The sequence below is a fragment of the Podarcis erhardii genome (assembly GCF_964252035.2).
Source record: "Podarcis erhardii genome assembly, chromosome: 11".
Taxonomy (NCBI): Eukaryota; Metazoa; Chordata; class Lepidosauria; order Squamata; family Lacertidae; genus Podarcis; species Podarcis erhardii.
In genome coordinates, this window is record NC_138501.1 from 18,938,834 (window position 1) to 18,989,435 (window position 50,602).

Sequence of the window (50,602 nt, forward strand, 5' to 3'; positions counted from 1 at the left end):
CATTGTTTTATAATAAATTTAATTACATTATAAATTCTTTTTTGCTGGGTTATTGAGTTGATAAGTCAAATTTGTCCCATACTATTTTACTTATTATCTTACATTTATGTATTGACTTCCTGTCAACATGGAACCCCAGATGTTGTACATGGTTGTCAGGCAAACACCTATCCAGGTTTGCTGCTAATAATCAGATTGTTCAAGGAAATTAAAAGAAAGGGCAACTCTAAAAGGATATCTCCAAATTGAGTGAATGGGCTGTAAAATTGCAAATGCAGTTCATCGGAAGTAAGTATAAATTGATGCACATTCGAGCAAAGAATAATAATTACATTCACATATACACTCATGCGGTCTGAACCGGCAATGACTGACCTGGAATGAGACGGTTGGGTCAAAGTGGAAAGCTCGATTAAAACGTCAACCCAGTATGCGACAGCTATGAAGAAGGCAGATTCCATGCTTGAAATTATTAGGAAAGGAATTTAAAATAAAACTGGCAATATCATCATGCAGTTATATAAATCTATGGTGCAACAACTCAGTTCTGGTCACCACACCTTTTAAAAGACATCTGAAGGCAGCCCTGTTCAGGGAAGTTTTTAGTATGTGATGCTGTGTTGTGTTTTACTACTTTTTGTTGGGAGCCACCCAGAGTGGCTGGGGGAACCCAGTCAGATGGCAAGCCAGCAAACTAACTTTATTTATTTATTTATTTATTTATTTATTTATTTATTTATTTATTTATTTATTTATTTATTTAATAGAAAGAATATTTTAGAACTGGAAAAGGTTCTGAAAAGGACAGCCAAAATGATAAAAGGGCCTAGAGCAACTCTGCAATAAGGAAACAACATCTGGGGTTTTTTAAGTTAGTGAAATTTGGGTACGTGTATGGTGGAGGGATAAACAATTATGCCTGATGTTGAGAAAATAAATAGAAAGTTTTTCTCCCTTTCTCATAAAACTTGGGAGTTATTTAATGAAGTTAAATGTTGGAAGGCTCAGGATGGGGACCCAACATACAGTTAAGACTATGGCATTTACTCCCACAAGAAATAGTGATGGCCACCTACTTGGATGGCTTTAAAATAAGTTTATAGAGAAATTAATGGAGGGTGGGCCCTTGGGCTCCTTAGGGAACAAGGGCAGGATATAAGCTAAGAGTACCTCTGAATACCAGTTGCTGGGAATCATGAGTGGGAAAAGCACTGTTGCATTCAGGTCCTGCCTGTGGCGTCAGAGGCATCTGGCTGGCCACTGTGAAAAGATGCAGGACTAGATGGGCCTTTGACCTGATTCAACAGCACCCTTATGTCCTTAAGGCACCAGACTCCTCCCTCCATCAACTGTCACATGGCAGCTGCTACTCTTATCTGGCTGCAGCAAAGGAGAGAACAGAAGGAATGCATGGCCACTGTATCAGTGCAGCTGAGATACCAGCAACTTTTGGTGCCTCCTGTCAGCACTTTTCCATTTAAGGTGGTTATTAAAACAACTTGTAACTAAGAACTTGAAGCCGGGCTTGCTTGTTTCCTCCTCCCACCACATCCACTTTTCTTTTGTGTTGTCTTTTTATATTGTAAGCCTGACTGGAAGGACGGCCTTTCTCATCAACTTACAAACTGTAAAATGCTGCTGTTGTGACTACTTTGCAGTCTTTTTAGCCGTGGACACCCTCACATTGTGCAGTAAATCTTGCAGTTAAATAAAAAAAATTAAAAAAATTGAGGGAATCCTTCAAAGAAGATCATTTCTGCTCAGAAAGCTAATCTGGATGTTGGGTTTGAGCCATGATTGTCACTGCAGCGATGGAATAAAATGAGTATTAAAAAGCATGGCATTACAGCTGTTGCCATAGCTGTCAACCGTCCATTATTTGGCGGGAAACTCCCTTATCCCAGTGCTGTTTCCTGCTGCTGTCCCGGATTGATGATGTCCCTTAAGTTTCCCGGGTTTCATGCTCGCCCAGCTTGGGAGGGAAGCAGCAGCTCGGGGTCCTCCGCTGCGAGAGAGAGCACGTGCACGAGCTGCCGCATCTCTGTCTCTCCCTTTCCCCCCCTTGGGCACATCGTGAAGAGATGGGTGGCAGCGGGCGGGCGGGCAGCCCCTCTCTTGCAAGACTTCCGCCGCGCTGCCAGGGGAAGCCAGAGGCAGCAGTGGCAGCAGCAGCAGCTGAGGAGACGGCCTGAGGGAGGAGGAAGAGTGGGGGTGGGGAGGGATGCAGAAGGGTGGCGCTTCAGTGGCCGCGATGGTGCTGCAACCACCTCATGCCAGGCTCACGGGCGGCGTGGGCGAGTCTCCCTCCACCCTCTCAGGCGGGGAAGGGCCGATGGAACTCCTCGCACCAGGACGACGGCAGCCCTGACGTGCTGCTTAGCATGTCCTCCAACCAGTGCGACATCTTAATGTAGTTATTTCCCCCTCTGCATTCCTTTCCTAACTCTATTTTTATAAATCATTTGTCCATCCATAGTTCAAATTTTTACTACAAGTTTTCTGTCAATCCTACCAATGTGTATCTGAAGAAGTGTGCATGCACACGAAAGCTCATACCAAGAACTGACTTAGTTGGTCTTTAAGGTGCTACTGGAAGGAATTTGTTTTGTTTTGACTATGGCAGACCAACACGGCTACCTATCTGTAACTACCAATGTATGTAACTCTTTACAATAGCTTTTCAACTAAATTATAAACTTTCCCCATTCTTTGTTAAAGAGGTCTCTTCCTGGTTTCTAATTCTACCTGTAAGCTTTGCCATCTCGACGTCGTTCATGAGTTTTGTTTGCCACTCTTCTTTGGTGGGAGTTGTAGACCCTTAGGAGCATCTAGTCCAACCCCCTGCAAAACACAGTCAGTGGCAGCCAAAGCAGCATGGCTCCATAAGTGGCGGATTTCTGTATAAGCTAAGCCAAAATCCCTTATTTGGGCTGCTGATCCCTTATTTTCGAGGCTGCTGGTCCCTTATTTTCAAATCTGTCAGTTGACAGCTATGGCTGTTGCCATTGTGTGGAGCAGCTCTGTATGCAGGTAAGGGTTTTTGTTTTGTTTTGTTTTGTTTTTTACCACTCCAGCACCAACATTTTCTTCTTTTTAAAAGGCGTTTATTTTGGAAGACTAGTAACGTTCAAGCGCCTATACAAGAAAACGTGGAATTCTCACGTCAATGCTCCCCAACCCATCGACGCGCTTCCTATTTAAACGACGGCAAGTTTTCTGAGCTCGCCTCTGATTGGCTCCCATGCCGGCTGGCCCCGCCCCTTGGAGCCGCACGCGGGGCGCGCTCGCGCTCCCTCCTCCCTCCGGAGCTGCTTCCACCGCCCCCAATTAGCGCCGCGCCTCCGCCGCCCCACGTGACCCTCCTGCAGCTGCCGGCGGTGACCGACGCTGCGCGGGCGCGCGCGCGCGGGGTTAGGGAGCGGTTGGCCAACATGGCGGCGGCGTCGGAGGAGGACGGGGGCTTCGGGGACGGAGAGCGGCTGGATTTCCTGAAGGAGCGGCACGTGCGGTTCTTCCAGCGCTGCCTGCAGATCCTGCCCGAGCGCTATTCGTCCCTGGAGACCAGCAGGTAGCCCTCGCGGGGGTGGGAGAAGGAGAAGCGCCTGCCTCCGGCGGCTGGGCATCCCGTGTCGGGTCTCTTCCTCACGTTCATTCTCGCCTAGAATAGCCCTCGGAGGTTTTCCCCACAGTGTCAGGGAGCGCAACGGTGGCGGCAGCCCCCGGACCTCTGGACTTGCCCAAGGTTTCATTTCGAAATTTGATTTTCTGCTTCCCTAACCCCGTCCAACTCTAGACCCCCCCCAATCCGTGTTGGTTGTGGTATAGCTCAAAACGGAGGGGAACTCTGTGTATGCTCTTTGGGTACTCTTGCTCATGTTAAGCTTCAACCCAATTGGTAAAAGGTAGAGTTTGTTATGTACCGGTATGTATGCATGTATTCATTCATTGATTTTCTATACTGCCCTTCATCCAAAGATCTCAGGGTGGTTCACAGCATAAAAATATAAACTGACTCTATCCTAGCTTTTCAGATAAGAGCAATGGTGAAGAGGTGAGGAACGCCGTGTCCTTTCTCTTTAAAGTCCACTAAATTCATGTGCTTAAACCTAGTGGCTGAAAACCGTCTTTGGTGCTGAGGCTTAACAAGTGTTGGCTGAACATGACATGGTGAGGTCTGTTTCTGTTCTGCTTTCTTGTAAGATGAAAAACAGGAAGGAGGTACAGAAGGAATGTGAAAAGGAGAAACTTGTTCCCAGATGTGCCAGCTAAGATGATTATCGCAGCTCAACTTGTTTTGGAGTACAAGTTGAGCTTGTTTTGGAATACAAGTGGAGCGCTCCTTTATACAATACAACTTGTTTTGGAATACAAGTTGAACGCTCTTTCAGAGCCTTGGTCTCAGTTGGGAGCAACACCTCCTTTATGCAAAGAGAAATAATTTTAGTACAGCACAAAAGCAAATACTTTACTTTATTGGCTTCACCAGAATCTTTTCAGTTTCTTCCTCTTCTATCTTCTCTATTACTGCTTCCTGACCCAACTTTCAGTTTAATTGTTTCCAAACTTTTTTTGGTCACTGCTCTCTTGGTTCCATAAACTTGGTTCCCCAATGCCCCCTACTCTATAAAAAGCATTATTCAGAATCGTGGTTTGCACAACCTACTAGGGAAAGTAATAACACGGTAAAATTCAAAATAGTAACAATTACAGTATTCAAAATCGAATTAAGCTAAATAGTTTTAACTGAACAAAACTGATGAACTTGATCCAGTTCATCAAAGCTTTTAAAATTCTGATAGTCTTCTTGTTCCCCGCTCAGGGGGTGGTACCACCCGCTTTGGGAACCAGTGGTCTAGTTGGTGCTGGAGGAGATGCTGGCAGCTACAACTACTCCTGCTTAACCAATAAGTAAAAAAATTGTCCAGTAGCACCTTAGAGACCAACTAAGTTTGTTCTGGGTATAAGCTTTCATGTGCATGCACACGAAAGCTTATACCCAGAACAAACTTAGTTGGTCTCTAAGGTGCCACTGGACTTTTTTTTATTATTATTTTGACTGCGTCAGACCAACACGGCTCCCTGCCAGAATCTATTCACCAATAAGGTTACGGCAAGTAAAAAGAGCACTTTAGCTACTTTCCTTGGTTGCTTTTATATATGAGCAATGGTTCTTTTCTTCAGTTATTCTCTTGAACTCAACTCATTTTCTTACAGCAACGATGACCAACCAGATTTTTACTTTATGCCCTACCTTGAGTGTTGCTTTGGTAAAGCAGTCTGGTAGGCAGGCCTATAAATTCCAACAGGGCCTACAGATACTGCATGCCACAGTCCCACTCCTTGTACCCTCAGAATGTGACTTAGATTATATGCTGAACATATTTAACATCATGTTTACGTCTAAGAAACTCAGTCACCCTGGGACAGTTTTTTTGAAGTGTTAGAAACAAAAAAAACCTCAACCCTATTTAAATAGAAGGGCTATTATCCTACTGTAAGACTGTTGAACTTATATAAGTGTAGTCTTATGCACACTTGGGATCAAGCCCTATTGAAAGCAGTGATATTTGCTTTTGAGTAAACATCCATAGGATTGGAAACTGCTTCAGAATTGCTCTTGGAACACGAAGGTCTGGAAATTTGGAAGGAGGGGAAACAATTTGCTGGAAAAATTTCTAGAAGTGACAAGAGCTGTGGTGAGAAAAATATTTTATAATTTATTTAGAAGAATCTTTTATGAGTGGTTCTCATTCTGGTCTGCAATCTGTAGAAATCCCCAGTTGGGTAGTTTGCTGGAGAGCAAAGCAAACCTTGCAGAGAGCTGCTAAGAGTTTAGAACTTGAATATTAAAGTCATCTTTATGATGTATGAAAAAGCTCAAAGAGCTGGAGGAGAAATAAAACCCCTTAGAAAAAAAGAGGACATTGAATTTGGTCAGCAAGAAGCAAATTCAGTTTGAAACGTAATTTCTGTTTAGGAATGAAATCACCATTTAGGAAATAGTTCATTTTCTCCCAACTGGTCAGTTTAAAAGAAATCAATTACTTAAGTAGAAATTATTTTCTAACAGGAGGAATTTGTTTAGTTAGCTAATGGGAATAAGACCCCTCACTTAATATTTTTGTAAACGGTACAGTCGTACCTCAGAAGTCGAACGCCTTGCAAGACAAATGTTTTGGCTCCCGAACGTCGCAAACCCGGAGGTTGTTATTCCGGTTTACGAATGTTCTTTGGAACCTGAATGTCTGTCGTGGCTTCCGATTGGCTGCAGGCGCTTCCTGCAGCCAATCGGAAGCCACACCTTGGTTCCTGAATGTTTTGAAGTCGAATGGACTTCCGGAACGGATTCTGTTTGACTTCCGAGGTATGACTGTACTATGAAAGAGCAAGGAGAAAAAATGTTTACTTTCTATGTTGCAGCTTTTCTACCAATGATTGGGGAATGCTGACCCACTGAATATTAGATTTAGGAGCATCTTCCTCAGGGCAGCGGCATTTTTTCCTTGAATATGTTCTCCAGTATATGGAGCCACCTATTAAAGAACCTGTTCTAATAGCTATGCAGGTAATCTGTGCACTTAATTATACCATGGCTCTCAATAATGCTGCAAGCAGTGTGATTAGTTAGTAGTCTGTGATCTGTGAAAAGCAAAACAGGTTACAAGTAACAATGGGTGTAGCAGACCTGGAGGTTGTTGCAGAACCCAGATAGAGGTGAATAAAAGCATTTTAACCAAGACTGCAAAGCAAAGTGTACATTATGCTTAATTATAAGGACTCTTGTCTGACCAAATCATTAATAACTTGAATTGCTACTGGTCTGTGTCTGGTAACTTATTATGTGCCACCAAAATGTAATTAGATGACATCTCTGTTTGTGGAGAAAACTGATGTCACGTGAATCCAAGAGTGTGCTGCAGAGCTTTCCAAACTTTTCAAGTTGGTGACACTTTTTAGACGTGCATCATTTTGCGATACAGTAATTCAGTTTTACTAGCAAACCTTTGCTTGGTTGAACTATCCCCTTTTCAGCCCTGGGAGGAGCATGGGGAGTATTTGTGCGACACACCTACACACTGCAGCTGATGCACTAGTGTGTTGCAACACACATTTTGGAAAGCTCTGATGTACTGCAGCACCTCTGTAGGGGTATTGTCAAACTCAGTAGCAGGTGGTGCGGGTGAAGCTGCATTGCTTTTCCAACACCACACATTGGACACAGCATGGTGTGCAGTAGTGGGAGCATCACATTGGCTCAGCTGCTGCACATGTGCCAAACTCCCACTGCCTTTCCCCTTCCCCTTCCCCTTCCCCTTCCCCTTCCCCTTCCCCTTCCCCTTCCCCTTCCCCTTCCCCTTCCCTTCCTTCCCATTCACTGCTATGCACAATGTTGGGAAGACAGATTGGCAATGGAGACCCATCCGCACTGTCCACTACTCATTGTACTAGGAAATTACTAGGTGAACTTCCTGGGTGTTTTATTAGATTTAATTTTGGCTTACTTGGCAAAAATCTGACAATATGTTCTGGGCAGCAATTTTGTTTTTTTTTTTTTTAAATAATTTTTATTGGTTTTACAACATAAACAAAAAACAAACAAACATAACACGACTTCCCCAAACCTCCCCTTCACTGCATCCTTATTTTAAAATTTTTTAGCAATTCTTCATCCCTTTTTATATTTAATTATCTTTAAAAATTTTTTTTATAAATTTCAATTTTTATAGCTGTAATTCTTTGTATCCAATCCCTTGACATCTTAACATTCCGTAATTTTACAACAATTTTTAAGGTAAATTTTAAATTTTTTCCAGTCCTCTTCCACTGTCTCTCTCCTCTGGTCACGGATTCTGCCGGTCATCTCTGCCAGTCCCATAAATTCAGTCACCTTGGTCTGCCATTCTTCCAGAGTAGGTAGTTCTTTAGTCTTCCAATACTTCGCCAAAAGAATTCTTGCTGCTGTTGTTGCGTACACTGGGCAGCAATTTTGAAAGAAATATACTGTACTCTTAAAGTAGTTTGTGTGGAACTGTGTCAGACAGGTATACTAATAAAACAAAAGACGTTTGAGAATTAAAGATAAAGTCAATTATGGAATGTCCTCCTTTTGGAGGTGCACCAAGCATCAACTTTCCCCTTGTTCTATTGCAAAGTTGAAACCTAGTTGTTTTCTCGGGTATTTATGATTTTTTTACTGTACCAGTAGTGAGCAGCTCTGTGTTTTAAAATTACTATTTATTGTTTTATCTCAGGATGGATAAAAACCAATGATTTCTTTAAAACAATAAAAAAAAATTTCTACATCATGTCAAGAACCTGAGACCTAGGTTCCAATGCAGCCATTCAGGCCTCTTCGGCTGGCTCTTGGCATGCCATACTCTTACCCACCAATGTTTCATGAGTGTGTGCATAAACGCCTCTGACATTTGTGATGCTGGAATGTAACCTACTGTACAAACATAAGCTACGTCCTTTCTTTGTCCACTTTTGCCTCTGGACCTGCCTATCACTTTTATGTGTCCCCTGGATAGTGGCCCTTGGGTTCAAAAGGTTCCCACCCTTGTTCTAAGTGGTTTAAATGTTGAATTTACAAATCATTAAGAAATACAGTTGACTCACAACTTGTGCTGTGGTTTTAGGGATTGTGTGTAAAGCCAAAATCACATATAGTAAGAACAACCCCAGAACTGTACCTATGTCCACCTCTACCTTTCCAAAGGCTCTGGAGGTGCTTTCTGCGAGCTTTAAAGCTCTTTCCATGCCAAGTTTTCTTGCTGCGGAAATCGCTTTTAAGCTCTCCTCCTTGCTTACCAGGCTCTCTTGCTGGAGCTTCCCAGAACCTGGTAACCAAGTATGAGAGCTTAATAGCTCTTTCTGCATCTAAGCTCTCCACCTTGTGTGTGTTTAATTTGTGCAATTGCAGTTGGCCAGCCAAACATAAAGCTGTGATCATTCAAGTTGCAAGTTGATTGTATGCAACAAAATCAGTCTCCTTACGATTCAGAATAAGGTCTAAGCATAAAATGCAAAAATATTATCCTAGTAACAACAATAATAACAGGGCTCCAAAATTAAATCTTCATCCCAACCCAAGTCCTTAAACAGCACTGCATCCTGATAGTTTTAGGCATCATGATCATCATGTTTTTCTGGACTCAAAACAAGATGGTCTGCATCACTTTCAATAGTAACAGTTTTTGTAGCTGGAATCAGTCATTGCATTACTGTCCCAGGCCAGGTGGGAATAGGCCCGCAATGCAGGTCTTGCAGGGCTCACAGTTAAGATGGTCTACGGTTTGCATTGTTCACACGCAACTGTATGGAGCCACCTTGTAGGGACACCTGCACTACCTTTTTATCTGTGTAATTTCTAGCACCAAAATGTGTCTGATTTGTGTTTGTTACCTGTCAGATTGCATTTTTCTTCCATGGCTCTCGGTGCTGAAGACATTTTTCTTTCCTGATTTTGATGCTAATGAGCCAGTCATTTTACAGCTTCTTGAACATGTTGTTATTCTACATTTATGTGTGGTCTGCTTCATCAGTCGGAGAGACTGGTTGGTATCGGTTTTTCACTCCTTCACTCCAGGTGGAGTTGGTTAGTGAAGCTTGACAGCAGCGTGGCTTTCTGCCTGCAGAGTTACATGTAAGCCAGCTCCCTGCAGCATGTTGTCAGGTTGCAGCACTCATGTCTGTTTTCAGTTCGTGCTGGAGCTGACACATAACACAGGTACTTCTTTGTGGCTTAGAAGTACGACTTCTCATGCTTACAAACCATTTTATATCGATGGCAGGTAGTAATATCCTGCTTTTCTTTCCTCGCAGGTTGACAATTGCTTTTTTTGCACTCTCCGGTCTGGATATGTTGGATTCCTTAGATGTGGTGAACAAAGAAGATATAATAGAATGGATTTATTCCCTGCAGGTCCTTCCCACAGAAGACAGTGAGTGAATTTTTAGCTTTTCTCTTACTGACATTTCATTACACTCTTTTGTGCTGCTTTTAGCTTTTGATAATAGAGAGCAAACCCTTGTTCATAGAGATGCTGAGCAGTGACCATCTTACTTGTAACAATTGAAAGTGCTTAGCAGTACTAAAATGTAGATGCTCTTAGCCAGGTCACAGAACTGTGCAGTGAAGCCTGTCAAAGAGCTATAGTGAGTTATAGATGCAGTTGTATTAAGCAAAGTAGGTTAAACTTTCAAGCAGGGAACCCTCTGCTTTAAAAAAATAATAATGTTGCTTTGATGGGTTCTAGAAGGATACGTTGAAATTCTTAATATATTGTTAAGTTAGAAACATTCAGAAGGTATTTTGTCTAATCATGACAATACATGTTCATGATAGTTTTTTATAAAGCTGCTTAAATGTGCTTAGATGGGTCAATGGCTTTGTTCCTTCTTAATTGTACTGAATTTCCTTGTAAGACTTATTAGCTTAGCAGTACAAGAAATATGCAACTAATATAACTTGCCAGAACTATTATTACATTAATGAATGTTAAGCCAAACCCACCACTACTATAAGAGAACAATGGGAGAATAACAGGGAAACTCAAGCTAATTGATAGAACTGAGTCAGATGTCAATACAGTAATGCACTGTTTTCCTACTTGTTGGAGGTCAGTGGACTTGTACTCTTGTGCTCTCTGCGCCATCTAGGAGGCAGGCTTTCAGAAAAAGAGAGCAGTACTGGTAGTATATACCCCTTCCTCCTTAGTTCCACATCTTGAAATCACTAAGGCTGCTGGTGTGTGGTAAGATATTAGAAACATTTAAAAAAGAAATATACGTATAAAATCAGTATCCTCGTGCCACTCTATCTCTGATCACCAAAAGCCAACACATGCAAGATAAGGCTATCTAGTTACTAATCATGATGGCAGTTTACTGTTTTCAGCATATCTCTGAATGCAAGTTTCTGGGGATCACGAGTTGCTCTTGTCCTCCTTGCGGGTTTCCCTTAGGCATCTGTTTGGCCACTGTGGGAACAGAATGTTGGACTGAACGGGTCTTTGGAACTTACTGCATGAACTTACTGCATAGTTGTGTGGTGGTGGGGATATATTCTCTACATAATAAGACTTCCTCCCATTACCTCTGATTTCAGCTGTCTTTAGAATAATTCCAGAGGGATTGTGCGTCTGTTAATAGCATGCACAAAAATGAGGCTTGCAACAGCTTAACAAACATATTTTTTCTCTTTAAGGTGCCACAAGGCTCCGGTTTTGTTTCCTTAGAGTAATGATTAGTATAACTCATTGGAGTGTGTTACATCTTTGTTGTTGTTGTTGTTGTTGTTAAAGCTTCCATTGTTTTCAGTAGTAGTAGTACCATTTATATGCAGAACAACCACTAGATGGTGCCATTCCATAACTGAAGTATTAAATCCTTCCTGTGACATCTTCCAGAGGGGTTGCTGTGCTAGTCTGTTGCAGTAAAAACAAGGGGCAAGCTACAGTTAAAGTTTTGTGACACCTTTAAGACTCTCAAATTTATTACAGCATAAGTTTATACTTTAATAGGTTTCCTAGATTTTAAGATGCTGCAAGAGACTCTTACTTGCTGACAACAGCTTCTTGATTTTTTTGTCATAGTACGGCCAGTTGTGATTTCTCTGACTTCTCTTAACATTTAATCTTTAACTGTAGCTGATTAAAAATATTAAATGATTATGAAACTGTCCTCCCCCCATCCTTAAAAATTCAGTAACATGGTTTTTGAAGATGTAGTTTTATGTGGCACATATCAATAGTATTGACATATTAATAGATATGCACTCACATGAAACATCCCCACTGAAACTAAAATACTTCTTATTTTCTTAACATCTCCCAAAACCTGTTTTTAAATTTTGGAGCTTCAATATTAGCCTTAGACAGTCTTCTTGACTAATTACCATAAGACCTCATCTATAATAATTGATTCAGAACAGCTGCTCTTGTTGTTTTGAAACCGTTGGATTAACTCCTACTCAATGAATAGTGATCATGGTTTGTCTGTTAATCTCCAATTCTGTGTGGCGTTCTCCATGGTTGTTAATTTCTGGAGTGCTTGACTTAAGAATTGAAGGCTTATGGGACCTTTAAGGTCATCTTGCAAAAGGAAACTTAAAAGTAACAAAGCTAATGAAGGTATTTAAAAAACCAAAACAAACTCTTGACTATGATCCACATTCTCTTGGGATGGGTAATGAGATGTTAGTGAAAGATTCAAGAAAAGCTCTTTGAGCTGAAAATAGATTTGGCTCTTCTTTCAGAGCAGCTTTCTGCAAAACACAATGAAGATAGGCACTGAAATGAAAACCTGCCAGTTAATAGCTAGAACCATGTTCTGAAGCTTCTTCTGTACACTAATTTAGTGTACAGTGGTGCCCCACAAGACGAAATTAATTCGTTCCGCAATTTTTGTCGTCTAGCGAATTTTTCGTCTTGCGAAGCACGAAATCCCATAGGAATGCATTGAAAATCAATTAATGCGTTCCTATGGTCAAAAAAAGTCCAAACAAAGCCAAATTTGGTACAACAACAGTTTATTAACTGCTCTTTAAAGTCACACATACTGTAAAGAGCAGTTCAAAAATTGAAGGGAAAATAAATTAACTTTATAAACATGACAGAAAAACATTTAAAAATCAACAAAGTGTACAGTACATTTTCTAAGACTCTGGGGGACCACTCGAAGAAGGCTCCTCTTCCACTCTTTGCTTCTTGGTCAAGAACCTGTCCATAGTCGGCTGCTTTATCCGCCTTTTCAGCAGCTCCCTGAAAGACGACATGACCCTCGTATCATAAAAGTTCCCAGCGTCATGTGCCACGTGCTTCTCATGGTGGTGTAGATCTGCAAAAGTCTGCACCTCCTTCCACTTCTGGCAAATGTCCCTCAGTCTTTCGGAGGACAGCCGTTCCTCAGTTGCTTCCTCCTCTTCCAGTGAGGCCTGCTCCTGCGCAGCCTCTGCCTGCAGAACGTAGCCCTCCGTCGTCACAACCTCCAGGAACTCCGCTGCAAAGTCTTCAGCCGCAGGAACATCAGAACTGGCAGCCTCTCCATGCCTGACCACACTGTGGATGCCAGATCTTGTCTTGAACCGGTCAAACCAACCTCTGCTAGCCTTGAAGACTTCTGGCTCGGCTGAGGTTCCTGGCTGTTCCCGGATGAGGTCAGCGTGCAAGGCCTTGGCCTTCTCACAAATGACGGCCTCAGACACTGTGTCCCCTGCACGCTGCTTCTCTTCTATCCAGATGAGCAGCAACTTCTCGACCTCCTCCAGGACAGCTGGGCGGTTCTTCACGATCCTGGTGACTCCCTTGGCTGCATCAGTCGCCAGGATCTTCTCCCTCATCTTCAGGATGGTCCCGATGGTCGATGGGTTCCTGCCGTACTCCCTGGCGATGTCCGTCACACACATTCCGCCGTCGTGCTTCCAGATGATCTCCTTCTTCATTTCCAGCGTCACCTTCTCCTTCTTCCTCTCGCCGGCCACCGCAGCAGCAGTCTTCTTGGGTCCCATGGCAGCACAGCTCCTACCTTCGTAAACTCAGAAACAGAAAAAAAAATCAGTGATGTGCTTCAAACCCAAAAAATACAAAAGCAGCCAGCCACCCACCACACAGAAATTAAAACCCAGAACCAAGGCCTTGAATCCCAAGCACCCCAACCCCAAATCCAAAATCCAAAAACCCCCAAAAAAGTTTTAAAAGTTTAGCTTACCAAATGGATGAAAGAGAAGTTCTGGAAAAGCTTCAACAATCAACCACCGACGTCCTCAGAAACCTCAAATGGCTGCAAAATAAGTTTAGGAAAAGCTTCAAAAATCACCAATGTCTTCAAAAACCTCAACTGCTCCCACAGACACGCACCAACCCACCCACAACACAGAAATTGCAAACCCCTCCCCAACTGCTCCCCCAGCCCCTCCCCAACTGCTGCAAACCCCTCCCCAACTGCTTCCCCACCCAGACAAAAAAAAATTTCAAAAAATAACAACATGGCCAGCACTCAGAAATTCAAACTCAGAAAATTTTTCAAAAAAAATCAACCTGGCCCAGTGGTCACAGAAAATCATAAAAATTCCCAAAAAAGGCCCACAAGCCCCCAGATTATCGCAAACCCCTTCCCAACACCAAGTCCTTGAATCCCAAACACCCCAACCCAAAATCCAAAACCCCCCAAAAAAGTTTTAAAAGTTTAACTTACCAAATGGATGAAAGAGAAGTTCTGGAAAAGTTCTGGAAAAGTTTTGGAAAATCTTCAAAAGTGAGCAAAGTCTGAGAAAAGGCTACCAAACCACGCGCTAACAGTTGCTCCTCGAAGTCAAGTCGCAACTGCAGCTGCTCAAGCTAAGCACCCTTGGTTTTAACGGTTTTTACACAAAGGAAACAAAGTCGCGAGACGTTTTCGTTTTGCGAAGCAAGCCCATAGGGGAATTTGTCTTGCGAGGCAAATCGCGGGCAAAAAAACCTTTCGTCTAGCGAGTTTTTTGTCTTGCGAGGCATTCGTCTTGCGGGGCACTACTGTATTTTCTGAATTGAAATACAAGAGCAAAACCAAGGGTGGCAATCGACCAAGTTTTACTCAGAGGAGACCCACTGTAATGACTAAGTTGGGCCCATTAATTTCAGTACTCAAAATAAAATTGAGTCACTTACAGTCGTCCCAGGTTATCAATTCACAGCTGCATTCTTTTCACATATAGGTTTAGCTTTGCTGGGAAATGTCACAGCCCACTGTATTTCATGGCATTTTGGTATGTCAGGTTATAAAGAAGAGAAAAATCATCTGTAAATTCTCTATAAATATTTGCCTTTGTGGAGGACATTTCATGGGTTTAACTTATGCCATTATACATTTACTGTGGCTTTTGGGGCCAATATGGGAGAGAGATGTTTTGTTGCAGTTGGAGCAGACGGAGGCATCCAGTTGTGCTGCTGCAGATGGTGTTTTCTTCTCTCTCTGCTCCTCCCAGAGCTCATTCCTCCTCTGGTCACTGCTATGGATACACAACCTGACTGTCTGCAGTCACTGCTTTGCCCCCTTCCCACTTTTGTTAGCCTCCCCTAAATCAAAGAGTCTTCCGTGAATGGAAGGGTGCATTGGATACAAACCACCATAAATACTGGAGTGACATTAAAAATTAATATGTAGGAGGACCTTCATGATTTAGTATATCTCAGATGGAAACCCCCCCCCCTCTTTAAACAGACTTCTTTGTGCAGGATGAATGCTTTGTATGCTTGTGATCCTTGGAGACCCCTCTTGGGGGATCTGACTGGTACTTTTGCATGAATTTTCTTTTTCTTTCAGTTTTTAGACAGAGAATATACATAAGACAAACAATTGGTACATGAACTCTTTAATATAATTGCTGTAATAAATTTGTTTTTGTATGGTTCTATATGCCTTACTTTGGCTCAAAGTTTATATAGTTGTATGACATTTGTGTTGGAGCTGTATCTTCCTGGCAGCAGACGACAGAACCATGAGACAGGTGTAAAATCCTCAAGCAAGAGTTTTATTTACAAACACAAAGCATGTGGGTGTTCTCTTTTGCAGACAAATTCAAACTGCAACTTCTCCTCCTTTTGTACTCATCACTAGCTGTATCTAATCAGCCCAGAACTCACACCCAGAACTCACAGAAACAGTTCTTAAATTTACAGTAATCTTTCCTGTTTCTTTGCAGAATGACTCCTAACAATTTGTAAAATAAAGCTTGTTTTTATTTAGCAATTGCTTATTACAGCTCTTATCTCTGCAAGCGTGTTAGGCTAGATCCCAGAACAGCAGCTATATTTTCCTGGAAGGTCAGTCTGAGGAGGGGATAGACTGAAAATGTCTGGCTGACCATTTCTACATCAACTACGTAGGATGGAGTGTTTGTAGAACTCAGAAAATGATGAGTATGTTGCAGGGTGGAAAAACTAACCACTCCCATTGGCCTTCTGTGAAAAATGGTTGTAAATGCAGAGCTGCATGTGGCCTTTGGGGACAGAACAGTTGCCAGCGCCTTTACTCAAAAGTAAGTGGGTTCACAGAGTTCAATAGGAGTTACTCCAAGTTACGTTTGCAGGATAGCAGTCTGAGCTAGGGAATATGATTTGGCATTAATCATGAGCCAGAGAAAGACTTTAAATTTCAGTAGAATTGTTTAAAACAAATAGCTAGTAATTTGAAAATGAATGCACAAAGTTAAACTAGGGTTGTTTTGTTTCCTACAAAGGGTCAAACATGCATCGCTGTGGATTCCGTGGTTCTTCGTATCTGGGAATGCCATTCAATCCGTCCAAGGTTAGTGAATACTACATGAAAAAAAATACAGTTCTTTCCTTTGCAGCTTTTTAACAAATATTTACATGATCATGAAATAAGGCTCTGAGGTGAGCATTTTTTAAAGTAAAAATAGCACTCTATTTTTGTAAATTCTGCTCGTAAATTGAAAACATTTCTGTGAGGCAGAACAGTGCTCTTATTATCGAAGCCATATTTTAATGAAAGCTAGAAATGGATGCACAACTTTTTAAAGTGCTTTATGCTTTTAAAACCAATAAAAATAGAAATAGGGAAATTGACTACTCAGAAGCAAGTCACATTGAATTGAATAAGGTTTGCTCCCAGATAAGTGAAGTTAGGATTGCACCGTAAGTTACTAAAGTAACTACATTGAATGTAAGTGGGCAGGTAGGATGTGTGGAAGCCTGCGACTTGATAATGTAATGGTTTGGTTGTTCTGTGAACCTTTGTGACCCAAGAATTTCAAGTTGATGTGAACATAGGGTACTCTGTTCACTTTTCACAGAATCGACTAAGCAGTGAAGCTGTGCAACCTCTGCTCATATCCTACTTGAGGTCTGTTAAAACCAACAGCATCTGCTCAGCAGCAGTGCTTTCTGGAGTACGTGCTCGGTTCAGTTCTTTATTTTGGAACCACAGGTCTTTCAAGATGTGCCCACAGAACACTACTTTTAAAAGTAGTTCTGATTTTATTCAGGTTTATCTTGCTTTTAACTTTGCACAAATCATGGCCATTTGCAACTCCTTCGGGTCTTTATCAGATGCGAATCTTGCTCACTCTCTTTCCGTCATTCCATAGCCTGGACATGTGCAGACAAAAGGTGTTAATTCATGACTTACCATAGTTTTCCGTGTATAAGACGAGGTTATTTTATTTTAAAATGATGCTAAAAATTGGGGGCTTCTTATACACAGATAATGGAGAGGTGGGATGGGTGATTGGTGTCTGCCGCAAGCAGGAGATTGTCAGTGCCATTTTTGCGGGTGATTGGTGGGTCTGCCAAGGTCTGCTGGCTATTGGCTGTTTTGGTGCTTGCTTTTGGCGAGCGTGGAGACGATTAGTGGCTTCGTCTATGTGCGTGCAATTGGCTGTTGTGGGTGAGCGATTTTTGGCAAAACTCCCCCTTCCAGTACTGTGCAATCTGCCCCCCCCCAGCTCAATAACTGTGGGCAATCTCCCCCCATTTTCTCAATTTTAAGTCCCAAAAAAGAGTCTTATACATGGGGGTGTGTTATACACGGAAAAATGCAGCAAATCCTCAGATTACTGCAGCATTGCCTGAACACACATTTGAATGTTGTATTCCAAATGAGGATATTCTTCATAGGAAACCTTCATTTTTATAACGTGGTTGTCTCATGTAGTTTGTGGCAGGCGTGAGAAGTGGGGTCCTTGAAGTATGAACAGCCTGAGGATTGAAAGTGGGTTAGAAAGGGAACACAAATCAAATACACGGAATGCAAGTTCAGAGGAGTCAAATAAGTCTGCAGTGTCAGTGTGCTGGCAGGCTGGCTGCATGGACAGAAATTCCATTCCTAACATTTCTGTCTTGCTGTTATCAGGACAGCATCAGTGTGGTTCTTGTGAGGAAGACACAAAAATAGATGCCCTTAAGATAGACTTAGCATGATGGGCAGGCAAACCAACACGTGTGGGCTTTTCTTTACAGTTGTGAGAGGTGTGAAGTCCTTCTTTAAAAATGACAAGACTTTCTAAATGCTGCATAACACATCAGACTTACATCATATCCATATTTCCATAAGTTTTCATGGAAATGAGGGAGAATGCACATCTAGAATGTAAGCCACCTGGGCTTGAGGGGCCTCTTTTTAAAATAGGGTTGCCATATTTGGAAGAGCAAAAAAGAGGATACTATGATGGCCTTACAAGCCAATAAATGCAATTTGTCTCAAAATTTACCTCCTGAAAAAGAGAACATGTCCTGGAAAAAGAGGACACATGGCAACCCTGAAATTCCCATAAATTGTGTGATTATTTTTTAGGTTGTCACTATTTATATGGTGTGATCATATTTCTAAATTTATTGAAAGTGATATTAGATGTGTGGTGATAACTCATTGTATCCTTTTACATGGTGCCAGAATTTTGTAACCTGGAATCTCTAATGTAAATCCCAGAAAATACTGAAAGGTATTGTGAAGTCCTTTCTGCAGGACCAGCTTGTTAAAATATTTTATTTATTTCTCAAGCTGTTTGTCTTTCTAGACTGAACGTTTCAGGAATATTTGCAAAGGAAAGTCTAGTTTGGTCATCTATCCTAGTACAGTAGTTGAGATCTGCCATACAGGACTAAACTGGCACACTGGAAGCCGCCATCAGTTCGTAGAAATCTGTGCAAAATTCTTCTGGTGCTGGAAATGTACCCTGGTCTTAAAATAACTGTCACACTTCCTGCTATTTGCATAGCTGCTGCTATGTGTGGGTCATGCAGAGGTGGGCATTTATATATAGCCATTCAGGCAATTCTCCTGATGTTTCTCCTACCCAGTGTTAGAAACTGAGATATGAAAGCGAGGAGTTAAATGGCACCTTAAACCTAGGTTATGGACGCAGCAACAGAATGTCCAGGTGCGCTTTTTTTAAATAACAGGAATACAAAGCTAAAAATGATTTTTCACATGGGCTAGTCCTTCCCCTGCCAACCTCCCCTCTAATATTCTTAAGAGGGTCTTCTTCAGAGAATAGCTAGAAGTGGGGAGGCAGAAAAAGGTCCTCCTTTCCTTCCACTCTGCAGTTTAAATCTGAATTTTAGGATCAGTACTGCACCCTGAGCTCAGAAACTGTTTGTGCTAATGGAGTTCTAGGCAAAATGTGCCTAGAACAATGCTCCTGCCCAAAGAAACTTCAGGAAAACAATCTCTGTTTTCTGCTAAAACAAATGCTTATTTTGTCATCCGTTGAGAACTATAAACTCTAATAATAACTGCATTTTCTTGTGTTTCAGGGTCCCGGTATTGCTCATCCCTATGATAGCGGGCACATAGCAATGACTTACACTGGCCTTTCCTGCTTAGTTATTCTTGGCGATGACTTGAGCCGAGTAAATAAAGAAGCCTGCTTGGCAGGACTAAGAGCTCTCCAGCTGGACGACGGGAGGTACAGTGAATTCTGTGTTGCCAGGTGTTAAATATTTTTAGAAAGGGAAAACTGGATCCAAATACATAATGCACAGTACAGTAAAGGAGGAACTGGCGAGACTGAATCCAGCGTGAGGAAAGTGAGGGCTTGAGCACAGTAAGCAAGAGGAAGCTTACATACTTTGAGGTCTCTTCTTGCCAGGGAAAGCAAACTGAGACTAGGGTATTCTAGCAAGCAGAGATGTCCCCTTCTTCATTTCACATAGCACAGATAGGAAGCCTGCATTCTTGCATTTAATGGTGTTCTTTCACTGGGGGTTTCAGAGCCTAGTCTTTAAACGCCAGTAACTTGTTGTCTGTTCCCTATATTGCCGGCAACTGGTCAAAGGGCTCTAGGCTACCAAAAACAGCATTTAGAGAAGTCAGGAAGTCAAGAGACTTTTGCAGATTTAGGTAGGGAAGAGTACTGTGCCATATAGTTTGCTGAATGTCCTCAGTTCTCCTATCACAGCAACTCATTAAAGGTGTACTGTATATACTCGAGTATAAGCCGACCCGAATATAAGCCGAGGCACCTAATTTTACCACAGAATAGCAAAGGCAGAGGAGGAGGAAGGAGCAGCCTGAAAGGACCCTCACTCGAGTATAAGCTGAGGGGGGCTTTTTCAGCATTAAAAAATGTGCTGAAAAAAATGGCTTATACTCGAGTATATATGGTAATTCCTGCTGATCTCCAGAACCTCTTAATAGACCCTCATGGACGCTCAAATGCTTTTACTGCTGTTCCAGTCTGGTCTAGAGCCCTTTTCCTTGTTCCAGTGTACCCACAGACATGACTTTGATCTCTTTGGCTTGCCTTTCAAACTGAGCATTCCTCCCTCCATTGCTGAGACTGGCTCCTTTCATAGACTGCAGACTTTATATAGATGGAAAAAGTGACTCCTGAATCTTGGGTATGGCTGCAACCAAAGCAGCAAAACAACCATAATTTGATCTTGCTTGTTTTAATACTTCTCCATTTAGTAGCTCAGCAATATGCTAGTTTCCATAACTTCTAGAAAGCAGATGCCACCTGGTTGTCTTAATATTTGTGGGGAGGGGGTGTAGAAATCACGAGCTTTCATGAAAAGCTGGAATTACAAATGCAGAATTCCTGCTGATTATGCCAAACCCTGCCTCTATCTGTCACCATTTTGTGACTGGCGGACCTCCATAATTTTCAACAACCTTGGGGGAAGAAAGTTTTATAACCCTTGCTCTAGGAAGCAGAAGGCCTTGCTAATGGGACATGGCACAGAATAATTCAGTTTAGTCCCTGCTACTCAGGTGAGTGGTGGGTATGCTGGCTGGTCAAAATGGTACTTTCACTAGCTAGTGTGTGTATGCTGGCTTTGTAGTAAATGACTGAAAGAGGTCTTGTAATCACTTGACAGGGTTCTGCTTTCAGCAGGTAATTAGATCATTTTCCCATAGAAACTGACAGTTTGAAGTAAATTATCTTTTGTTCTAAAACCCCCCAAACAAACCCAGATTGAGATTCAGTTGAACAGAGTAGTAACTGTTGCATAACTTCTATATGTTTTAGTTTTTGTGCAGTCCTGGAAGGAAGTGAAAATGACATGAGATTTGTGTACTGTGCTGCTTGTATATGCTACATGCTTAACAACTGGTCAGGGATGGATACAAAGAAAGCCATTGACTATATCAGGAGGAGCATGGTGAGTTTTGCAAATCAAATTTTTCAACTTCCTCTATTCAGAGAATCTTTTCTTAACATTTCATATGCATACATTTTGTATCCCTGTGTTGATTGAGGAACTAAAGCAATAAAGCAGCTTTTTTGCCACTTTTCCTGCATCCAAACATATTTAATGCAGAATATTATATCATTAATGCATAGATTTGCCTTTGTAATGAGCAGCGTGAGAGAGACAACATTAGGATATGCTTAATGATTTAGGACACAAAGGACTTCTAAAACATGAATTTTTATGATGCTACAGTGATATACGCTACTTAGTTTTTCTTCTTACTAGAAATAATGATGGATTTCATGATTGCTAAATAGCCTCCACTTTGATATAAATTGTTGCCTATTCTGATTGTGTACAAGAAATATTAAGTATTCTGTGCATTCATTCATTGATAGTATTAGACTGCAATCCTTTGTGAACTTAGCTGTGAGTAAGTCTGAACTTAGTGGGACTTATTCCTAAATATGCTTGCATACGATTGCACTGTAAGGCTCCAACATTACAATCTTGTGTATGTTTACTTAGAAATATGGTACATAGCCATAGGATTTGAACATTCAAAATTCTTATATTGCTGCTTTTTATGATGTTATTGGGACACGGGTGGTGCTGTGGGTTAAACCACAGAGCCTAGGACTTGCTGATCGGAAGGTCGGTGGTTCGCATCTCCGCGACAGGGTGAGCTCCCGTTGTTCAGTCCCTGCTCCTGCCAACCTAGCAGTTCGAAAGCACGTCAAAGTGCAAGTAGATAAATAGGTACCGCTCTGGCGGGAAGGTAAATGCCGTTTCCGTGCACTGCTCTGGTTCGCCAGAAGCAGCTTAGTCATGCTGGCCACATGACCCGGAAACTGTATGCCGGCTCCCTCGGCCAATAAAGCGAGATGAGCACCGCAACCCCAGAGTCGGCCACGACTGGACCTAATGGTTAGGGGTCTCTTTACCCTTTACCTTTATGATGTTATTGGCATATAGACCTTTCAAAAACTGAAGAGCTACCAGTTCATATTTTACGTTAACGTTTTCCATACTAGTGTGATTGCAACGCTGGAATCCTGCCCTGTAGCATGGTGAAAATATAATTGCTGTGGCTAGTTGGGCACAGCTTTACTTAAGGTATAAATCTAGTTTAAGTTCAAATAATTTAAATGTTGCCTTTTGTAAGTATAGAAATACAGGATTGTGTTGTGAACAGCATGAGCTATTGCCTATTATCTGTCAGAGTACATGGGTTACAGATTAACAACCCAGGCCCTGAGTTTCCTGTTCTCTTTTAGCTGATACTATAAATGAGTTAAACTTGCACTACAAGTTTGGAATCTGCACCAGCAGACCATCATTAGCATGGCAGACTGACACTTCCTAGGCACTGTCTCTATGGGCTTCTCCTAGAGATGCGCAGTAACCAATAGGCTGCAGTTTTGCCACCACTTATTTCATAAAAAGAGAATCCGCACTGCACCATCAATCCTGCACAATGCCAAGAATCTGGCATGCTGTATTTTTAGTCTTGATCTGATGTGCAGAAAGCCAGTAGCTCTTGCATAGTTAACACTTGTAGTGAGACACTAGACTTCAAGTACACTTGATTATACACTTGAATGCTCAAGTATGCTCCAGAATACTGCTCTTGAAAAGCACGTCAAACAGATAGTCCTTCTATGTTTTCCCTCTTTAGTTCAAATTCTGCCAAAGCCGTAAGCAGTCAGCTCTCAACTGCTGTACAGGAATGAATGTGTAGATTGCCATTAGGTAAGCTGTGTCCTGGGAGGCGATTGTGGTAAAGTTGACTTTTAAAAGCTGAAACTTGAAGAATGCATCCTGAGCTGCTTGAAAGGTCAAAAATACTATTGGTAGAATAAGCAAAACAGTGAATGCTATATTTCTGAGAGAGGCATATAAAGGGGAGGGTGATTACAAATGTGCTATGTGCAGTGGCGAAGCTGCATGCTCCAGCACCGGGGACGGAGAGCAGGCAGGGGCGTGGCATGTGTCTCAGGGGCGTGGCACGCCGCCCAGCGTGGTGGGGTGTGTGTGGTGCGTGTCTGGGGGGTGGCCGCGATGGTACCCCCCTTCCCGGGGGCAGTGCGCTCCCCCCTCCCCCTGTTCCTCCACCAGTGGCTATGTGAATTTTTTCATAGAGCATAGCAGAATTTTTTTGTGTACAAGCAGAACTAGGCATTTGGCAGCAAATGTAGGAATTTGGGGCCCTACCTTTGCTTGTGACATATAAAGCAAAGGCAGTGAGGCTTTTGCAGAGAGCCTGCTGCTTTTCCTCTGCAACCTGCTCTCTGCAGTCCCCAGTTGTTGTTGTTGTTGCTGCTGCTGCTGCTGCTGCTGCTGTATTCTACCAGTTGATGCCAAGAAACATCAAACTGGGAGACATTTACTGCACAGCAATATCAGACTTACTCCATCCCTATTTCTCACCTGGGACAAAAATTCACTCCTTCTGTTCACCACCAAGAAAAGGGCATGGGGCTCCCACATGTAGTTCCTAGGAAATGGGGGGGGGATCATTTGGAGAGTTTTATAAAAGTAATTAAGAAAGGTTAAGCACTCCAGAAAATGCCTCATCCCTACTTTGCATGCAAACACTTTGTCCTACCCTACCCTGTAGTGTTCCATTTCTTTTCCAGCTTAATAGGTTGGAGAATAGAGGTGAATGCTCTGATTATCAAAGTCTGCCCCTTTTTAGATTTCTGTTATACTAGCATTCTCTGAAGACGGTGATGACTTTTGCTTTGCGGTCAGTTAAGAGCAGTGTGAATATACCACATTTTCCTGTGTATAAGACAATGTTTTTTGCTATTATTTTTTTTTAGTAAAAAATTGGGGGCCGTCTTATACATGGATGGTAGTCTAAACCACTGGGCATCTTGGGCTTGCCAGTCGGAATATCTGCAGTTCGGATTCCCACGACAGGATGTCCCACACTCCTGTCCCAGCTCTGTCCCAGCTCCTGTCAACCTAGCAGTTTGAAAGCACACCAGTGCAAGTAGATAAGTAGGTACCGCTGTGGTGGGAAGGTAAATGGTGTTTCCATGCGCTCTGGTTTCTGTCACGGTGTTCTATTGCGCCAGTAGCAGTTTAGTCATGCTGGCTACGTGACGCAGAAATCTGTCTGTGGAGAAACGCCAGCTCTCACAGCCTGAAAGCAAGATGAGCGCCGCAACCCCATAGTCACCTTTGACTGGACTTAACCATCCAGGGGTCCTTTACCTTTACCTTTCCATCTGCTTGTAAGTTACAGTGTCATTCGTGGTTTTGGCAACCCTAATTTAAAATATTGATATCTTAAGTTTGCGTTTAAAAAAATAGGTGTCATATACATAGAAAAATATGGTATTTGTTATCTTTGTGCTTGAGATCTCTCAAAATTCCCAGCACCAGAATACATTAGTGGAGTTTCTTCATAGCAGACATGAGTCTCCTAGAAGCAAAAGTATTATATTTAGGAATTAACAAGCACAATTATTCTTAAGCTAGATTAATCTAGGACAGTGCTTTTTCTTCTTCTAGAAAAATAGGTGCTGGTACTCACCATGAAGTTGTAACAGTATGTGTGTTGCACTTTTTCACAACAACAAAAGAGTTGCTGGTACTGCGTACTCTTGAGTACCCAACTGGTCTAGAATATTTTTGCAGCACTAATATTCAAAATAGCAACTTACCTTGCAACCTGAATTTTTCTCAGAAAGGGTAATATGGAGAATGGAAAATGGAAATACAGGTGAAACTCGGAAAATTAGAATATCGTGGAAAAGTTCATTTATTTCAGTAATTCAGCTTAAAAGGTGAAACTCATATATAAAAGGTGAATATATGAGATAGGCTCCCCAAATCAACACAGACTGTGGAAACTTCACACTGGACTTCAAGCATCTGGCATTGTGTGCCTCCCCGTTCTTCCTCCAGACTCTGGGTCCTTGGTTTCCAAATAAGATGCAAAAGCTGCTCTCATCAGAAAAGAGATTTGGGGAGCCATGTCATCAGCTGGTGTTGGTCCACTGTGCTTCATTAAGTCCAGGGTCAACACAGCCGTCTACCAGGAGATTCTGGAGCACTTCATGCTTCCTTCCACAGACAAGCTTTATAGGGATGCTGACTTCATTTTCCAGCAGGACTTTGGCACCTGCCACACTGCCAAAAGTACCAAAACCTAGTTCAGTGCCCATGGGATTACTGTGCTTGATTGGCCAGCAAACTCGCCTAACCTGAACCCCATAGAGAATCTATGGGGCATTGCCAAGAGACAGATGAGAGACATGAAACCGAGCAATGCAGAAGAGCTAAAGGCTGCTATTGAAGCATCCTGGTCTTCCATAACACCTCAGCAGTGCCACAGGCTGATAGCATCCATGCCACACCGCACTGAGGCAGTAATTGATGCAAAAGGGGCCCAAACCAAGTACTGAGTACATATGCATGCTTCTACTTCTCAGAGGTCCAATATTGCTCTATTTGCAGTCCTTGTTTTGCTGATTTCATTTAATATTCTAATTTTCTGAGATTGTTAATTTGGGGTTTTCATCAGCTGTACGCCATGATCATCACAGTTATAACAAATAAAGGCTTGACATATCTTGCTTTGCATGTCATGAGTCTATCTCATATATTAGTTTCACCTTTTAAGTTGAATTACTGAAATAAATGAACTTTTCCATGATATTCTAATTTTCCGGGTTTCACCTGTATTTCTTTTCAACACCGTATCTACGTTTCTGAGGTGCCCATGTATTTCATTGTAGTGAACTGTTGGTTTATGTACAGTTCTGGCTTGTACTGATAATGTCCCCTTTATCACAGGCAAAACAGATGCCATTGTTAGAAGGGTGCTATTATTCAAAGATGTAGTTTTTCTTTCAACATCTCCTATGTTGTCGTTTGCAAGAAAATAAGGCTCGTTCAAGCTTATATGTTTTTATCATTGCAGTGCAAATTTGAATGCTGCTGAATATAATTTGGTTAGGTAGCAACACCTTTGGCAAGTCAAATATTATTTCAAGTCAGTATTTCCATAGACTTAGATTCTTTTTGTATTTCTGTACCACAGCCCATGCCATTCTAAGGGCCCCTTGACCCTCATGTATTCTGTTTTTTTCCTTGGATTTACTGGTTTGTTTAGTATTGGGATACATAAGCTTTAGCACTGTCAAAGTTGGCTCAGTGAACACTTCGGTACCAAAGGTAATGTGCAGTAAGAAATATTACAGAAAAATCCAATGACCAGGAACTGTTTTGAAAACAACTTTCTAGTCTGCTCTAGAATTGCCCAGCGTCCTAAAGGGCTGTGCTTTAGTTTTGCATAGCTATAGTTTGAGCATAGAGTAAACTTCTCTACACATTCAGTAATAAAATTAGGAATCTGTAATTAGGCTAAAAATATATATTCTGTGCAAACAGCAAAGGCTGCTGTTTGTTTGGCTTTTCACATTTCCTGTCTTGTGTCAGTCAAACATATGAGTGCAATAATTATTGGAAGGGCGGAGGATTGCAGTTCCTCCTTTAAAAGGGCAAAGTTCCCAGTTATCTTACAAGCAAGATGACAACAGTCAGTCTCAGCATCCAGATAAACCTTAGGTCAGTGTTCTGTGTTTTTTTAAGTATCACGAGTTTGGTGCTGGAGTAAACTAGGTCCTCTACCTACCTTCAAGCTAATTATTTTATACTTGGTGTGATGTTTCATTCTCATTGTTTATGACACACCTGATTATCTGGGCATCCGGTGTCTACAAGTAGCAGATTATTTTGAGTCAGCTGATTAGTTTTTAGGAAAGGGTGGACCTTGTTTGCTGCCTTCATTCTTCCCCCAACCCTGACCCACAGGTAGCAGTCACAACTGCTTGTCAGTGAATTTATTGTCTTTTCATAATGGCATTATCTGGGCTCCTGTATAGAGTGGAAGAACACCACCACCACCTATTATTATTATTATTATTATTATTATTATTATTATTATTATTATTATTGAATTTAAGCACTGTCTAGCTGTATACATTTGGTTATAACTTTGAAGTTAGTCCAGTGTCTTTGAAAAGTCATCTCCTAGGCTGTTGGAGACTAGAAACAACAAGGCCATGTAGTTTTACTAAAATGAAGTGTACATTCAAAGGTTTGCATGAATGCTTACATTTGCTTGCCTTTTGCCTTTTCAGTCTTATGACAATGGGCTTGCCCAAGGAGCCGGACTTGAATCTCATGGTAAGGGTATTTGTTTTCTTAAGGATCACTTTAATACAGTGGTAATGAGATAGAACACTTCTGCAAGGAAAAACTGCATGCACTGAAAAATTTATTTTTGAGCTTGGCTTCATTGCAGGTTATTGACAAAATTTGGATATCATGAATCTTGTGCTGAGAGTCCTTGTGAAAGTGATAAATAAGCAATAAGGTCATTACTTCAACAAGGAGGTCTCAACACAAGATTCACGATATCCAATTTTTGTCAGTATCTCTCAATGAAACCAAGCGCAAAAAGGAAGCTTCTTGGCATGTGCATTTCTCTTTGCAGAAGTTTTTCAGTGAGCCCAGACTTGGGGGGGAAATGTGCGTTTGTGGGAGCCTATGATAGCATAGTCTAATCCCTTAATTATTGTGTTACATCTGCGCCTGGCCTAAAACTACAGGTAAAGTAACACACATGCATACTGTCGTATAAGTGGGATGACAATTGGTTAACAAAACAGTAACATGGTTGAGTGGCTTACCAGTCGTTTTGCTTAAAAATTGTTTGTCCAGCTCTACATGTGCTTAACTCAGTGCCTCCTCTCTCTGCTAGGGTGAATGACAGTGCATCACTTAAAATTGTCTTTTAGATACAGTAGTTTATGTAAACTGAGCTTCCTCAGTAGCTCCATGGAAGACTGAAAACTATGTTTGGGAAACTCTTGTCTGGTTTTTCAGGTGGCTCTACTTTTTGTGGTATTGCATCCCTATGCCTAATGGGTAAACTTGAAGAGGTATTCTCTGAGAAACAGCTGGACAGGATAAGGAGATGGTGCATTATGCGGCAACAGAATGGTTATCATGGCCGACCTAACAAGCCTGTGGATACCTGCTACTCATTTTGGGTTGGAGCAACGCTTAAGGTAACTTGAAAGTTGAAGCAAGACACTGTCATTCATAATCTGCCTTCTGACTATTTAACTTCTGCATTAATAAGTTAATTTAGGTTGACCTTTAATATCAAAGGTGCTATTTTATGTCCTATAGTAAATTCTAGAAATTCATTTTTCTTCTTAAAAAGTAAGAGTATACAAACTTTACAGTTCTCTATTTGTACTTCTGGTGCATGCTAAAACCGATAATGTGTGTTAACACGACAAACCTTTCTTTCAGCTTCTGAAAATATTTCAGTATACAAACTATGAAAAGAACAGGAATTACATTTTATCAACCCAAGATCGCCTTGTTGGTGGATTTGCTAAATGGCCAGATAGTCATCCAGGTAAATGAACTTTTTTTGCCCACCTCCATGAGAGGGCGAGGGGGAAGGAGAGGGGGCAGGAAGAGAAACCATAGCCAAATACTTATAACATGAAAATGAAACATTAATACTTTTGGTATGGTATAAGAGAGTAGTGACATTGAACACTAACAGGCTCTTACTATAAGAACTTCTTAAGCCATGATTTTGGCTTTACAGATTGTGCTAGCTGGTGTTTTGGTTACATAACCAGCAGTAGATTGGTTGAAAACAATATTGTGCGCTACATCCGTAGCAAAAAAGTAGATGAGAACAAAAGGTGAAGGAAATTGGAAGTAGATATTAGTGTTTGCATAGTGGCGCTGAAGTAGCACATTAAGAAAAGGAGTATGGTGTCTGCATTTGCATAATTGTCCTAAGGAATGAATCTCTTTCCTATCCATTTTTGTTGTTGTGACAATGTTCCCATTTAGTTACACAACCCATTAGCATAACATCTGTTTTGGAACCATTATTGAAGATAGATATTGATGAGGGGAAATCTCTTTCCACAGAGGGAATATATACCGCTTATCTCGCCTTGAAAGTGTTAACAAATGTGTACCAAAGTTTGATCCTCTATATATTGTATACCTGCACTTCTCAAAAACCTTTGAGAAAATACCTTGCCAAAGTCTCCTAAGTAAACTTACCAGTCATAGGAACTAACCAGAGAAGTTGTGTTGTTGGGTGGCATGTAAGTATTGTAAATAAATACTAATACTCTTCCTGTTACAGGTTGGTAATGGGTTGTAAAACAGGAACAAGGTAGAGGTAAACGGACATTTGTTACAATAAAGGGATGTAAGTCATGCAGCCACACAAGGCTCTGTATGGAGAATGGAGCTGTACAACTTACTCCTGGATGACCAAGTTTGAAGATGGCTTCACATAATTCAGGATGATAAAAAATCTAAGCTGATACTGAAGAGCCCCATAAGGTGTCTCCAAACTGTGTGAAAAGCCAGTAAAATAGCAAGCGAGGTTCAGTTTTAGAAAATGTAAAATGACGCAAAATGCGGCAAAAAATCCTAATCAGATATGCATGGGGGTCTGAACTGCTGTGACTAATGAGGAAAACCTTGGGGTCACTCAAATGTCAAACTGGTGGCAGCAGAGAAAAAAATTAAATCATTCTCAGTGTTGTTAGGTCTGTGACCACAACATGGCTTTTATAGTATGGCTGAATTTGGAATGATGTGTACGGTTGTAAATTAAAAAATATTGCCAGGGGCCAGAAGACTCTGCAGATTGCTAGAGGCCATTCTCCTTGAATGACAGCTTCTCTGTCTGTGAGTTCTTCATTTACACCAGAGCTGGGCAAGCCATGGGCTGCATCCCCCAAAGCCCTCTAGACCTTTCTACTGTTGGAGAGAGAGAGATAGAATTGACAGGCAGGCATTCGTGTGTAGAATGTAGAGCAGCACTTTGGAACTCCACTCTCAACCCATCTTCTGTGTGCCGTTGAAATATGAAGGGTGCACATCAGCAATTGAAGCTTTTGTGTGCTAGACTACAAATGGAGGGTCCTATATAGTTGGAACTTGTAGCATGTGCTGTTTGGTATGGGGATGGGGCCAGGAGGTTATGCCCTTGCTTCCACATGCAGCTGTAGGCAGTTCATGATAGTCTGCCCAGAGCTTTGGCAACCTTGCAAGAAAACTTCTTTTAGGGCTTATTTTGAGCTGGGGCTTAATGTATTTTCAATGCTAGAACTCAGCCGTGGAACCTGTGAAGTATGGTATTAATGCCTCTGTGTTGGTATCTCCTGCTTTAGAAGGACATTCTGACAGTCCCAGCTAGCATCTTTTCCAGACGTCTGCTATTCTACAGGAAGGTAGGATAGAATCTCTCACTTGTAGCTAGCAATAAGCTGATTTAACTAGTTCGTTTTTAGACCTAGAGCAATGGAATAGCTTGCTGAAGTTCTCTGTTTGAGCTAGGGCTTCCTGCTGTCATGCTTTGAACCAGAGCTTTCTGTACTATGTGCCATGCACTTACAGAGAATGGCTGAAGAGGTTGGGCTTCTGGATCAGAGGGCCTAATTTTCAGCAGTTTCAAGCCTCTGCCATTCCTTAAACAGCTGAAGGTTCTGATAGCTTCTAAAATTGTCTTGCTGAGTTGAATGAGGGGCATTAAAACTGCTTTTATCCATAGAAGTAGTTGGAAATTGTGCTCAGAATGCTGGTTTAACTAAGCATCATCATTTAACAGCTTGAGACTTGTGGGAGAGAAGGAAGGAACCACCACAATTAAGGACTAACCAGGTATTGAAGCTTTGTAAGTCTTAAGGTCTAAACAGCATAAGCAGTAAAAAATGAGGGTTTTGGTCTAGAAAGATACAGATCAAAGCACAAATTCTCCTGCTTCCATTTCTATTCTCTTGCCTCTAGGTTGACACCCTTGTTCCTTTCTGTAAGGTAGGGTAGGGAACCTCAGGCCTTGAGAACAAGTTCAGCCTTCCAGGCCTCTCTGTCCAGGCTCTGCCACTTCCTAAGCCACACCCTTCGCTGTCCCATGTCCTCGAGTGTTTTTGACCGGCTGGAATGTTTCCTTGAATTGTGGTGATGTCTCTTGCTTACCTGAATGGAGAGAGAGACAGGTAGAAACATTTGATTTTCATGTGGCTGGAATGTACTTTACTATCAAAGAATAAAAATCTGTTGCCCCCAACCAGCTTTTGCCCTTGTGGTCCTTGTGAGGTTGTTCATGATGGGATGTGGCCTTTGGGCTGAAAATTTTATACACACACACACACACACACACACACACACACACAGCCTTGATATAAAGAAAATGCTTGAGCATTTTTAGAAAAGAAAAAAACCAGGATAGCTTTTTCTGTCTTATTAATACTTCTCTTGAAGTGTTTCCAGACATGGGATATGACCCAGCATCCTTAGGAAAATGTCTGACATCTAGAAGTTATCCAGATTCAGAGGTGGTCTTTCATGAGCAGGAAGGAACTTCTGCTTTTAGAAGCCATCCCCCCATGCCTCATCATACTGCGGGGGCTACAGTGTAGTGGCGGAACCAGGAATGCCTAGTTGCAGGAGTATATTTTGTTTCTCCAGATCCAACACACTGTCTCACTTGGTTGACCAGCTGCACTTTTTTAGTATTACAGTGGTGCCTCGCAAGACGAAAAGAATCCGTTCCGTGAGGCTCTTCGTCTAGCGGTTTCTTCGTCTTGCGAAGCAAGCCCATCGATAGCTTAGTGGATTAGCGCTATTAGCGGTTTAGCGGCTTTTAGCGGATCAGCTGATAAGCGGCTTATCAGCGGATCAGCTGATAAGCAGCTTAGGGCTTAGGAAAAGGGGGGAAAGGGGGGGAAAACCCCCGCAGGAACTCGCAAGACATTTTCGTCTTGCGAAGCAAGCCCATAGGGAAATTGGTTTTGCGAAGCGCCTCCAAAATGGAAAACCCTTTCGTCTAGCGGGTTTTCCGTCTTGCGAGGCGTTTGTCTTGCGGGGCACCACTGTATTTGGTTGTTGGCATCAGCTCTTCAGGTGTGGTTCTGAGCAAGCATACAAATTCAATTTTGTAAAGTTTTGGGTGGAATGCTGTGTAACGCTAAGGAAGTCTTTACATTTGCAACATGTTTCTCCAACCCCCCCCCCCCACTGTGTATTCCCTAATTCTGTTTTGTAGGTTCCCTCGGTCTTTGGGGGGGAGGGTGTGCGGTGGGGCAAGCATAAATTAATGTGCTAATGGAATGAGTGCATTGGATACCACCATTTAAATGATCCTTTCCATTCACCAAATATGCAACAATTAAAAAAGCAGCAACCACCTTTGTTACCTGTGTTGTGGAAGGAGCGGGGGAAGGGATTTTCACTTTGATGGACAGATCTAGTTGTTAATCACAGTGAATTATTTCCTTGGAGCTTCAATTCACAATGATTTGGAAGAGAGAGGTTTCTTCACACTGGTGGTCATTCTCTGAATTTTGGCTCTCAGGTCAGGGCGTTAATGATGAAGTTAGACTATTTGAGTGGCTTCCTTATTTTCTGATTTTTTCCTAACAAAGAATCAAACAACATAATACAATCTCCCTCTCTTCTTTTTCATGGACGGTACTTCCAGGAATGAAGGCAGATGGTGAAAAAATGCAGACTTTTCTGGGTGGGTTAAGCAAGGCACAATACTGTAGGACAGTGGTTCCCAAACCTTTCTCCTCATGGATCGCTTGAAATTGCTGAGGGTCTTGGCAAATTACTTGTTTTTCCACCTGTTGTAGCAACTGACATGCACTGTGCTAGGTTTTGGGTTGAATTTTTATAGACGTGCTGTGGACCACTTTTTTATTTTTTAAGATTCTGCAATATAGTCAGGGTATGTGTGTAGAGCTTCAGATTTAACAGATAAAGTTTAGGCTGTAATAATGAATAGAACTGGAACAACACAGCGGCTCCAAAACAGACTGAGCTGAGCTGCCTTTTGGAATTGCCATATATCTCTTTGAAGACTTGTGATGACTTTAGTCTTTTGACTGTATGACCTGGTATGTGGGGTGTTGTTGGGAACTTTAAAGCAAATTATTAGGCACCTGTCCTGTAGTTTGGGACCCTCTAGGTGTTCTATAGGGCCGGGCTACACCTGGTTTTCAACATCACAATATATCACCATCTAAACGTTGTGATAAACTGATACATTACAATGTCTGGAATAAGGATAGAGCTATGTAGAGGCATTGGCTGGCTTCACATTTTTTTCCACATTGTGATTTTTGCAGGACACACACACACACACACACCAACCATAATTTGCAGTATAGTGCCAGGTCAAAAATTATGAATCTGATATCACGATATGGACTTCAAATTGGTTTTGGACGATATGTAGGGTTGTCATATTTCCAAAAGTAAAAACCAGGATACCCCCAAAGTAGTTGAGCTTTTTAAAGGAAGCCCCCAGAATTGTTGAGCTGTTTACAAAAATGCCAAAAAAAGCGATTTTTTGATTGACTTGCCTTTGGAAATTCCCCCCAGACATCAATTCCGCCTTTGAAATCCCAGTAGTGTCTGGGATAATCCAGACATATGGCAGCCCTACGATATATAAATATATTGCCCAGCACTAGTCTTCTGCTATTTATAGTATAAAATTTGTCTCTTAAAAAATTAAGATTGAACTCTTCACCAGGCTTTTTCTCATTTCTGGAATATTGTATGGATTCTGACAAAGATTAATATAAAAGCAGGTGTAATGTGATGTGCATGACTACATGACTGTATTTTGTCCCAGGAGGCAGAGTAAGGTCACGACCTTCAGTGGCATCCCTGTTGAACAGTGGTTCCCGACTGGTGGGCTGTGGACCCCCCTGGGTATCCCACCCAGGGGGTTCATGGCACCATTCACATAACAAAAAATACCATAGAAATAACATTTTTTTTCAAAAGGAAGGGGTCCATGGGTTGGCTTTTGAAAAACGGGGGGTTAATAGCACTTAGCTAACTGGGATCCAGTGCTGTTGAATATATCTGTTAAGTAATGCAAACTTTTAATAATGACAAGCATGTATTGCTTCGGGGGGTGGGGGGTGGATCAGTGCTACTTTAGTAGAATCACATGCGCTTGTGCAGCTTGGAATTCCTTGGTACTTGGCATCAGGGGTGCCAACTTGCATAAAATATTGGGGTGGGGAGGTAAGCCCTGCCCCACATAATCAGTCACATGACGTAGCGCACGCACACCATTTTAATGGCAATACCCATCAACTTTAGGAGGGCCTGGCTCCCTCAAACATTTTATTGGGGGGGGGGCACGCGAAGGGACCTTGGCTGAGTTGGCACCTATGCTTGGCATACATGGTCCCTTTCTCTCCCCTTTCACCCCAATTTTCTGTCTCCCATAAGTTACTACAGACAGTTTTCAGACAGCAAGAAGGAATATTGTGTGTTGATGCTATGTTTACTACTGGCATGCAGTGAGATACGTTTTTCTTGAGAAAATGGCAACTGTCTGCTGCAGAATAATGCACATCCTCTGATGTCTCCTCCCAGATGCTCTGCATGCCTACTTTGGGATCTGTGGCCTGTCGCTAATGGAGGAGTCGGGCATTCGCAAGGTTCACCCCGCCCTGAATGTAAGCACACGAACCTCGGAGCGCCTGCTGCACCTTCATCAGATCTGGGCAACCAAGGACTCTAAACAGTGTTCAGATACTGTGCACGATGCCACATGACTGATTTCAGACTCCAGTTGAGCTTGGTAGCATAATTGTAGCCCAAGGTGAAAAGCCATGTATAACCAATGTGCTCTTTTTAAGTGCTGGAATCATACAATCAAGTTCATGTCACTGGCATCATTCAGACAGCAAATGGCCTTCAGCCAGTAATTCTGGATTGGAATTTTAAAAAATTGCTTGCCCCTACAGATGCTGTCTTGGTTTTAATGAATCCCTTCAAAGCAATGTTGTTCTATTATATTACTTTAAACAGTGCAATGGCAAAGTGTAATGATAATAAAAAGGATATAAAAATGTATTTAAGTATTTTCATACTTAATCCCTTGAATTTACTGAAATTTATTTGATACATTCTTCATATAAAATCTTATAAATTAAGTGTTGATTACTAAAAAAAAGGTGTCCTTTTAAGGTAGATGGCAATTCTATAATCTTTGTAAAAAAAATAAAAATAAAAACTATTTTATTCATTATAATGGACCCAATATGTTTGCATTATTTTTTAGACACCTTGGCTGCTGCTAGTTGGAATATTTTGAGATAGCATTTGGAGTACCACAGTTTTAACTGAACTTTAATGCTATTTTAAGATGTATCATGCTAACTGAAAAGAAATAACTAAAAGAAAAAAGTATTGCAGCTGATGTGATTTGCTACAAAAAATTGGACAAAAGTAGTCCAGTCTTTCCTGCATTCTGTGATCTTATTTATCCCACACAATCTAATACTTTACTGAAATGAGTGTAGACAGCAGTCTTAACTGCCCTTTGTTTTTGTTTCTGTCACTTCATTTTGGGGCTTTTTTCTGCTTCTTCCTGTATTATTAGGGGAGTTGTCCCACTGTTTCTGTGTGCACATTCAATACCTTATTTTATTTGCCCTTTTTTAAAGCAAAGGAGCCATATTTCATTTCCTCATTTTGAAAATTGCACCACATTTATTTGGGGTTCTCTAAGCCTTCTTGGAGGGACGCGGGTGGCGCTGTGGTCTAAACCACTGAGCCTAAGGCTTGCCAATCAGAGGGTCAGCAGTTCGAATCTCCATGACAGGGTGAGCTCCGGTTGCTTGGTCCCTGCTCCTGCCAACCTAGCAGTTTGAAAGTACATCAAAGTGCAAGTAGATAAATAGGTACCACTCTGGCGGGGAAGGTAAACGTCATTTCCGTGCGCTGCTCTGGTTCGCCAGAAGCAGCTTAAGTCATGCTGGCCACATGACCCGGAAGCTGTACGCCGTCTCCCTCAGCCAATAAAGTGAGATGAGCACTGCAACCCCAGAGTCGTCTGCGACTGGACCTAACGGTCAGGGGTCCCTTTACCCTTTACCTTTAAGCCTTCTTGGAGCTGATTCCTGCCTTCATAAACCATGGTATACAGAGTCAGGAATGAGGGTTGGGCCAAGCACACTTTTTCCACCCCTTCATTCCCTTTATTTTTGGAGTTTCTTAACTGGCTTTAAGCCAGCATTCCCTGATTTGAACTAACTGGGAATTGTGGCTTAATACAAACTTGAATCTTTGTGCTCAAGCCATTGTGGAACAGGAATGGGTAAAGCTGGCTATTGTGATGTTCAGAAGGGCTTTTTAAAAAAGCAGACAAGCAAAAAGGCTTGATATCCCCATGCTAAACTAAAACTTGAGTGTTTTTTTTAGAGTGTCTTCACTAGAAAAAGAACAATTGTTGGGTGCAAAGGTGGTTCAGATTCTGTTAATATAATACTATGCAAGTCTGAGTTCTGATAAGCTGCAATTTAAACAACAACCTACCGTATTTTTCGTCCTATAGGGCGCACCGGCCCATGGGACGCACCTCGTTTTTTTGGGGTGGGGAATGAATTAAAAAAAATTATTCCCCCCCCCCAGCCGTGGCTGCAGCCCCAAGCCTTGCACACACCTGCCCAAAGCACGGGGCACCCTCCGGAGGGTTCCGCATGCTTCGGGCTGCAGGCTGCTGCCCCAAGCCTCGCGCGCCCGGTGGGACCTCCCGCCGGGCGCGCAAGGCTTGCAGACACTCGCCCAAAGCACGGGGAGCCCTCCGGAGGGCTCCCCGTGCTTCGGGCAACAGGCTGCCACCCCAAGCCTTGCACGCTCGGCGGGAGCTCCTGCCGGGCACGCAAGGCTTGCGGACACTCGCGGGGCTGCAGGCTGCTGCCAGCAAGCCTTGTGAGCCCGCGGGAACTCCCGCAGGGCTTGCAAGGCTTGCGGATAGCTTCCTGAAGCCTGGAGAGGGAGAGGGGTCGGTGCGCACCGATGCCTCTCGCTCTCCAGGCTTCAGCGAAAGCCTGCATTCGCCCCATAGGATGCACACACATTTCCCCTTCATTTTTGAAGGGGAAAAAGTGCGTCCTATGGGGCGAAAAATACGGTACCTTAAGCCTTCCAAAGGGGCACCAGGGATATACTTAACCTTTTATTTGCTTGTGTCTCTTTTTGCACCCAGTTCATTATATTCTCAAACTGATGAATCTGCAAAATGCGGATTCTGGGATTTGTTATTTCTTAGGTATCTTTGAAAAGACCATTTGAAGTTTGAGATATGGAAATCCGAAACATTAAACCAATAAGGTAATTTTATTTTAAATCCCTTATTTTTAAATTGGCAGGTTTTTTAAAGCAGAGTTTGGATGGCCACCTGTCAGGGATTCTTTAGCTGAGATTCCTGCATTGCAAGGGGTTGGACTAGATGACCCTTGTAATAAAAATTGTAAGGTCTCGTATATATAATAAATGTTCATAAATGTACCAAGCAAACACATACATAAATATATAAACCACATTCTGAAGCAGCACAGGAAGACAGTCCTGAAACCATTTTGACTCCCAAACTGACCAAATGTTTCTCTGCAAGGAGGGAGGGAGGGAGGGAACCTTCCCATTGTCTCGGGAATTAAGTGATTACCATCTCAAAGGAATGGCCAGACTACCAGAAAAGGCAATCAGGTAAGGCAATCAGGTAACTTGCAGGAGATAAGCAACGCACTCAGATTTCTGTTGTAGACTGCCTTTTCTGTGATGTAGGTATGATGTATCTGGGGGGTGGTCTTGGGCTACACCCCTTCTGTGATGTATGTATGATGTTTCTGGGGGTGGTCTTGGACTCCAGGGCGGGCAGTTTAAAATGTCTATATAAGGGCAGGCACACCTTTGTTCTGGGTGGTCCTCCTCTCTCTTGCATGTGAGGGGAAGCACCCTGTTGCAACAGCTTTAATAAAGATCAGGCTTACTAGCTGCTTTGATTCTCAATATTCTCTGGTTGGCCTCTGTTATTTTCTCCTACAAAGGACTCTATAAGGGCTCTTGTGTACCCCATAAGGGAATAAGAGCAGATTTTGTTTACAACACCCTTGGGGTCCCTACTGTACAATTTTATGTTTCTAACAGATGACCCTTAACTAAACAAGCATATATAAACAAGAAATAATGCAGTGGTACTTTGCACTAAAATTGAATTCCTCTTTACCTAAAGTCAACATTTTTCTTTTTATTAAAAAATAAAATTTGAGATTGTACTTTCTTAAAAATATTGCTGTTCTAAATATATATTCCTCACAAGTGTCAGAGCTCATTTAAGGCAACTAATAATTTGTAAGGCTCTGCTAACACTACTTCTGCTGTTCAAACTTGAGAAAGGTGGGGACGCAATTATTAAATTAGCAGAATGCAGCTAAGCACTGAAAGTTTAACGAATGTTAACTTGATTCCTGATCTCTATGTAATCCTCCTACAGTTTAGCTACAAACATCCAAAGTATATTGCCTTTGGTGCAGCCCATCTTAATAGGCCCTAAAATAAACACAGCTACTAAGAAGAAAGGCTTTAGTAGGAGACAGATTTTAGATATGGCCTGGAGTATTTGTTGTTGTATCTGTGAGATTAGTATCGCTGTGTGGCTCACAGTACCCTAAAATACAACACAGGGATTCTTTCTAATTTTAAATACATGAGCAGCTTAATAAAACTGGAACTTCCGTTCCACCCCAGTTACCAGTTAATTATTGTTTTCTTATTTGTGTGTATGCAGGGCTTCTTTTTCAGCTGGAACTCACTGGAACCCAATTCCAGCATCTCTCAGGTGGGTGCAATTGCCATTCTAAGAAAACAAGGGAGGCGTTCATGGTGAGTTCCGGCACCTCTTTTCCCAGAAAAATAGCACTGTGTATGTAACATGAAACTAAAATGTAGCTTGGTCTTTCTATTTTTCTCTCAGGGCTCTGGGGATTTCCTCTTTTTTTGCATTGCAAAGCAAGCAAGAATTACACCAGCAGTTCGGACCAAATTCAGACGTGCTCTAAAACAGAACATGGTGCCCTATGTTGTAGACTACAAGTCTAACCCCTGACCGTTGGCCACGTTAGCTAGGGCTGATGGGAGCTGTAGTTCAAAACATCAAGAGAGTACCAGGTTGGGGGACCCTTGCAAAGCTTTGGAATTGGATCCAGTCTAAGTTACAGTTTCCCATCAAAAGGAAAGGGACTTAACTAAGGTTTCAAATTGATCTCAATGGGACCCAAGTACCGTATTTTTCGCTCCATAAGACACACGTAATTTTTAGAGGGGGAATGCAAGGAAAAAAATATTCTTTAAAGGGAGCACTGAGCAGAGCCTGTATGCATCCCAGGCTCTGCTCAGCGCTCCCTTTCATGAGCCGCTTGGAGCGTGTGAAAAGCCCCCAAGAGCCTCACACACGCTCCACGCACTCTTTAAAGGGAGCGCTGAGCAGAGCCTCCCGTCTGCATTCACTCCATAAGAAGCACACGCATTTCCCCTTACTTTTTAGGAGGGGAAAATAGCGTCTTATAGAGCGAAAAATACGGTATAACCAGCTTTTAGGCTGTAATCCTAACCCCACTTACCTGGGAGTAAGCCCCATTGAATTACGTTGAGTAGACATGGTTAGGATTACACTGCCAAGTGTGCCTCCTATCCTTAGACTCTAAACATAATCTCCGAAAATCTTGTGTGAAATGACATTAATCCATGGTGGTATGCCCAGGCTTTTGAGCTACACTGTGGATTCAGATGTTTCAAGTAGTCTTGGAGCCGTTTGTACAAGATGGGTGGAACTCTAGTCTGGCTACTTCTAAATATAAGTGCCTGGGATTAGGACGTCCCATTGCCTATTCCTCCACAGCTTTTGCGTGTGTATATTGCATGCCCCTCCTCCACGTACCAGCAATTTCGTTTTCAATAGTCGTATTTCTGCAGTCTAAAAATAGTAGGTTTTACAATTGCACATAAACTTCACTTTTGCTGTGTTGCCTCTGACGTTTGGTGGCGCTTTGGAATCTTGGTTCATGAAATGTGGGGCCCCTCGCATGTTGATCTCAAGCAGCACATGCAGACGCTGGAATGCCGTTGGGAGATCAAGAGTTCCCACAGTTTTCCTTCTAAAAAAGGCAACCGAGTTCTGCTGCAGCTGTTGATCTGATACCAAGTCTGCATTGGGCTCTTTTTATTTGCTTCCCCCTTTCTTTCCTCCTTGCCCTCTCAGCAGCTGCAACGGTTTCTGAAGCAAACAGGCAGTGGAGAAGCTCCCCACCCCCCATATTAATTCTCTCTCTCTTGCTCACACACAACAGAGGAATGAGGGACTGTGTGGCATGATGAGTGAACAGCTTCAGAGACGCTATGAATGCTTCACCAACATGCGTAAACCGTCGCCCTTTTCGATGCTTGTCTAAGTTTGCTTTTAAATACCATCACATCTAAAACATTTAAAAGTGTGTAGCATAGTTAATTTTTAAAAGTGTTTTAACAGTGGTGTGCCTTGTAAGTAGCTTTGTCTGCATCTGCAAACATTGCCACCATTTCTCAACAGAAGAGCTAGTGCAGTGCCTAGCGTTTGATTTGGGTTAAAAACAACCTGGGTTCAAATGTCTGTGCAGCTGTGAAACTCTCTAAGTAACAGGCTGCAAGGCGCTGCTTTGACTACCTTACTATTGAATTGCTGGGAGGAAAGGTAAAGGTAAAGGGACCCCTGACCATTAGGTCTAGTCGTGACCGACTCTGGGGTTGCGGCGCTCATCTCGCTTTATTGGCCAAGGGAGCCGGCATACAGCTTCCGGGTCATGTGGCCAGCATAACTAAGCCGCTTCTGGCCAACCAGAGAGCGCACGGAAATGCCGTTTACCTTCCCGCCAGAGTGGTACCTATTTATCTACTTGCACTTCGTGCTATCAAACTGCTAGGTTGGCAGGAGCAGGGACCGAGCAAGGGGAGCTCACCCTGTTGCGGGGATTCAAACCGCTGACCATCTGATTGGCAAGTCCTAGGCTCTGTGGTTTAACCTACAGCGCCACCCGCATCCCGCTGGGAGGAAAAGTGAGCTGCAAATAATGTAAGTTAAGAGGTTCCTTCAGATGCCTAATGCAGCTGCTGGGAGAAGTTCTGTGCATGGAATTCTCTCTCAAAAGTGTCTTCTGAAAATGAGGCTCTTCACATTTCGAATCATAGAATTGTAGAGTTGGAAGGGACCCTGAGAGCCATCTAGTCCAGTGTGTCCCAATCTTGGGTCTCCAGCTGTTTTCAGACTACAATTCCCATCATCCCTGACCACTTGTCTTGCTAGCTAGCTAGGGAGGATGGGAGTTGTAGTCCGAAAACAGATGGAGACTCAAACATTGGTTTAGTTCAATCCCCTGCTATGCAGAAATCTGGCATCCCTAACAGATGGTTATCTGACCTCCTCTTAAAAACTTCCAATGAAGGGGGAGCCCACCACCACCTTCCAGGGAAGTCCATTCCACTGTCTGACAGCTCTTACTGTCAAAAAGTTATTCCTGATGTTTAGTCGGAATCTTCTAAATTGAATCCATTGGTTCATGTCCCAACCTGCACAGCAGCAGAAATCAAGCTTGCCCCATCTTCCATGTGACAGCCATCATATTCTGGATAAAACAGGGAGGAATTCGAAAGTCTGGATAAAGCTGTGGGAGCCACTGCTCTGATCCGTGTTTCGCAACCAAGAAATTGCACTGTTTTTTAACAGACTTGGCTACTTCACCTAACCAATCTGCATGTTGTGGGTGTGGGTGTTTGGTGCACCCATTGCTACTGGATTAAGTATATGCTTGAGAGAACTGTGGTTGCCCCATCTGCCCAGCTCACAATGCAACCCACATTCATTAAATGAAATAATCCTATGTGGTTATTAGCCTTCAAGCACCTACCAATATGCAAATGTCTTAAATTGCTTGTGAAAGACATCAAAGCTATAGCTGTAGGGGAATTTTCAGTGCTCCCTGTGCTCAGAAACATTTGCTCAAGATGCCCTTTGTTCCCAGGGTAATGTAGACACTGTGATGCCCTAAGAAGTAGGAGAGGAGATTTTTATGGTAGGTAGAACGGGGGGGGGGGGGGACACACATACCTGCTGCTGGCCTCTCTTGTCAAGCATTTTTCCTTGATAAAAGTGTCCTTGCTGTTTCGTTTCGCCTGAAGAGTCAATGATCGCTGGCCTTTTCTATTTATAGAAGGTATTCAGTTTCCTGAATAATTCTTCTCATCCTTTTCTGCGTCTTGAATAATGCCATGGTGTCCTTTGAGAAGCAGGAGATTATGTAGCTGTCGAGTTCCTCTCCAAAATGAAGTAAATAACCTGTGTTGCTTCATGCAAGGAAATATAAAGAGTGGTTAAGAACAGGTCATAAAAACGGGGAAGGGGTGAATAAAAGCATTGGGGTGGGGGTGTAAATCAAAGAAGGCCTAATAACATAACTCTTTGCTCACTGGAATTGTGCTTCAGCGGAGAAGTCCCAGGGTTTGATGCATTTCAAAGGAAAACTGATTATCTTAGAAAAGCAGCCGAGAGACCCTTCCTTGGCCCTGGGGCACAGCTAATTGCCCAGCAGGCCACTTTCCCTTCCTATTTCCATAAATCTTTGATACCATGCCGCTTTCTTTTGCACAATTAATATAGTCAGCCAACAAACATCTAAAGTCGACTCCTGTTTTTAACCCTAAGTGCACCTGCAATTTTCTGACAGCAGCCTGATCCTAAGCATATGTACTTAGGAGAAACTCACTCTTCTTCTTCTTCTTCTTCTTCTTCTTCTTCTTCTTCTTCTTCTTCTTATTATTATTATTATTATTATTATTATTATTATTATTATTATTATTTACTAATATTTATATGCTGCCCACCTGACTGGGTTTCCCCAGCCACTCTGGGTGGCGCCCAACAAAACATTAAAAACTCAATAAGCATGCATAGGGTTGCAGCTTCAGTTAACTTCATCTGCCAAGAAACGGTCCCGCCCCCCTGATTTTAATGCTTCTGTGTATGTATGGTATGCCTAGCTATAGAGATGGGGGTTGCTGCTTATAAATATGTAACAGCGCACTGGAAATTATGCATGAAATATTCATATTGGTCTACATATTTAACCCACATTTCTGACATGAACTCTTCTCGCATGGGCACGTGATAATGGGGGAAAGGGTTTTTCCATGGATGAATGCCAACGTGCTGAGAAGGTTAGCCATGTGAGAAATTGGTTTTAAATGCCAGAGGCTTGACGGCTTTTTCATTACTGTATATAGAACTTGCATTATTGTATATATAGATGCACAAAAGATCTTCCCAGTTAGTATTTTGGTGCCACATCATATACACATAGTTACAGGAGCTGCATTAGAAATCACTAGGATGTCAATGTGCTTTTCCCCCCATTGGTATCTCAGTTTCCATAAAAATGCCAGAATAACCATAAAATGTGCCTTAAAAATAACCTTTGATGCACAGCTAAGTGACTATGTCACTAAGCATTTCCCAACATTCTGGCCATGCATATTTAGTTCTTCCACTGCAAACATTGTGGTGAATGACAAGCAAAACACTTTTCAAACTCCAAGCATGTCTAAGGTAATTACTTCTCTACACATTTCCTTTCCAGGAATTCCCTTCCCACAGAGGTGTGTCTAGCACCTTCCTTATGTAGTTTTGATGTTGTATGTTTGAAGCTGCACCTCTTTATCCTGGTCTTTGACATTTGAGATAAGTGTTTTCAGGAGTCCTCTTGTTCTTTTGATTGTAATTTCTTTAAACTGTTTTTAATACTGACTTTTAAAATGTTGTATCCCAACCTGTGGTGACTGTTAAAGGGTGAGTGATTTATTTATTAACAACAACAACAACACACTGAAACACCCCTTACAGTTCTGATTAATTTTGTTGTTGTTTAGTCGTTTAGTCGTGTCCGACTCTTCGTGAGCCCATGGACCAGAGCACGCCAGGCACTCCTGTCTTCCACTGCCTCCCGCAGTTTGGTCAAACTCATGTTTGTAGCTTTGAGAACACTGTCCAACCATCTCATCCTCTATCGTCCCCTTCTCCTTGTGCCCTCCATCTTTCCCAACATCAGGGTCTTTTCCATGGAGTCTTCTCTTCTCATGAGGTGGCCAAAGTATTGGAGCCTCAGCTTCAGGATCTGTCCTTCCAGTGAGCACCCAGGGCTGATTTCCTTAAGAATAGAGAGGTTTGATCTTCTTGCAGTCCATGGGACTCTCAAGAGTCTCCTCCAGCACCATAATTCAAAAGCATCAATTTTTCTGCGATTGGCCTTCTTTATGGTCCAGCTCTCACTTCCATACATCACTACTGGGAAATTAATTTTAGTGGATGGTTATTGTTGGCGTCCATCTGTCTCAAGAGACAATGAAGTTGCACCTCTCGGGGTGAAGTTGAACCAAACCATCTTAGGGACTCCAATCTGGATTTGTGTAGGGTTTACCCCTTAGCCTTTTTTCCTCCTGAAGATAACCCACAAAGCAGCAAAGATTTAGGATCAGAGTTTTCCTCCTCCTAGATGGGTTATATACTGTATGGTTTAAGTAAATGCGCCAATGCCTTGAACTGTATGGCATCTGGTTGAGATACTGTGGGAAGATCCCAAACACATGGGCAAAAACACCAAACAACTACGGCTGCATACAGATGTGGGGTTTCTTGTGTTAGTTCGGCTGGTTATAATGCTAGCGTTTCTCTCCTAGTTTCTAATGCTCCTTTTACACTGCACTATGTGCTGCATTATGGAACTATGGCTTTTTGATTGCTATACCGCCATGTCACGCAGAATTTTAAATAGTGGGAAAGAACTGGGTGCTGGGATACCACCCCAAATTTTGCCACATGAAATTACAATGCAGTACTGTCATAGGGACGTGGGTGGCGCTGTGGATTAAACACAGAGCCTAGGGCTTGCTGATCAGGTCGGCGGTTCGAATCCCCGTGATGGGGTGAGCTCCCGTTGCTCAGTCCCTGCTCCTGCCAACCTGTTTGAAAGCACATCAAAGTGCAAATAGATAAATAGGTACCGCTCTGGTGGGAAGGTAAACAGCATTTCCGTGCGCTGCTCTGGTTCGCCAGAAGTGGCTTAGTCATGCTGGCCACATGACCTGGAAGCTGTACGCCGACTCCCTCGGCCAATAAAGTGAGATAAGCACCGCAACCCCAGAGTCGGCCACAACTGGACCTAATGGTCAGGGGTCCCTTTACCTTACTCCTGTCATTTTTGGAGTTAACAGGTTTGGAAACAGATTTATTTCTGGAGACAACACAGAAATCCCCTAGATTTTCGGAAGTGGAAATTGTCAGGTAAGGAAACATCAGGAAAATTGACTAAAGCGCTGTCTGAATATAGCCTATGTGATCATTGCAATATGGCTTCAGATGCCACTGTTCCTATAACAGCACACTAACCAATATACCTCCATCTCCTACCAAAGGCTGAAATACCCAGTCTAACAGTGGGAACATTGAAGGATGTAGCGGCCAATGAGGAATGCCACAAGGACAGATTTAGCCCTACCAACCAGCGGAATCTGCATTGCTGTCTTTATTCCTGTTTTCCTGAGCACACTGGGAAGGAAGAGTCTTGTTTTCTTGTGGCTGCTGCCAGTCTCCATCAAAGGCCCTCTCTACAAAGCCACAACAGTTTATGCAAAATTGATAAGCTACTAATGCGAATGCTCTTATGCTCTGAATGGCTTGGGCGCAGCAGCACAGAACATTTCTCTTGATGCAGCTGGCAGAATAAAAAGCAAACCCATTTCTGCACTTGAGAGTGAAATGTAGCTGTGATTAGATTCAGCTTTAAAATGCTTCACACCGTTTGTTGTTTTAACAGAAGAAAATTCCTAAGTGCACTGAGATACTTTACTGCTTTCTTTGATCCGCTATTGGATCCTTCTATTGCCTGGCAATAACCGAATCCTACACATAAGAGGACAATAAAAACATTTGCTACACCATGATAAATCTTCTGCTCTTGCTCGTAGTGTTTGCCATATTTTGTATCCCACCCTTCCTCCAAAGAACTGGACTGTTCATGAGGCTTTCCTCCAGAACACTGACGGATACTGTCGTTTGATGTACAGTCCTTAACTTTCCCCTGTGTCATCTCAGGATATTTCTGGCCATAAGATCTGGTATGTTTTTTGTTTACTGTTTTTCTGAAGATGCCCAAATGAGCTTTGAATATATTGCTATGAGTTGGTGGGGGTAGGCTGCATGCCTTGAGCCCACTTCTAATTCCTAGATCCAGCACGAATTCAGTTCCTGGAACAGCCAGGCTTGCTTCCTGGTGAGGTAATGGCCCTCTAAGTTGGGCCATTAAGGCAACAAAGGAAGTGCCTCTGTGCCAGAGGACAAAGTTAGGAAGACAAAGGCTAGAGTTGGGAGTTTTGAGTGATGTGAGCTAGAAGCTGGAAGACTGCAGGCTGGGCAGCTGGAAGAAAAAGCCATGCCTGATTTCTTTTTGACTCCAAGGTGGTGGCTATGGGAGAAGAATGACCCACTTGGGGTCTTGATGCTGTGAGCCACTCCATTGTAGACTCAATTGTATATTTTGTTGTTGTTGTTTAGTCCTGTCCGACTTTTCGTGACCCCATGGATCAGAGCATGCCAGGCACTCCTGTCTTCCACTGCCTCCTGCAGTTTGGTCAAACTCATGCTGGTAGCTTCGAGAACACTGTCCAACCATCTCGTCCTCTGTCGTCCCCTTCTCCTTGTGCTCTCTATCTTTCCCAACATCAGGGTCTTTTCCAGGGAGTCTTCTCTTCTCATGAGGTGGCCAAAGTATTGGAGCCTCAGCTTCATGATCTGTCCTTCCAGTGAGCACTCAGGGCTGATTTCCTTAAGAATGGAGAGGTTTGATCTTCTTGCAGTCCATGGGACTCTCAAGAGTCTCCTCCAGCACCATAATTCAAAAGCATCAATTCTTCGGCGATTGGCCTTCTTTATGGTCCAGCTCTCACTTCCATTCAGTTGTATATATGTGCAAATAAACCATATATCATAAGGACACCAGAGATTCCACTGTGCCTCATTCTGAAGAAACATGAACCCTTGGTTAAGCGCCTGGGACCCCTGGGATCTCACACCACTCGGGAGATTGGGGTGGCGTGCAACAATATGAAGGATTCCAAGTCCTTGGTTTGGTATATTTGAAATTAAAACAACGTAAAAGGGCTCCTTAGCTGCAGGAATATCCCCTCCTATTAGACATGCATTCATTCAGCTCAGATTTCATACTAGGCCCATAATTGACTGGTAATTTTTAGGGGGGGTGTTGCCTTTGAGTGTATCCTGAATAAAGGGGCGAATTGGGCAGAGCCTCACATCCTGATTGGGCTGTTGGCAAAGCATGTTTGGGCAGGAGAGGAAACAAAAGCAAAGAAGAGGCAGCGCCGGGAATGCCAAAAGAGGGCAATTGGAGAGGAGGTACGGCCAGGATGGGCAGACTGCCCTGAAGATCTTTGCTGCTGCACCCATTCTGATGCAGTTGAGCATTAGAGATATTTGAAGATGGCTAGCGTATCTCCTCTCAGTCTCCTCTTTTCCAGGCTAAACATACCCAGCTCCTTAAACCGTTCCTCATAAGGCTTAGCTTCTAGACCCTTGATCATCTTGGTTGCCCTCCTCTGCACACATTCCAGCTTGTCAACCACCTTCCTAAACTGTGGTGCCCAGAACTGGACAGAGTATTCCCGGTGTGGTCCCACCGAGGCAGAATAGAGTGGTACTATTACTTCCTTTGTTTGGACACTATATAGTCATAACTCATGCTAAGTTTGCTTCATGTTATGTTCTTTCAGGTTACGTCCTGCGGCAACCCGGAAGTACTGGAAAGGGTTACTTCCAGGTTTCGCCACTCGCACATGCACAGAAGCGCTAAATCGCGCTTCGCGCATGTGCACAAGTGCCAAATTGTGCCGTGCCCCTGCGCAGATACGGCACTTCAGGTTGTGCTCTTTTCATGTTGCGAATGGGCCTCTGGAATGGATCCCCTTCACAACTAGAGGTACCAATGTACTTCTGTTGATGCAGCCTAGAATATGATTATTTTAATCTTGAATCTTCTGTTTACTTTTGTTGGCTGTTTGACTGCGATGGCATCTTTTTATGCTGGGGTCATTAATCAACGAGGGACTGGGCTAGAAATTTAACAAGCAAACAAAATGCTGTTGCCCAATATTCCTCTTGTGGCAACTTTGCCTCGGGCCCAGCAGGAACTGTTGTAGGGAAAAGAAAGCAATTTGTCACAGGTCCAGCAGCTCTGACCACTGTCATAGGTTAGAATGAGGTGAAAGGACTTTAGCAGAGGAAAGGCCCCCACCTACCTTGCGGGAGAGGGCTGCATCGATCCGCTTTGCCGTCTAGGTCCAAACACAACGAGCGGTATAAAGTTACCGCCTTTATGAACGTCTTTTCCTCTGTGTTGGTTGAGGACAGTTCTTCTTTCTCTCTGTGCTCATGTTGTTAATCTGGATCCTTTGTCACAAAAAGAAAACACAGAAGACAGTGTTGAAAAAAAGTACTGGAGATGTGCCGAGAGATTCAAACAGCAAGCTATTTAGCTAATGAATTATCTAATGGAAGCGCACAGTATCTCATAACAAATGAGCTTGATAGCTATTCATGCACTCAGTTTCCAGAGAAATAAAGGGTATATTGTGTCAGGGATAACCTGTAGAAAAGATCTGGAGTAATGTTACTACAGTAACCTTAACCACGAGAGCCTCTGAAAAGGGCCATTCTGCCATTCTAAAGTAACCTGTGGACACACTCCATGGGTAGATTTAGAGAGGTTACATAATATGTTCGGGTCAGGTTTTCAGCTCCCGGTCTCTGAATAAGCTATTTTTCTACAGAAAATCTGAGGCTATGCAGGCATTCAAACCTGTTGGGAAAGTTATGGTACTGCATGTTCAGATTCAAAAAGGACAGAGAATAATGGCACTTCAGAAGGCAGAAGACACCTAGATTCTGAGCATGGAAGAATCAGAGCTGTTATTGTTCTTTAGAAATCTACTTTTTAAAAGAAACAACATAATTGGAATGAGGTAGGTGAGGAATGAACAGTGGCTTATTGTTCCTTGTAAATTTCTTCTATCTTTCCTCCCTATGAACAACGACGAAATATCCCCTCTAACACCAGATTCAGGAGGCTGAGTGCCAAAGCATGGGAGTCTTCCATTTCCTTTTTCACTGCATTGGGTTGGGCTAGATGATCCATCAGGTCCCTTCCAGCTCTACAATTCTGTGTGTCTAAAATGCACACCATTAATGTATGCCTTAAGTTTGTCCTTCCTGCCTTATAGATACAGTGGTACCTCAGTTCCCAAACTTAATCCGTTCCGGAAGTCCATTCCAAAAACAAAGTGTTCTAAAACCAAAGCGTTCTTTCCCACAGAAAGTAATGCAAAATGGATTAATCCGTTCCAGACTTTTAAAAACAACTCCTAAAACAGCAATTTAACATAAATTTTACTATCTAACGAGACCATTGATCCATAAAATGAAAGCAATAATCAATGTACTGTACTATAAAATAATTGAGACAGTATTGTAGATGATAGAAAATAAAATATATATTTTTCTTACGTGCACTGATGGTAGTCATTGTTTGGATGGGGGCTTTTATCCATTTCTGCAGTCACACAATCTGTAGCTGAACTGGGTTCCACACAGTCACAAAAACAAGTCACAAAAACGAAGTTGCAAGCCACAGTGACAAAACAAAGTCACAAGCCACACTCACATATCAGTCCCATAAAACGAAGAAGAAGTCACAGTCAAAAAATGAAAAAGCCACACAAAAATGCAAAAACAAAAGCTCAAAATATCACTTCTGTGTTGTGTGGGTGCTCGGGACTCAACAGTCAACAGAAAGCCTGATTAGCAGCGGGGGACTTAATTTCCAAACAGAACGCACTCAACAGGAAGTGGAACATGTTCCGTTTCCAAGGCAAAGTTCACAAACCAAAACACTTCTGGGTTTGCAGTGTTCTATTTCCAAGTTGTTCATAAACTAAGCTGTTCTAAAACCAAGGTACCACTGTACTGCCAGTGGGAGACTCACCAAGGTGGTAAGGGTCAATGCTTCTCTGAGAGGGAGCTGTTCCATTCAGCCTTAACGAGCTGGTCCAGGTAAAGACTGAGTTAACAAGGTCCTTTTTGAACTCCTTTGTATCAGGCAATTTCTCCAATGCTCCATCCTTGGGCAAGGTGCTCAGTGGTTTGGTGGCATCCCAACTCTTATTTCCTACTAATTGACACAAATTATCTAGATTCATTGCTTTCAATCCACTTTTAGGTCCAGTTATGGGGCAGAGACAGCTCTTCCCACAGTGATGGGCACTGCACCAGGAACTAGATATGGGGAGTGCATCCTTGTTGGGTTTTCTTGGACCTCTTGGTGGCTTTTGATGCCATTGACCATGGTATCCTTCTGGACTGCATGGCTGGGATGAAAACCAGGTGGCACTGTTTTCTGACGGTTTCAGGCTTTTCTGGAGGGTTGGTTTCA

At 42.5% G+C, this 50,602-nt stretch overlaps 2 protein-coding genes across 4 annotated transcripts; one reads left to right on the plus strand and one right to left on the minus strand.

Annotated features, from left to right (window-relative positions):
- Positions 1-3,398: 3,398 nt before the first annotated feature.
- Positions 3,399-35,278, plus strand: PGGT1B (protein geranylgeranyltransferase type I subunit beta). 3 transcript variants are annotated; one of them, XM_081880547.1, is made up of 10 exons: positions 3,399-3,568; positions 9,826-9,944; positions 16,220-16,287; positions 19,257-19,408; positions 20,975-21,107; positions 27,299-27,344; positions 28,047-28,231; positions 28,482-28,590; positions 30,386-30,445; positions 34,614-34,749. In XM_081880547.1, the coding sequence occupies exons 1-9, from the start codon at positions 3,432-3,434 to the stop codon at positions 30,409-30,411; spliced, it is 975 nt and encodes a 324-aa protein (XP_081736673.1). In that variant the 5' UTR covers positions 3,399-3,431; the 3' UTR covers positions 30,412-30,445; positions 34,614-34,749. The 3 variants fall into 3 exon arrangements, with proteins under 3 accessions (XP_081736673.1, XP_081736674.1, XP_081736672.1); XM_081880548.1 differs by lacking the exon at positions 34,614-34,749 and adding an exon at positions 31,002-31,155; XM_081880546.1 differs by lacking the exon at positions 30,386-30,445 and having other exon boundaries at positions 3,401-3,568; positions 34,614-35,278.
- Positions 12,213-13,676, minus strand: LOC309352303 (putative CENPB DNA-binding domain-containing protein 1; the record flags this gene model as incomplete). The annotated part of the gene is made up of 3 exons (XM_081880664.1): positions 13,028-13,676; positions 12,679-12,952; positions 12,213-12,268 (listed from the first exon to the last, which is right to left on the minus strand). Exons 1-3 carry the CDS (start codon positions 13,508-13,510, stop codon positions 12,213-12,215), a joined length of 813 nt encoding a protein of 270 aa, XP_081736790.1. The 5' UTR covers positions 13,511-13,676.
- Positions 35,279-50,602: the final 15,324 nt, after the last annotated feature.

Bases quoted from the DNA above. Each gene is read 5' to 3' on its own strand.
- PGGT1B (XM_081880546.1), top strand. From the start codon at position 3,432: ATGGCGGCGGCGTCGGAGGAGGACGGGGGCTTCGGGGACGGAGAGCGG. The intron at 28,232-28,481 runs GTAACTTGAAAG...CCTTTCTTTCAG, and splicing joins GGGTTGGAGCAACGCTTAAG to CTTCTGAAAATATTTCAGTA. The intron at 28,591-34,613 runs GTAAATGAACTT...GTCTCCTCCCAG, and splicing joins ATGGCCAGATAGTCATCCAG to ATGCTCTGCATGCCTACTTT.